The 72,089-nt window shown below is 48.4% G+C and overlaps 2 protein-coding genes across 2 annotated transcripts; both read right to left on the bottom strand.

The window, feature by feature from the left end:
- Positions 1 to 464: 464 nt before the first annotated feature.
- Positions 465 to 1,104, bottom strand: LOC100275335 (uncharacterized). The gene is made up of 2 exons (NM_001149432.1): positions 927 to 1,104; positions 465 to 851 (listed from the first exon to the last, which is right to left on the bottom strand). Exons 1-2 carry the CDS (start codon positions 1,061 to 1,063, stop codon positions 617 to 619), a joined length of 372 nt encoding a protein of 123 aa, NP_001142904.1. The 5' UTR covers positions 1,064 to 1,104; the 3' UTR covers positions 465 to 616.
- Positions 1,105 to 36,600: 35,496 nt separating this feature from the next.
- LOC103633033 (disease resistance protein PIK6-NP) lies at positions 36,601 to 51,687 on the bottom strand. Its single transcript, XM_008654721.3, has 2 exons — positions 50,542 to 51,687; positions 36,601 to 38,697 (listed from the first exon to the last, which is right to left on the bottom strand). The coding sequence occupies exons 1-2, from the start codon at positions 51,568 to 51,570 to the stop codon at positions 36,883 to 36,885; spliced, it is 2,844 nt and encodes a 947-aa protein (XP_008652943.2). The 5' UTR covers positions 51,571 to 51,687; the 3' UTR covers positions 36,601 to 36,882.
- Positions 51,688 to 72,089: the final 20,402 nt, after the last annotated feature.

Below are 72,089 nucleotides of genomic sequence, written 5' to 3'. Positions count from 1 at the left end.
TATCCGGTCCTGAATCCCATCGAAATAAATCAGGGTACGAACTACGAAGTACGAACCTACTGTCATTAGCATCCCCTAGGTGGACGCAGTGCAGGGCACATGAACGGACGTCTTGTTGGGCCGCTGGGCCAAATTTTCATGAAAATCGTTGACTACTAAAGAAAACCTGAACCAAATTTATTATTGACTCTATTAGTATATCAAAATTTAAGCTCGTATTCATCTAATATTAAGAGACGTGCAAATATAAAATTCTAAAAATTTAAAAATGCTAAAGATTTCTGTTTTTTATCCCTTAATATATAATGAATTAGAACTATAAATCTGATAGATTGACATAGTTTTTTTGTGCTTTTTGTTAGTTTCATTGCACGGCGATTAAAAAAATGATTAGTTTTTTCGCCAAATCAGAGCATGTGGCAAAAACTGGATTACACGCAACAGATAGGCTGGGACAAAATACATACAAGCAAAATAGTTGTATTTTTATTCTCATCTGTACACATAAAGTGAGTAGACTATTCAAATTAATGGCTTATTACTTTAGAAGAATAGAGGGAGTATATTATTTAACAATAAGTTACATTTCTTGATCAAGGGTCACTGGTTCTGGCCTTCACTTATCAACCGGCTTACCTTTCTCCCTCAGCTTGGCCACAGCTTCCTTCATGGCCTCCTTCCTCTTCCTGCTAGCAAGCACTTTAGCCTGCACTCCGCTGACGTTCGGGTCTTTCTTCGCCTCTGCCGGCGCTGGCGGTGGAGGCCGCCTCTTCGAAGCAGCACCAGCGATGTCAGCGCCCAGCATGGTGCCAGCAGCAGCAGCAGCAGCGACCAAGCCGCATAGAAGTGCCCTAGATAGAACAGCAACACATTTATCAAACTCACAGCGAGCACACCTGGAGAGAGGAGGAACTGAATATATATACCTCCTACTGTCGAATTTGGCCCCAAAAGCACAATTATTGCTTCTGCTCTCCGGAGCAGCAGGAGGTTTTGGAAGGATCTTCAGAACGGTGGTGATTGTGCTCTGTGATGCTGAGAGGGGAGGCATGGGATGCGCCATTGCTGCACTCGTGCTTGGTATCTCCAGAAACAGGAAGGAGCTGTAGCCATTAGCATGGACGCTCCCTGCATACGGAAACAAGAGAAGTGATAGGTACGGCCCCACAAAAGGTGTTATGTCACCTTACCATTGGTTGCAAAAGCTTCAGGCAAGATAAGGCACTAGGAACATATAAATATCCGTTCAGTATATGCCCAACCCTGCCAAGGAGCGATGCCTTTACCACAATTACTTTGCTTGAGGTTGAAAAGGCTCCATTTTAGCTTCAGATCCCCGGTTGTTTCAGAGTTGCATAGTCCCTTTATAAGCAGGTTTGGATAACTCCTCTGTATGACAAGCGAATGCGGCCTACAGGCTGCCGTTAAAGATATTATGTTGTGTATGTTAGAGATAATTTAATTGTACTGAGCTTAGGTTGTGCCTTCTAATTTTGGTACAAGCCATAATCACCACCCCACCAGTGCGCGCGTTAAATAATTGTGTCCGTAAATCTTGAGATTAGTTTCCACTGCATGCGCCAAATCAGATCTGCTGTATGCGCGAAATCAGTTCCACCGCATACACGTAAATTTAGGAATGGGCATAAAGCGAATAATATACCGTTTTCAAAGAAACTGTCGTAAAAACTAATGGTGGATGTCGTAATTTATGCATTTTAAATCTTAATGTATATAAACTCTGTAACTAAGTCATAAAATGGTGATCCCAATATCGTTACACGAACGGAGATGATTTTACGAAAACAACATTGAAGAAAACGACTTAGCATAAATACTAATATAGATCTGCATAAATACTTATACTTGTTAGCATAAATGTTAAAAAAATCGTAATATGAAGTGGATTCCTTTACGATTTGTACCGTATCAGCTATGCGTGTGTGTGGGTCCTTCACATAGTATACTTATCGATCAACTAGAACCCCTAACGTCCCGCAACCCCAATCAGGGCATGTTCGGTTACACCAATCAGTGTGCACGCCATGACTCGTTTCAGGTAACCCCCCAACACCCCAACCAGTGCGCACGCCATGGCCCGTTTCACGTGACCCCCCCCACCCCCAACGCCAATGCCCCTGCCCCCCACCCAAAATAGCCAACGCCGTCGTCTTTGGTCCAGGATAATGGTGGCATCAGGTGCAGCGTCGATAATGGAAAATGAAGGTTGCAAGGGTGTAACATCCTGATTTTCAGGGTATAAAAAATTCTTTGTTTTCTACTCAAAAATTAGGTGTTTCTTTTTCCTTTTTCGCCTTTTTCCCTTTATTGAAACAACATAGAGTTATTTTGTTCTATGTTGATGTGAGCCCTATAAGTACCTTGATTGTTGCATTCATGTTGCTGCATAGTGTTTTAAGTGCAAAAAATGTTTGAAACATGTTAATATGCCTTGTAGAAGTTTCCAGTAAATTTTCATATTTTCCTGAATAATTTTCTATTTTCTAAAAATCAAAATCTATTTATTTGAGGTATTTAAAACATTTTCAAAAGTTATAAATATGTTTTTTGAGTTCATTGGGTGCCAAATCATGTCTAGAAGTTTTCCTATAATTTTTAGAGCCATCAAGATATTTTTCGTATATTAAAAATGATTTTAGCCTTTTTCTAGAATTATTTTAATTTTAAAAACAGGATTATTACGAAAATAAAATATCTTCAAACCCTAGCAGTATATATATACATGGCTGGAACCCTTTTCAAATCTTGAAACTGTTTCCCCAGATTCGATCCACAATTCCCGGAATTGCTCGCTGAAGTTTGGGCTGGTTCTAAATCCAGTGAGCAATTACTTTCAATCTGTGCGTCATTGGCGAAATCCGAGAGTACCACTGCGTTCGTCTCATCGATAACTTCGTCCCGGTGCTTTCGATTCGTCGCCAGTTGATGATTTTCTTCTCGGCTCCGGTGAACTCCATCTTCTCCACTGAGCTTCCCTCAATTGTTGTCCATTGAATTTCTCCGTTCTTCCCATGTGCGTAGCCCCTCCCTCTCTCTCCCTTCTCCTCCGGCATGCCCCTTCCCCCTCTTTCCCTCCCCAGCGCGCCTGTGCCCCCCCCCCCGACGGTGGCTCGACCCCTTTCCCCCCTGCGACGGCCGGTCCCCTTCCCCCTCCTCCTTCGCTTGCCACAGTGAGAGGAAAATGGAGGGAGGAAGGAGATTGTATTTTTGTGAAAAAGTCCTTGAAGTATTTTAAAACCGTGCACAAACAAGTGTTCTAGTTTAAAAATGCGATACCTTTTGTATTTTAAATCCGATTCGCTCCGTTCAAGTTTAGATTCGTATTAAAATTGTTTACATTTTAGAAGTATTATTCTCTGATGTTACATATTTTATTTAATTATTTAAATGTGTGTTTGATCAATGGTTATTAAATCAGCGTTCCAATTAAATCTAATTTAGGGTTTTAACTTGCGCGTTCATAACAAACACCAATGTGGTTAATATTAATTGAAATATTCTTTATTAATAATTGTTTAATATAAACATGTTATCTATTTAACAGTCCCCGCGTGTCGCGTTGGTCCGAGCGTCGTGTGCGTGCTGCCGTGCTGTTTCGCACGATGCACACTTCGTCTTTCGTCGTTAATTCGCTTCACATAGAGTCACTAATATTATTTAAATTGCTTATTTAACTGAGAGCTGTTAGTATAACAAATTAATTAAAACTCGATAATAACTCTAGTTACATTTAATAAATGTCAATTAATTTAAGCATGTCAAATTAAATGTTTTATTTCAGATTTATATAACAGAGCGGTTCTATTTCAAATTAAATCGTATAGACTGGAAATGTGGCTAACAAAAACAATAAAGGATGTTCAACATGCTAGTATTTCCTTAATTTGTCATGCATGTTAGTTAGTAAAGAGTAATCAATTATCCTACCATAATTTATATCATAAATCTACTACACCTCTCGAACTTATTTATTATGATATTTGGGTTCTCGTCAGCATTTCTGTTGGGGCTCCAAATATTATATCATTTCCATTAATGATTTTAGTAAATTTACATGAGTCTATTCATAAATGATAGGACCGACTATCACCATATTTTTTAAATTTTTCAAGCTCATGTCGAACGCCGATGACACCAAGATTAAATGTGTGCAGTTCGATTGGGATGGTGTCGGGGCCATAATTAGGGGTATCCTCAAGTCTCCTAATTCTCAGCTGATAACCCCCATCAGCATAAAGCTGCAAAGGCCTATTGGGTGCGATTAAGTCAGGGATCGGTCCATTCGAGGGACTCGATCACGCCTCGCCCGAGCCTAGCCTCGGACAAGGGCAGCCGACCCCGGAGGATCTCCGTCTCGCCCGAGGCCCCCCTCCAACGGCGAACATACTTCCGGCTCGCCCGAGGCCCTGTCTTCGCCAAGAAGCAACCCTTACCAAATCGCCGCGCCGACCGACCAGATCGCAGGAGCATTTAATGCAAAGGTGGCCTGACACCTTTATCCTGACGCGCGCCCTTCAGTCGACAGAGCCGAAGTGACCGCCGTCACTTCGCCGCTCCACTGACCGGCCTGACAGAAAGACAGCGTCGCCTGCGCCGCTCCGACTGCGGTGCCACTTGACAGAGTGAGGCTGACAGGCAGTCAGGCCCGGCCGCAGGCACCATAGGAAGCTCCGCTTCGCCCGACCCAGGGCTCGGACTCGGGCTAAGCCCCGGAAGACGGCGAACTCCGCTCCGCCCGACCCAGGGCTCGGACTCAGGCTAAGCCCCGGAAGACGGCGAACTCCGCTCCGCCCGACCTAGGGCTCGGACTCGGGCTAAGCCCCGGAAGACGGCGAACTCCGCTCCGCCCGACCCAGGGCTCGGACTCGAGCTAAGCCCCGGAAGACGGCGAACTCCGCTCCGCCCGACCCAGGGCTCGGACTCGGGCTAAGCCCCAGAAGACGACGACCCCAGGGCTCGGACTCAGCCCTAGCCTCAGCCGACGGTCTCCGCCTCGCCCGACCCAGGGGCTCGGACTCGACCACGGCCACGGAAGACAGACTCGACCTCGACCTCGGAGGAGCCTCCACATCACCCAACCTAGGGCGCGGGCCGACCACGTCAACAGGAGGCACCATCATTACCCTACCCCGAGCTGGCTCGGGCTACTAGGGACAAGACCAGCGTCCCATCTGGCTCGCTCCGCCAGATAGGCGATGATGGCGCCCCGCACGCTCCCTGACGACGGCAGCTCTCCGCCCCCTTACGGAAGCACGAGGACGTCAGCAAGGACTCGACAGCTTCGACAGCTGTACTTCCGCCAGGCTCCAGCGCTCCTCCGATGGCCACGACATCACACGAACCGGGTGCCAAAACCTCTCCGGCTGCCACGACGGCATGTACTTAGGGCGCTAGCTCTCCTCCGCTAGACATGTAGCACTCCGCTACACCCCCCCATTGTACACCTGGATCCTCTCCTTACGCCTATAAAAGGAAGGACCAGGGCCCTCTTACAGAGGGTTGGCCGCGCGGGGACGAGGACGAGACAGGCGCTCGCGTGAGGCCGCTCGCTCCCTCTCCCGCGTGGACGCTTGTAACCCCCTACTGCAAGCGCACCCGACCTGGGCGCGGGACGAACACGAAGGCCGCGGGATTTCCGCCTCTCTCACGCCCGACTCTGGCCACCTCACTTCCCCCCTTCGCGCTTGGCCTCGTGCCGACCCATCTGGGCTGGGGCACGCGGCGACATTCACTCGTCGGCCCAGGGACCCCCCGGTCTCGGAACGCCGACAGTTGGCGCGCCAGGTGGGGGCCTGCTGCGTGTTGACGAACAGCTTCCCGTCAAGCTCCAGATGGGCAGTCTCCAGCAACCTCTCCAACCGGGGACGGTGCTCCGTTTCGGGAGTCTTGAGTTCATGTCCCTCGACGGCAGCTACGACATGATACTCCTTCCACCGCCGTGCGACTGCGACAATGGCGGCCGACAGCCCGCCCGCCGGCGGCGGAATCGACGACGTCCTCCCCGCGTGGTGGAAGAACAACATTCGAGCTCACCCCGTCCTCTCCCCCCGCCGACGGAGGGGGAGGCGGGGTAACCAAGGCCAAGCAGGAGGCAGCGCCTCGTTGGCTGTCGAGCGAGTCGACGGCGCCAGCGCCCCAACGGGGGGCGCGTCGGGCATCGACCTCGCGTTTGAGACGAGGACGAGCGTCGTCTCCCCGCAACGCGCCGATTCCGAGCAAACGGACGACGCCAGCACGCTCGTGAAAGGCTTGCTGGACGTCACCCTTGTACCTAAGACGACGGTGCAGTCAGTCCCCGACGTGACTTCATCACCGCCCGTCGACCAAGAGGTACCGACCGATTCCCATCTCACGCCCCCTGGATTCAGCCTCGACCCGCCAAGCGACTTCGCTTTGGCGGGCGCTTTCATAGAGGCGAGTCCAAACCCTCTAGGGTTTCTTATGCGGTCACCTTGGGACCGGCTGACGGATGTCTCGACCTACGGGCCCTCTGGGTCCGAGGAAGACGACGTGCCCGACTTCTGTTGGGATTTCTCTGGACTTGGCAACCCCAGTGCCATGCGGGACTTCATGACCGCATGCGACTACTGCCTTTCCGACTGTTCCGACGGTAGCCGCAGCCTCGGCGATGAGGACTGTGGCCCAAGCCGCGAATGTTTCCACGTCGATCTAGGGGGTCCTTCCGAAGGCAACCATCTCGGCATGCCGGAGGACGGTGATCTCCCTATGCTGGTGCCTCGCGTTGACATCCCACGGGAGCTAGCTGTGGTCCCCGTTCAGGCGGGGGGCCATGACCCACAGCTCGAGCAAATCCGCGGGGTGCAGGCCAGGCTCGACGAGGGAGCAGGAGCGCTTGAGCCGATCCGCCGGGACGTCGGGCAGGAATGGGCGGGCCAACCTCCAGCCGGAGAAATGCGTCATCTACCCTAGGGCTTCCAGCACCGCATCGCTGACGATGTCAGGATGAGGCCGCCACCCGCTTCCAGTGGGGTCGGCCAGAACCTGACTGCAGCAGCAATGCTCCTCCGTGCGATGCCAGAGCCATCAACCATCGAGGGGCGGCGAATCCAGGGAGAGCTCAAGAATCTCCTGGAAGGCGCCGCGGTCCGACGGGCCGAGAGCTCCGCCTCCCGAAGGCAGGGGTACCCCTCGGAACATCATGCCACGACTTCCTGATTCATGCGGGAAGCCTCGGTCCACACCGGGCGCACGCGCAACACAGCGCCTGCAGCCCCAGGTCACCTCAGCAACGAGCACCATCACCGCGACCGTTGGGCCCACCTCGACGAGAGGGTGCGCCGAGGCTACCACCCCAGGCGTGGGGGGCGCTACGACAGCGGGGAGGATCGGAGTCCCTCGCCCGAACCACCCGGTCCGCAGGCTTTCAGCCGGGCCATACGACGGGCGCCATTCCCGACCCGGTTCCGACCCCGACTACCATCACAAAGTACTCGGGGGAGACGAGACCGGAGCTGTGGCTCGCGGGCTACCGGCTGGCCTGCCAACTGGGTGGAACGGACGATGACAACCTCATCATCCGCAACCTCCCCCTGTTCCTCTCCGACACCGCTCGCGCCTGGTTGGAGCACCTGCCTCCGGGGCAGATCTCCAACTGGGACGACCTGGTCCAAGCCTGCGCCGGCAATTTCCAGGGCACGTACGTGCGCCCTGGGAATTCCTGGGACCTCCGAAGCTACCGACAGCAGCCAGGAGAGTCTCTCCAGGACTACATACGGCGATTCTCGAAGCAGCACACCGATCTGCCCAACATCACCGACTCGGATGTCATCGGCGCGTTCCTCGCGGGCACCACCTGTCGCGACCTGGTGAGCAAGCTGGGTCATAAGACCCCCACCAGGGCGAGCGAGCTGATGGACATCGCCACCAAGTTCGCCTCTGGCCAGGAGGCGGTCGAGGCTATCTTTCGGAAGGACAAGCAGCCCCAGGGCCGCCCACCGGAAGATGCCCCCGAGGCGTCAACTCAGTGCGGCGCCAAGAAGAAGTCGCAAGCGAAACGCGACACCGCCGACGCGGACCTTGTCGCCGCCGCCGAGTACAAGAACCCTCGGAAACCCCCCGGAGGTGCCAACCTCTTCGACAAGATGCTCAAGGAGTCGTGCCCCTATCACCAGGGGCCCGTCAAGCACACCCTTTAGGAGTGCATCATGCTTCGGCGCCACTTCCACAGGGCCGGGCCACCCGCGGAGGGTGGCAGGGCTCGCGACGAAGACAAGAAGGAAGATCACCAGACAGGAGAGTTCCCCGAGGTCCGCGACTGCTTCATGATCTATGGTGGGCAAGCGGCGAACGCCTCGGCTCGGCACCGCAAGCAAGAGCGTCGGGAGGTCTGTTCGGTGAAGGTGGCGGCGCCAGTCTACCTAGACTGGTCCGACAAGCCTATCACCTTCGACCAAGCCGACCACCCCGACCACGTGCCGAGCCCGGGAAAATACCCGCTCGTTGTCGACCCCGTCATCGGCGACGTCAGGCTCACCAAGGTCCTCATGGACGGAGGCAGCAGCCTCAACATCATCTACGCCGAGACCCTCGGGCTCCTGCGTGTCGATCTGTCCTCGGTCCGGGCAGGCGCTGCGCCTTTCCATGGGATCATCCCCGGGAAGCGCGTCCAGCCCCTCGGACAACTCGACCTTCCCGTCTGCTTCGGAACACCCTCCAACTTCCGAAGGGAGATCCTGACGTTCGAGGTGGTCGGGTTCCGAGGAACCTACCACGCGGTACTGGGAAGGCCATGCTACGCGAAGTTCATGGCCGTCCCCAACTACACCTACCTCAAGCTCAAGATGCCGGGCCCCAACGGGGTCATCACCATCGGCCCCACGTACAAACTGAGAGCACCTAGAGGGGGGGGGTGAATAGGTGATCCTGTGAAACTTAAACTTATAGCCACAAAAACTTGTTAAGTGTTAGCACAATAATCGCCAAGTGGCTAGAGAGGAGTCTCAACAAAACACAATACCACAAGAGATCAAACACAGAGATGACACAGTGATTTATCCCGTGGTTCGGCCAAGACCAACGCTTGCCTACTCCACGTTGTGGCGTCCCAACGGACGAGGGTTGCAATCAACCCCTCTCAAGCGGTCCAAAGACCAACTTGAATACCACGGTGTTTTGCTTTGCCTTTCAATATCCCGTTTGCGAGGAATCTCCACAACTTGGAGCCTCTCGCTCTTACACTTGAGATTCACAAAGAAATACGGAGTAAGGGAGGAACTAGCAACGCACACAAGACTCAAAATCAGAGCAACAACACGCACACAAGTCGCAACAAGAGCTCGCAACACAACTAAATGAGTTCACAACTCAACAAGAGCTCTAGATGCTATCACAATAAACCAAATGCGCGGAATCGATGTCTTGGTGCTTGGGAATGTTGTAGGAATGCTTGGTGTTCTCCTCCATGCGCCTAGGGGTCCCTTTTATAGCCCCAAGGCAGCTAGGAGCCGTTGAGAGCAAATCTGGAAGGCTGATCTTGCCTTCTGTCGACTGGTGCACCGGACAGTCCGGTGCACACCGGACACTGTCCGGTGCCCGATTTCTTTCCTTAAATGGCGCAGCCGACCGTTGGCCGCCAGAGAGCCGTTGGCGCACCGGACATGTCCGGTGCACACCGGACAGTCCGGTGCCCCCTTCTAGCCGTTGGCTCGGCCACGTGTCCCGCGCAGATCGCGCGGCCGACCGTTGGCCCGGCCGACCGTTGGCTCACCGGACAGTCCGGTGCACACCGGACAGTCCGGTGAATTATAGTCGTACGTCGCCGGTAAATTCCCGAGAGCGGCCAGTTCGCCCGAGTCAGTCTGGCGCACCGGACACTGTCCGGTGCACCACCGGACAGTCCGGTGCTCCAGACCGAACAGCCTTTTGGCTGTACACAGCCAACTTTTCTCTGACTCGATTTCTCCTGTTTCAAGCACTTAGACACAATACATTAGTCTTCAAAACAATGTACTAAGGCTTAGAAACATACCTTTACTCTTGATTTGCACTTTGTCCATCCATGGGTATAGATTCACATTTAAGCACTTGTGTTGGCACTCAATCACCAAAATACTTAGAAATGGCCCAAGGGCACATTTCCCTTTCAATCTCCCCCTTTTTGGTGATTTATGCCAACACAACATAAAGCAACTAGAACAAGTGCAATATCACTTCAAATAAAACTCAAATTTATTTTGATTCAATTTTGGCATATATGGATCATCCTTTGCCACCACTTGGTTTGTTTTTGCAAATCAAAACTCAAATTTCTATCTCTAAGTCAAACACACATGTTAAGTCATAAAGAGAGTCATTTCAGGAGTATTTGATTCAGGATTCCAAAAACTCCCCCTTTTTCCCATAATCAACATTTCTCCCCACAAGAAGCCAACTTTTGACAAGAGAGACAATAAAAGAGTTTTGACAAAACAAAAAAAACTCTATTCTACTATTTTCAAATCTCTCAAGTGGTAGCTGATCCATTTATCACTTTGGCCTTTATTTTCTCCCCCTTTGGCATCAAGCACCAAAACGGGATCAATCTTGGCCCTTTAACCCCATTGCCTCACCAAAATCTTCAATTAAGAGCAAATAGGCAATAAGAGTTAAAAGATGAACTTGGAAAAGTTACTCTTTTCATCGGAGTGCAGTGGAAGTCTTGCATGGTCCAAGTCCACCTTTTCCCTTTTAATTCTCCTTCGAGACTAAAACAAGCAAACTCAAGCATATGGTTAGTCTCAAAGGGTCAAGTTGTAACACATCTCCCCCTAAAACTGTGCATCACTTTGCAACGGACTTGTGAGGTCCAGGGAGTGTTTGTACAACTTGAGCACCATACTAAACAACAAAATGCAAAAAGGAACATGATCAAAAGCATAAATACATGTATGCTACAATTCAATCCAAGTTCCGCGAATCTAAGACATTTAGCTCACTACGCAGCCTGCAAAAGGTCTTCTCATCTAGAGGCTTGGTAAAGATATCAGCTAGCTGGTTCTCGGTGCTAACATGAAACACTTCGATATCGCCCTTTTGCTGGTGGTCTCTCAAAAAGTGATGTCGGATGTCAATGTGCTTTGTGCGGCTGTGTTCAACAGGATTTTCCGCCATGCGGATAGCGCTCTCATTGTCACATAGGAGTGGGACTTTGCTCATATTGTAGCCAAAGTCCCGAAGGGTTTGCCTCATCCAAAGTAGTTGCGCGCAACACTGCCCTGCGGCAACATACTCGGCCTCAGCGGTGGATAGGGCAACGGAGGTTTGTTTCTTAGAGTTCCACGACACCAGGGACCTTCCTAAGAATTGGCACGTCCCTGATGTACTCTTCCTATCGACCTTACATCCAGCATAGTCGGAATCTGAGTATCCAACCAAGTCAAAGGTAGACCCCTTTGGATACCAGAGCCCGAAGCAAGGGGTAGCAACCAAATATCTAAGAATTCGCTTCACCGCCACTAAGTGACACTCCTTAGGATCGGATTGAAATCTAGCACACATGCATACGCTAAGCATAATATCCGGTCTACTAGCACATAAATAAAGTAAAGACCCTATCATTGACCGGTATGCTTTTTGATCAACGGACTTACCTCCTTTGTTGAGGTCGGTGTGTCCGTCGGTCCCCATCGGAGTCTTTGCGGGCTTGGCGTCCTTCATCCCAAACTGCTTCAGCAAGTCTTGCGTGTACTTTGTTTGGGAGATGAAGGTGCCGTCCTTGAGTTGCTTCACTTGAAACCCAAGGAAGTAGTTCAACTCGCCCATCATCGACATCTCGAATTTCTGCATCATAACCCTGCTAAACTCTTCACAAGACTTTTGGTTAGTAGAACCAAATATTATGTCATCGACATAAATTTGGCACACAAAAAGATCACCGTCGCAAGTCTTAGTAAAAAGAGTTGGATCGGCTTTCCCAACCTTGAAAGCATTAGCAATTAAGAAGTCTCTAAGGCATTCATACCATGCTCTTGGGGCTTGCTTAAGTCCATAGAGCGCCTTAGAGAGCTTACACACGTGGTCGGGGTACCGTTCATCCTCGAAGCCAGGGGGTTGCTCCACGTACACCTCCTCCTTGATTGGCCCATTGAGGAAAGCGCTCTTCACATCCATTTGGTACAACCTGAAAGAATGGTGAGCGGCATATGCTAGCAAGATACGAATTGATTCTAGCCTAGCCACAGGAGCAAACGTCTCCTCAAAGTCCAAACCTGCGACTTGGGCATAACCTTTTGCCACAAGTCGAGCCTTGTTCCTCGTCACCACCCCGTGCTCGTCCTGTTTGTTGCGGAACACCCACTTGGTTCCCACAACATTTTGCTTGGGACGAGGCACCAGTGTCCAAACTTCATTGCGCTTGAAGTTGTTGAGTTCCTCCTGCATGGCTAATACCCAATCCGGATCTAGCAAGGCCTCCTCTACCCTGAAAGGCTCAATAGAAGAGACAAAGGAGTAATGCTCACAAAAATTAACTAATCGAGATCGAGTAATTACTCCCTTGCTAATGTCACCCAAAATTTGGTCGACAGGATGATCCCTTTGAATCACCGCTCGAACTTGGGTTGGAGGTGCCGGTTGCGCTTCTTCCTCCATCACGTGATCATCTTGTGCTCCCCCTTGATCACACGCCTCCTTTTGATGAACCTGTTAATCGTCTTGAGTTGGGGGATGCACCGTTGTTGAGGAAGAAGGTTGATCTCGTTCATCTTGTTCATGTGGCCGCACTTCTCCAATCGCCATGGTTCGTATAGCGGCGTCGGAACATCTTCTTCATCTACATCATCACAATCAACAACTTGCTCTCTTGGAGAGCCATTAGTCTCATCAAATACAACGTCGCTAGAGACTTCAACCAAACCCGATGATTTGTTGAAGACTCTATACGCCTTTGTATTTGAGTCATAACCTAACAAAAACCCTTCTACAGCTTTAGGAGCAAATTTAGAATTTCTACCCTTCTTCACTAGAATGTAGCACCTGCTCCCAAATACACGAAAGTAAGATACATTGGGTTTGTTACCGGTTAGTAGCTCATACGAAGTCTTCTTGAGGAGGCGATGAAGGTAGACCCTGTTGATGGCGTGGCAAGCCGTGTTCACGGCTTCCGACCAAAAACGCTCGGGGGTCTTGAATTCTCCAAGCATCGTCCTCGCCATATCGATTACCGTCCTGTTCTTTCTCTCTACCACACCATTTTGCTGTGGTGTGTAGGGAGTGGAGAACTCGTGCTTGATCCCTTCCTCCTCAAGGAACTCCTCCACTTGAAGGTTCTTGAACTCGGACCCGTTGTCGTTCCTTATCTTCTTCACCTTGAGCTCAAACTCATTTTGAGCTCTCCTGAGGAAGCGCTTGAGGGTCCCTTGGGTTTCAGACTTATCCTGCAAAAAGAACACCCAAGTGAAGCGGGAAAAGTCATCAACAATAACTAAACCATACTTACATCCTCCTATGCTTAGATAGGCGACGGGTCCGAAGAGGTCCATATGTAGCAGCTCCAGGGGTCTTGATGTGGTCATCACATTCTTGCTGTGATGCGCTCCTCCCACCTGTTTACCTGCCTGACAAGCTGCACAAGGTCTATCTTTTTCGAATTGTACGTTAGTCAAACCTATCACGTGTTCTCCCTTTAGAAGCTTGTGAAGGTTCTTCATCCCCACATGTGCTAAGCGGCGATGCCACAGCCAGCCCATGCTAGTCTTAGCAATTAAGCATGCATCTAGACCGGCCTCTTCTTTTGCAAAATTAACTAAGTAAAGCTTGTCGTCTAATACACCCTTAAAGGCTAGTGAACCATCACTTCTTCTAAAGACAGACACATCTACATTTGTAAAAAGACAATTATATCCCATATTGCATAGTTGACTAACAGATAGCAAATTGTAACCAAGAGACTCAACTAAAAACACATTGGAGATAGAGTGCTCATTAGAAATTGCAATTTTACCTAACCCTTTTACCTTGCCTTGATTCCCATCACCGAATATAATTGAATCTTGGGAATCCTTATTCTTGACGTAGGAGGTGAACATCTTCTTCTCCCCCGTCATATGGTTTGTGCATCCGCTGTCGATAATCCAGCTTGAACCCCCGGATGCATAAACCTGCAAGGCAAATTTAGGCTTGGGTCTTAGGTACCCAACTCATGTTGGGTCCTACAAGGTTAGTGCAAATATCCTTAGGGACCCAAATGCAAGTTTTGTCTCCCTTGCATTTTGCCCCTAACTTCCTAGCAACTATTTTCCTATCCTTTCTACAAATAGCAAAGGAAGCATTTAAAGCATGATAAATTGTAGAGGGTTCATTCATTATTTTCCTAGGAACATTAACAACATTTCTCCTAGGCATATTATGAACAACATTTCTCCTACCAACATTTCTATCATGCACATAAGAAGAACTAGAAGCAAACATGTCATGAGAATCAAAAGCATCATATGCGTTACATCTCCTATAAGCATTTCTAGATTGTCTCCTATCATGGTACATAAAGGCATGGTTCTTTTGCACACTACTAGCCATAGGGGCCTTCCCTTTCTCCTTGGCGGAGATGGGAGCCTTATGGCTTGTCAAGTTCTTGGCTTCCTTCTTGTAGCCAAGTCCATCCTTAATTGAGGGGTGTCTACCAATTGTGTAGGCATCCCTTGCAAATTTTAGCTTATCAAAATTACTCTTGCTAGTCTTAAGTTGAGCATTAAGACTAGCCAATTCACCATTAAGTTTGGAAATTGAAACTAGGTGTTCACTACAAGCATCAATGTCAAAATCTTTACACCTATTGCAGGTTTCAACAATTTCTACACAAGATGTTGATTTACTAGCTATTTCTAACTTAGCATTCAAATCATCATTAACACTTTTTAATTTAGAGATGGATTCATGACAAGTAGATAATTCACTAGAGAGCATTTCATTCCTTTTAATTTCTAGAGCAAGAGAATTTTGTGCACTAACAAATTTATCATGCTCCTCATATAAAAGATCCTCTTGTTTTTCTAGTAATCTATTCTTGTCATTCAAAGCATCAATCAACTCATTAATCTTATTAATTTTAGATCTATCTAATCCCTTGAATAAGCATGAGTAATCTATCTCATCATCATCACTAGACTCATCCTCACTTGAAGAAGCATAAGTACTAGTATCATGAGTGCTTACTTTCTTCTCCCTTGCCATGAGGCAAGTGTGACGCTCGTTGGGGAAGAGGGATGACTTGCTGAAGGCGGTGGCGGCGAGTCCTTCATTGTCGGAGTCGGAGGAAAAGCAATTCGAATCCCACTCCTTTCCGATATGTGCCTCGCCCTTGGCCTTCTTGTAATGCTTCTTCTTCTCCCTTTTGTTCCCCTTTTCCTGGTCACTTTCATTATCGGGACATTTAGCAATGAAATGACCAATCTTACCACATTTGAAGCACGAGCGCTTCTCCTTTGTCTTGGTCTTGCTTGGCTGTCCCTTGCGACCTTTAAGCGCCGTCTTGAAGCGCTTAATGATGAGGGCCATCTCCTCATTATTTAGCCCGGCCGCCTCAACTTGCGCCACCTTGCTCGGTAGCGCCTCCTTGCTCCTCGTTGCCTTGAGAGCAATGGGTTGAGGCTCATGAATAGGACTGTTCAACGCGTCGTCCACATATCTTGCCTCCTTGATCATCATTCGCCCGCTTACGAACTTCCCCAGAACTTCTTCGGGCGACATCTTGGTGTACCTAGGATTTTCACGAATATTGTTCACCAAATGAGGATCAAGAACGGTAAAGGACCTTAGCATTAGGCGGACGACGTCGTGATCCGTCCATCGCGTGCTTCCGTAGCTCCTTATTTTGTTGATAAGGGTCTTGAGCCGGTTGTATGTTTGAGTTGGCTCCTCGCCCCTTATCATTGCGAACCGTCCAAGCTCGCCCTCCACCAACTCCATCTTGGTGAGCAAGGTGACATCATTCCCCTCATGAGAGATCTTGAGGGTGTCCCAGATCTGCTTGGCATTGTCCAAGCCGCTCACCTTATGGTACTCGTCCCTGCACAAAGAGGCTAGCAACACAGTAGTAGCTTGTGCATTTTTATGAATCTGTTCATTAATAAACATGGGACTATCCATACTATCAAAGTGCATTCCACTTTCTACAATCTCCCATATGCTAGGATGGAGAGAGAACAAGTGACTACGCATTTTGTGACTCCAAAATCCGTAGTCGTTTCCATCAAAATGAGGAGGTTTACCAAGTGGAATAGATAATAAATGAGCATTAGTACTTTGAGGAATACGAGAGTAATCAAAAGAAAAGTTCGAATTGACCGGTTTCTTTCTCTCGTATTCGTTGTGGTCGTCGTCCTTTTGGGAGAAAGTAGACTCATCGCTGTCGTAGTAGACGATCTCCTTGATGCGTCTTGTCTTCTTCTTCTTCCCATCTTTGCGTCTGTGGCCCGAGCCTGAGTTGTTGGACTTGTCATCCCTTGGCTCGTTGACGAAGGACTCCTTCTCCTTGTCGTTGATCACGATTCCCTTCCCTTTAGGATCCATCTCTTCGGGCGGTTAGTCCATTTGTGAAGAGAACGGCTCCGATACCAATTGAGAGCACCTAGAGGGGGGGTGAATAGGTGATCCTGTGAAACTTAAACTTATAGCCACAAAAACTTGTTAAGTGTTAGCACAATAATCGCCAAGTGGCTAGAGAGGAGTCTCAACAAAACACAATACCACAAGAGATCAAACACAGAGATGACACAGTGATTTATCCCGTGGTTCGGCCAAGACCAACGCTTGCCTACTCCACGTTGTGGCGTCCCAACGGACGAGGGTTGCAATCAACCCCTCTCAAGCGGTCCAAAGACCAACTTGAATACCACAGTGTTTTGCTTTGCCTTTCAATATCCCATTTGCGAGGAATCTCCACAACTTGGAGCCTCTCGCCCTTACACTTGAGATTCACAAAGAAATACGGAGTAAGGGAGGAACTAGCAACGCACACAAGACTCAAAATCAGAGCAACAGCACGCACACAAGTCGCAACAAGAGCTCGCAACACAACTCAATGAGTTCACAACTCAACAAGAGCTCTAGATGCTATCACAATAAACCAAATGCGCGGAATCGATGTCTTGGTGCTTGGGAATGTTGTAGAAATGCTTGGTGTTCTCCTCCATGCGCCTAGGGGTCCCTTTTATAGCCCCAAGGCAGCTAGGAGCCGTTGAGAGCAAATCTGGAAGGCTGATCTTGCCTTCTGTCGACTGGTGCACCGGATAGTCCGGTGCACACCGGACACTGTCCGGTGCCCGATTTCTTTCCTTAAACGGCGCAGCCGACCGTTGGCCGCCAGAGAGCCGTTGGCGCAACGGACATGTCCGGTGCACACCGGACAGTCCGGTGCCCCCTTCTAGCCGTTGGCTCGGCCACGTGTCCCGCGCAGATCGCGCGGCCGACCGTTGGCCCGGCCGACCGTTGGCTCACCGGACAGTCCGGTGCACACCGGACAGTCCGGTGAATTATAGCCGTACGTCGCCGGTAAATTCCCGAGAGCGGCCAGTTCGCCCGAGTCAGTCTGGCGCACCGGACACTGTCTGGTGCTCCAGACCGAACAGCCTTTTGGCTGTACACAGCCAACTTTTCTCTGACTCGATTTCTCCTGTTTCAAGCACTTAGACACAATACATTAGTCTTCAAAACAATGTACTAAGGCTTAGAAACATACCTTTACTCTTGATTTGCACTTTGTCCATCCATGGGTATAGATTCACATTTAAGCACTTGTGTTGGCACTCAATCACCAAAATACTTAGAAATGGCCCAAGGGCACATTTCCCTTTCACAAACACGCGTTCGAATGCGACGTGGAGTGCGTGGAGTACGCCGAGGCCCTCGCCGAGTCCGAGGCCCTCATCGCCGACCTGGAGAGCCTCTCTAAGGAGGTGCCAGACGTGAAGCGTCATGCTGGCAACTTCGAGCCAGCAGAGACGGTTAAGTCCGTCCCCCTCGACCCCAGCAGCGACGCCTCCAAGCAAGTCCGGATCGGCTCCGAGCTCGATCCCAAATAGGAAACAGTGCTCGTCGACTTTCTCCGCGCGAACGCCGACGTCTTCGCGTGGAGTCCCTCGGACATGCCCGGCATACCGAGGGATGTCGCCGAGCACTCGCTGGACTTCCGAGCCGGAGCCCGACCCGTCAATCAGCCTCTGCGCCGATTCGATGAAGAAAAGCGCAGAGCCATAGGCGAGGAGATCCACAAGCTAATGGAGGCAGGGTTCATCAAAGAGGTATTCCATCCCGAGTGGCTTGCCAACCCTGTGCTTGTGAGAAAGAAAGGAGGGAAATGGCGGATGTGTGTAGACTACACTGGTCTAAACAAAGCATGTCCGAAGGTTCCTTACCCTCTGCCTCGCATCGATCAAATCGTGGATTCCACTGCTGGGTGTGAAACCCTGTCTTTCCTCGATGCCTACTCCGGGTATCACCAAATTAGGATGAAAGAGTCCGACCAGCTCGCGACTTCTTTCATCACACCCTTCGGCATGTACTGCTATGTCACCATGCCGTTCGGCTTGAAGAATGCGGGCGCGACGTACCAGCGGTGCATGAACCATGTGTTCGGCGAACACATTGGCCGGACGGTCAAGGCCTACGTTGATGACATCGTAGTCAAGACGAGGAAAGCCTCTGACCTCCTTTCCGACCTTGAAGTGACATTCCGATGTCTCAAGGCGAAAGGCGTGAAGCTCAATCCCGAAAAGTGTGTCTTCGGGGTACCCCGAGGCATGCTCTTGGGGTTCATCGTCTCCGAGCGGAGCATCGAAGCCAACCCGGAGAAGATCGCAGCCATCACCAGCATGGGGCCCATCAAGGACTTAAAAGGCGTATAGAGAGTCATGGGATGTCTCGCGGCTCTAAGCCGTTTCATCTCACGCCTCGGCGAAAGAGGTCTGCCTCTGTACCACCTCTTAAGGAAGGCCGAGTGCTTCACTTGGACCCCTGAGGCCGAGGAAGCCCTCGGGGACCTGAAGGCGCTCCTCACGAATGTGCCTATCTTGGTGCCCCCAGCTGCCGGAGAAGCCCTCTTGATCTACGTCGCCGCGACCACACAGGTGGTTAGCGCCGCGATTGTGGTCGAGAGGCAAGAAGAGGGGCATGCATTGCCCGTTCAGAGGCCAGTCTACTTCGTCAGCGAGGTACTGTCCGAAACCAAGACCCGCTACCCGCAAGTTCAGAAGCTGCTGTACGCGGTGATCCTGACGCGACGGAAGCTGCGACACTACTTCGAGTCTCATCCGGTAACTGTGGTGTCATCCTTCCCCCTGGGGGAGATCATCCAGTGTCGAGAGGCCTCGGGTAGAATCGCAAAGTGGGCGGTGGAAATCATGGGTGAAGCAATCTCGTTCGCCCCTCGGAAGGCCATCAAGTCCCAGGTCCTGGCGGACTTCGTGGCTGAATGGGTCGACACCCAGCTCCCAACAACTCCGATCCAACCAGAGCTCTGGACCATGTTCTTCGATGGATCGCTGATGAAGACAGGAGCCGGCGCAGGCCTACTCTTCATCTTGCCCCTCGGGAAGCACCTACGCTACGTGCTACGCCTCCATTTCCCGGCATCCAACAATGTGGCTGAGTACGAAGCTCTGGTCAACGGGTCCTGGATCGCCATCGAGCTAGGAGTCCGACGCCTCGACGCTCGCGGTGACTCACAGCTCGTCATCGACCAAGTCATGAAGAACTCCCACTGCCGCGACCCGAAGATGGAGGCCTACTGCGATGAGGTTCAGCGCCTAGAAGACAAGTTCTACGGGCTCGAGCTCAACCACATCGCTCGGCGCTACAACGAGACTGCGGACGAGCTGGCTAAAATAGCCTCGGGGCGAACAACGGTTCCCCCGGACGTCTTCTCCCGAGACCTGCATCAACCCTCCGTCAAGATCGACGACACGCCCGAGCCCAAGGCCCCCTCGGCCCAGCCCGAGGTACCCTCAGCTCAGTCCGAGGCACCCTCGGCTCGGCCCGAGGCACCCTCGGTTCAGCCCGAGGTACCCTCGGTCCCCGAGGGCGAGACGCTGCACGTCGAGGGGGAGCGAAACGGGGTCACGCCTGATCAAAACTTGCAGACCCCGTACCTACAATAACTCCACCGAGGAGAGCTACCCCTCGACCGAGCCGAAGCTCGGCGGTTGGCGCGGCGCGCCAAGTCGTTCGTCTTGCTGGGAGATGGGAAGGAGCTCTACCACCGCAGCCCCTCAGGCATCCTCCAGCGGTGCATCTCCATCGCCGAAGGTCAGGAACTCTTACGAGAGATACACTCGGGGGCGTGCGGCCACCACGCAGCACCTCGAGCCCTTGTCGGAAATGCCTTCCGACAAGGTTTCTACTGGCCGACGGCGGTGGCCGACGCCACTAGAATTGTCCGCACCTGCGAAGGGTGTCAGTTCTACGCAAGGCAGACCCACCTGCCCGCTCAAGCTCTGCAGACGATACCCATCACCTGGCCTTTCGCTGTGTGGGGTCTGGACCTCGTCGGCCCCTTGCAGAAGGCACCTGGGGGCTACACGCACCTGTTGGTCGCAATCGACAAATTCTCCAAGTGGATCGAGGTCCGACCCCTAAACAGCATCAGGTCCGAGCAGGCGGTGGCGTTCTTCACCAACATCATCCATCGTTTTGGGGTCCCGAACTCCATCATCATCGACAACGGCACCCAGTTCACCGGCAGAAAGTTCCTGGACTTCTGCGAGGATCACCACATCCGGGTGGACTGGGCCACCGTGGCTCACCCCATGACGAATGGGCAAGTAGAGCGTGCCAACGACATGATTCTACAAGGACTCAAGCCTCGAATCTACAACGACCTCAACAAGTTCGGCAAGCGATGGATGAAGGAACTCCCCTCGGTAGTCTGGAGCCTGAGGACAACGCCGAGCCGAGCCACGGGCTTCACGCCGTTCTTTCTAGTCTATGGGGCCGAGGCCATCTTGCCCACAGACTTAGAATACGGTTCCCCGAGGACGAGGGCCTATGCTGACCAAAGCAACCAAGTTAATCGAGAAGACTCGCTGGACCAGCTAGAAGAGGCTCGGGACAAGGCCTTACTACACTCGGCGCGGTACCAGCAGTCCATGCGACGCTACCACGCCCGAGGGGTCCGGTCCCGAGACCTCCAGGTGGGCGACCTGGTGCTTCGGCTGTGACAAGACGCCCGAGGGCGGCACAAGCTCACGCCCCCCTGGGAGGGGCCGTTCATCATCGCCAAAGTTCTGAAGCCCGGAACGTACAAGCTGGCCAACAGTCAAGGCGAGGTCTACAGCAACGCTTGGAACATCCAACATCTACGTCGCTTATACCCTTAAGATGTTTTCAAGTTGTTCATATACCTCGCTCCCACGCAAAGTTTAGTCATCAAGGAAGGGTCGGCCTCGCCTCAGCAAAGCCCGACCCTCCCTCGGGGGCTAAAAGGGGGGAACCCCCTCTGTGTCGAATTTTTTCCTCGAAAAAAGATCCTTTCTGCCAGAATGTCTTTCATGCTTTTCGACTACTTCGAAAGTGGATCCTGAAAACGACGGAGTACACGTAAGCAGCCAAGGCTGACCGAGCCGAGGGACTCCTACGCCTCCGGGATACGGATACCTCACTCATCACCTTCTGCGATAAGTAACTCACGTTCGGATAAGTGATTCCGCGGACCGAACAAGTCTTCACGTTCGAAAGCTCCTCTACCGAAGCGATTCTTCGAGCCTTCTCGACTGCATCGGTGACAGAACCCTATGGACGGGTAAGAGTGCGCGTAAGCGGCAAGGCCGATCGAGCCGAGGGACTCCTACGCCTCCGGGATACGGATACCTCACTCATCACCTTCCGCGAGAAGCAACTCTCGCTCACACAGACAATTCTGTTATCAACGAAAAAGTCCAGATACTCGAAACAAGAGGAGAAGAGACGCAGCTTTACAACACGGCGAGGGTGTGTTTGGGCCTCGGCGGCCGCAGAAAACACACACTACAAGATAATCCGATCCTGCAGGCTCGGATCTGGGCAGTTGAAGGGAGCCGCAGCACCCTCGGCGTCAACAACGCCTTCGGCGAGGTCCGACCTAGCCTCGGACGGCGACGCGGTCCGAGGATCTCCACTCTGAAGGACGACGTCATCACCACGCCCGGGCCATCGCCGCCAGGGTTTTTCTCTGAGAATCCGGCTCGAGCAGGCGGCTCGGCTGGTCACCCCGAGGCCTCGGCCAGCTGTCCCCCGAAGACATCAGCCCGGCCTGAGGCCTCGGAAGATCAACTCCAGCATCGGTCCCGCTAACGGACGACCCGGCCAGGCTCCGGCCAACCAAGTCTTCTTTTCGAGCCAACTCTGCCTCTATCCATGCTGACACCGCTACCCCCGGCTTCGGCTCATCGAAGAGCGACCGAGGGGTTCCTTTAACTAAGCAAGAGAAGCCTCGGACAACAAGGCTGACCGAGCCGAGGGACTCCTACGCCTCCGGGACACGGATACTGAAAGGGAATTAGGCTTACACCTAGTTCCTAAATAATTTTGGTGGTTGAATTGCCCAACACAAATATTGGACTGACTAGTTTGCTCTAGTGTATAAGTTATACAGGTGCAAAAGGTTCACATCTAGCCAATAAAAAGACCAAGTGTTGGATTCAACAAAGGAGCAATAAGGCAACCGAGGGCACCTCTGGCTGGAGGCACCGGACTGTCCGGTGTGCACCGGACAGTGTCCGGTGCGCCCGTAGACTTCGTTTTCTACCCTTCGCCAGAGGACTTCGACTTCAACCCTTCGCCCTCGGGAATTCGCGGAGGCCGGCGCGCTATAATTCACCGGACTGTCCGGTGTGCACCGGACATGTCCGGTGCGCCAACGAACCGCGGCCTCCGGAACTCGTCATCCTCGGGTTTTCACGACAGCCGCTCCGCTATAATTCACCGGACTGTCCGGTGTGCACCGGACTGTCCGGTGTGCCAGCGGAGCAACGGCTCTCTGCGGCGCCAACGGCTCCCTGCGCAGCATTAAATGCGCGCGCAGCGCGCGCAGACGCTAGGGCTGCCCATACCGGTGCACCGGACATCAAACAGTGCATGTCCGGTGTGCACCGGACACCTCGGCAGGCCCACAAGTCAGAAGCTTCAACGGTCAGAATCCAACGGCAATGGTGACGTGGCAGAGGCACCGGACTGTCCGGTGTGCACCGGACTGTCCGGTGCGCCATCGAACAGAGGCTGCCAGCAACGGTCACTTTTGGTGGTTGGGGCTATAAATACCCCAACCACCCCACCATTCATTGCATCCAAGTTTTCCACTTCTCAACTACTACAAGAGCTCTAGGCATTCAATTCTAGACACATTCAAAGAGATCAAATCCTCTCCAATTCCACACAAAACCCTAGTGACTAGAGAGAGTGATTTGCCGTGTTCATTTGAGCTCTTGCGCTTGGATTGCTTCTTTTCTTTCTCACTTGTTCTTGAGATCACAACTCCATTGTAATCAAGGCAAGAGGCACCAATTGTGTGGTGGCCCTTGCGGGGAAGTTTTGTTCCCGGCTTTGATTAGAGAAGAGAAGCTCACTCGGTCCGTGGGACCGTTTGAGAGAGGGAAGGGTTGAAAGAGACCCGGCCTTTGTGGCCTCCTCAACGGGGAGTAGGTTTGCAAGAACCGAACCTCGGTAAAACAAATCTCCGTGTCTCACTTGCTTATTCGCTTGGGATTTGTTTTGCGCCCTCTCTCGCGGACTCGTTTATATTTCTAACGCTAACCCGGCTTGTAGTTGTGTTTATATTTATAAATTTCAGTTTCGCCCTATTCACCCCCCCTCTAGGCGACTATCAATTGGTATCAAAGCCCGGTGCTTCATTAGAGCCTAACCGCTCGAAGTGATGTCGGGAGATCACGCCAAGAAGGAGATGGAGACCGGCGAAAAGCCCACTACAAGCTACGGGAGCACTTCATCGGAAGAGTCCCGCACCAAAAGGAGGGAGAAGAAGAAGAGCTCCTCCAACAAAGGGAAGGAGAAGAAATCTTCTTCTCACCACAAAGAGAAGAAGGAAAAATCTTCTTCCCACAAGCCGCATCGGAAAGGCGACAAGCACAAGAGGATGAGGAAGGTGGTCTACTACGAGACCGACACTTCATCAACATCGACCTCCGACTCCGATGCGCCCTCCGTCACTTCTAAGCGCCAAGAGCGCAAGAAGTATAGTAAGATCCCTCTACGCTACCCTCGCATTTCCAAACATACACCTTTACTTTCCGTCCCACTAGGCAAACCACCAACTTTTGATGGTGAAGATTACGCTAGGTGGAGCGATTTAATGCGATTTCATCTAATCTCGCTCCACAAAAGCATATGGGATGTTGTTGAGTTTGGTGCGCAGGTACCATCCGTAGGGGATGAAAACTATGATGAGGATGAGGTGGCCCAAATCGAGCACTTCAACTCTCAAGCCACAACCATACTCCTTGCCTCTCTAAGCAAGGAAGAATACAACAAAGTGCAAGGGTTGAAAAATGCAAAGGAGATTTGGGATGTGCTCAAAACTGCGCACGAGGGAGATGAGCTCACCAAGATCACCAAGCGGGAAACGATCGAGGGGGAGCTCGGTCGGTTCCGGCTTCAAAAAGGGGAGGAGCCACAACACATGTACAACCGGCTCAAGACTTTGGTGAACCAAGTGCGCAACCTCGGGAGCAAGAAGTGGGATGACCACGAAGTGGTAAATGTTATTTTAAGATCTCTCATTTTTCTTAATCCCACTCAAGTTCAATTGATTCGTGGTAATCCTAGATATACTAAAATGACCCCCGAGGAAGTTATCGGGCATTTTGTAAGTTTTGAGTGCATGATAGAAGGCTCGAGGAAAATCAACGAGCTTGGCGACCCATCTGAAGCCCAACCCGTTGCATTCAAGGCAACGGAGGAGAAGAAGGAGGAGTCTACACCAAGTAGACAACCAATAGACGCCTCCAAGCTCGACAATGAGGAAATGGCGCTCGTCATCAAGAGCTTCCGCCAAATCCTCAAGCAAAGGAGGGGGAAGGACTACAAGTCCCGCTCCAAGAAGGTTTGCTACAAGTGTGGTAAGCCCGGTCATTTTATTGCTAAATGTCCTATATCTAGTGACAGTGACCGAGGCGACGACAAGAAGGGGAGAAGAAAGGAGAAGAAAAGGTACTACAAGAAGAAGGGCGGCGATGCCCATGTTTGTCGGGAATGGGATTCCGACGAAAGCTCAAGCGACTCCTCCGACGACGAGGACGCCGCCAACATCGCCGTCACCAAGGGACTCCTCTTCCCCAACGTCGGCCACAAGTGCCTCATGGCAAAGTACGGCAAAAAGAAGAAGGTTAAATCCAACTCCTCCACTAAATATGAATCTTCTAGTGATGATAATGCTAGTGATGAGGAGGATAATTTGCGTTCCCTTTTTGCCAACCTTAACATAGCTCAAAAAGAAAAGTTAAATGAATTAGTTAGTGCTATTCATGAAAAGGATGACCTTTTGGACTCCCAAGAGGATTGTCTAATTAAAGAAAACAAGAAACATGTTAAGGTTAAAAAGGCTTATGCTCTAGAAGTAGAAAAATGTGAAAAATTGTCTAGTGAGCTAAGCACTTGCCGTGAGATGATTAACAACCTTAGAAATGAAAATGCTATTTTAAATGCTAAGGTTGATTCACATGTTTGTAATGTTTCAATTCCCAATCTTAGAGATGATAACATTGACTTGCTTGCTAAGATTGATGAATTGAATGCATCTCTTGCTAGCCTTAGATTAGAGAATGAAAATTTAATTGCTAAGGCTAAAGATTTTAATGTTTGCAATGCTACTATTTCCGACCTTAGAACTAAGAATGAAATGTTGCATGCTAAGGTTGTAGAACTTAAATCTTGCAAACCCTCTACATCTAATCTTGAGCATGTTTCTATTTGCACTAGATGTAGAGATATTGATGTTAATGCTATTCTTGATCATATGGCTTTAATTAAACAACAAAATGATCATATAGCAAAATTAGATGCTAAAATTGCCGAGCACAATCTAGAAAATGAGAAATTTAAATTTGCTCGTAGCATGCTTTATAATGGGAGACGCCCTGGCATTAAGGATGGCATTGGCTTCCAAAGGGGAGACAATGTCAAACTTAATGCTCCTCCAAAGAACTTATCTAACTTTGTTAAGGGCAAGGCTCCCATGCCTCAGGATAACGAGGGTTACATTTTGTACCCTGCCGGCTATCCTGAGAGCAAAATTAGAAAGATTCATTCTAGGAAGTCTCACTCTGGCCCTAATCATGCTTATATGTATAAGGGTGAGACATCTAGCTCTAGGCAACCAACCCATGCTAAGTTGCCTAAGAAGAAAATTCCTAATGCATCAAATGATCATGCCATTTCATTTAAAACTTTTGATGCATCTTATGTGCTTACTAGCAAATCCGGCAAAGTAGTTGCCAAATTTGTTGGGGGCAAACACAAGGATTCCAAGACTTGTGTTTGGGTACCCAAAGTTCTTGTATCTAATGCCAAAGGACCCAAAACAGTTTGGGTACCTAAAGTCAAGAACTAAATTTGTTTTGTAGGTTTATGCATCCGGGGGCTCAAGTTGGATACTCGACAGCGGGTGCACAAACCACATGACCGGGGAGAAAAGGATGTTCTCCTCATATGAGAAAAACAAAGATCCCCAACGAGCTATCACATTCGGGGATGGAAATCAAGGGTTGGTCAAAGGTTTGGGTAAAATTGCTATTTCACCTGACCATTCCATTTCCAATGTTTTTCTTGTTGATTCATTAGATTACAACTTGCTTTCTGTTTCCCAATTATGTCAAATGGGCTACAACTGTCTTTTTACTGATATAGGTGTCACTGTCTTTAGAAGAAGTGATGATTCAATAGCATTTAAGGGTCTGTTAGAGGGTCAGCTATACTTAGTGGATTTTAATAGAGCTGAACTCAACACATGCTTAATTGCTAAGACTAACATGGGTTGGCTCTGGCATCGCCGACTAGCCCATGTTGGGATGAAGAATCTTCACAAGCTTCTAAAGGGAGAGCACATTTTAGGATTAACAAATGTTCATTTTGAGAAAGACAGGATTTGTAGCGCATGCCAGGCGGGGAAGCAAGTTGGAGTCCATCACCCACACAAGAACATCATGACGACCGACAGGCCGCTTGAGCTACTCCACATGGATCTATTCGGCCCGATTGCTTACATAAGCATCGGCGGGAGTAAGTATTGTCTTGTTATTGTGGATGATTATTCTCGCTTCACTTGGGTATTCTTTTTACAGGAAAAATCTCAAACCCAAGAGACCTTAAAGGGATTCTTGAGACGAGCTCAAAATGAGTTCGGCTTAAGGATCAAGAAAATAAGAAGCGACAACGGGACGGAGTTCAAGAACTCTCAAATTGAAGGCTTCCTTGAGGAGGAGGGCATCAAGCATGAGTTCTCCTCTCCCTACACGCCACAACAAAATGGTGTAGTGGAGAGGAAGAATCGAACTCTATTGGACATGGCAAGAACCATGCTTGATGAGTACAAGACACCGGACCGGTTTTGGGCCGAAGCGGTCAACACCGCCTGCTACGCCATCAACCGGTTATATCTTCACCGAATCCTCAAGAAGACATCATATGAACTCCTAACCGGTAAAAAGCCCAACATTTCATATTTTAGAGTTTTTGGTAGCAAATGCTTCATTCTTATTAAAAGAGGTAGAAAATCTAAATTTGCTCCTAAAACTGTAGAAGGCTTTTTACTTGGTTATGACTCAAACACAAGGGCATATAGGGTCTTTAACAAGTCCACTGGACTAGTTGAAGTCTCTTGTGACGTTGTGTTTGATGAAACTAACGGCTCTCAAGTAGAGCAAGTTGATCTTGATGAGATAGGTGAAGAACAGGCTCCATGCATCGCGCTAAGGAACATGTCCATCGGGGATGTGTGTCCTAAGGAATCCGAAGAGCCTCCAAGTACACAAGATCAACCATCCTCCTCCATGCAAGCATCTCCACCAACTCAAAATGAGGATGAGGCTCAAAATGATGAAGAGCAAAATCAAGAAGACGAGCCACCTCAAGATGATAGCAATGATCAAGGGGGAGATACAAATGATCAAGAAAAGGAGGATGAGGAAGAACCAAGACCGCCACACCCAAGAGTCCACCAAGCAATCCAACGAGATCACCCCGTCGACACCATCCTCGGCGACATTCATAAGGGGGTAACTACTCGATCTCGGGTTGCTCATTTTTGTGAACATTACTCTTTTGTTTCCTCTATTGAGCCACACAGGGTAGAGGAAGCTCTCCAAGATTCGGATTGGGTGGTGGCGATGCAAGAGGAGCTCAACAATTTCACGAGGAATGAGGTCTGGCATTTAGTTCCACGTCCTAACCAAAATGTTGTAGGAACCAAATGGGTCTTCCGCAACAAGCAAGATGAGCATGGTGTGGTGACAAGGAACAAAGCTCGACTCGTAGCCAAAGGGTATTCACAAGTCGAAGGTTTGGATTTCGGTGAAACCTATGCACCCGTAGCTAGGCTTGAGTCAATTCGCATATTATTGGCCTATGCTACTTACCATGGCTTTAAGCTCTATCAAATGGACGTGAAAAGTGCCTTCCTAAATGGACCGATCAAGGAAGAGGTCTATGTTGAGCAACCTCCCGGCTTTGAAGACAGTGAGTATCCTAATCATGTCTATAGGCTCTCTAAGGCGCTTTATGGGCTCAAGCAAGCCCCAAGAGCATGGTATGAATGCCTTAGAGATTTCCTTATTGCTAATGGCTTCAAAGTCGGCAAGGCCGATCCTACACTCTTTACTAAAACTCTTGAAAATGACTTGTTTGTATGCCAAATTTATGTTGATGATATTATATTTGGGTCTACTAACGAGTCTACATGTGAAGAGTTTAGTAGGATCATGACACAGAAATTCGAGATGTCGATGATGGGGGAGTTGAAATATTTTCTAGGATTCCAAGTCAAGCAACTCCAAGAGGGCACCTTCATTAGCCAAACGAAGTACACTCAAGACATTCTTGCTAAGTTTGGGATGAAGGATGCCAAGCCCATCAAGACACCCATGGGAACAAATGGGCATCTCGACCTCGACACGGGAGGTAAGTCCGTGGATCAAAAGGTATACCGGTCGATGATTGGTTCATTGCTTTATTTATGTGCATCTCGACCGGACATTATGCTTTCCGTTTGCATGTGTGCAAGATTTCAAGCCGACCCTAAGGAATCACACCTTACGGCCGTAAAACGAATCTTGAGATATTTGGCTTATACTCCTAAGTTTGGGCTTTGGTACCCTCGGGGATCCACTTTTGATTTGATTGGTTATTCTGATGCCGATTGGGCGGGGTGTAAGATCAATAGGAAGAGCACATCGGGGACTTGCCAGTTCTTGGGAAGATCCTTGGTGTCATGGGCTTCAAAGAAGCAAAATTCGGTCGCTCTTTCCACCGCCGAAGCTGAGTATATTGCCGCAGGTCACTGTTGCGCGCAATTGCTTTGGATGAGGCAAACCCTGCGGGACTACGGTTACAAATTAACCAAAGTCCCTTTGCTATGTGATAATGAGAGTGCAATCAAAATGGCCGACAATCCCGTCGAGCATAGCCGCACTAAGCACATAGCCATTCGGTATCATTTTCTTAGGGATCACCAACAAAAGGGGGATATCGAGATTTCTTACATTAATACTAAAGATCAATTAGCCGATATCTTTACCAAGCCACTTGATGAACAATCTTTTACCAGACTTAGGCATGAGCTCAATATTCTTGATTCTAGAAATTTCTTTTGCTAAGCTTGCACACATAGCTCATTTGAATACCTTTGATCATATCTCTTCTATATGCTATGACTAATGTGTTTTCAAGTCTATTTCAAACCAAGTCATAGGTATATTGAAAGGGAATTGGAGTCTTCGGCGAAGACAAAGGCTTCCACTCCGTAACTCATGCTTCGCCATCACTCCGAGCAACTCTCTATTCCTTGGGAGAAATGAGCATAAAAAAAAAGGACTCTATCCTTGGGGGAGAGAGTAAAAGCTCAAAAGCAAAAGGACCGGACCTCGTCTTTGGTATAATCTTAACTCATTTACTTATGACCAAAGGGGAGGAACTTACTTCGAGGGCTCTAATGATTCCGTTTTTGGCGATTCATGCCAAAAAGGGGGAGAAATGAGCCCAAAGCAAAAGGACCGCACCACCACCACCAAATTCAAAAACTTAGTGCTTTCCAAAAGTCTTTATCATTTGGTATCCTATTGTGTTCAAAAGGGGGAGAAAGTAGTATTTCAAAAATGGTATATCAAAACCCTCTTGAACACTAAGAGGTGGATCTCTTTTAGGGGGAGTTTTGTTTAGTCAAAGGAAAAGCATTTGAAATAGGGGGAGACAATTTCAAATCTTGAAAATGCTTTGCAAACTCTTATTCATGTACCTTTGACTATTTGCAAAAGATCTTTGAAATGGATTTACAAAAAGAATTTGCAAAAACAAAACATGTGGTGCAAACGTGGTCCAAAATGTTATATAAGAAAGAAACATTCCTTGCATATCTTGTAAGTAGTTATATTGGCTCAATTCCAAGTAACCTTTGCACTTACATTATGTAAACTAGTTCAATTATGCACTTCTATATTTGCTTTGGTTTGTGTTGGCATCAATCACCAAAAAGGGGGAGATTGAAAGGGAATTAGGCTTACACCTAGTTCCTAAATAATTTTGGTGGTTGAATTGCCCAACACAAATATTGGACTGACTAGTTTGCTCTAGTGTATAAGTTATACAGGTGCAAAAGGTTCACATCTAGCCAATAAAAAGACCAAGTGTTGGATTCAACAAAGGAGCAATAAGGCAACCGAGGGCACCTCTGGCTGGAGGCACCGGACTGTCCGGTGTGCACCGGACAGTGTCCGGTGCGCCCGTAGACTTCGTTTTCTACCCTTCGCCAGAGGACTTCGACTTCAACCCTTCGCCCTCGGGAATTCGCGGAGGCCGGCGCGCTATAATTCACCGGACTGTCCGGTGTGCACCGGACATGTCCGGTGCGCCAACGAACCGCGGCCTCCGGAACTCGTCATCCTCGGGTTTTCACGACAGCCGCTCCGCTATAATTCACCGGACTGTCCGGTGTGCACCGGACTGTCCGGTGTGCCAGCGGAGCAACGGCTCTCTGCGGCGCCAACGGCTCCCTGCGCAGCATTAAATGCGCGCGCAGCGCGCGCAGACGCCAGGGCTGCCCATACCGGTGCACCGGACATCAAACAGTGCATGTCCGGTGTGCACCGGACACCTCGGCAGGCCCACAAGTCAGAAGCTTCAACGGTCAGAATCCAACGGCAATGGTGACGTGGCAGAGGCACCGGACTGTCCGGTGTGCACCGGACTGTCCGGTGCGCCATCGAACAGAGGCTGCCAGCAACGGTCACTTTTGGTGGTTGGGGCTATAAATACCCCAACCACCCCACCATTCATTGCATCCAAGTTTTCCACTTCTCAACTACTACAAGAGCTCTAGGCATTCAATTCTAGACACATTCAAAGAGATCAAATCCTCTCCAATTCCACACAAAACCCTAGTGACTAGAGAGAGTGATTTGTCGTGTTCATTTGAGCTCTTGCGCTTGGATTGCTTCTTTTCTTTCTCACTTGTTCTTGAGATCACAACTCCATTGTAATCAAGGCAAGAGGCACCAATTGTGTGGTGGCCCTTGCGGGGAAGTTTTGTTCCCGGCTTTGATTAGAGAAGAGAAGCTCACTCGGTCCGTGGGACCGTTTGAGAGAGGGAAGGGTTGAAAGAGACCCGGCCTTTGTGGCCTCCTCAACGGGGAGTAGGTTTGCAAGAACCGAACCTCGGTAAAACAAATCTCCGTGTCTCACTTGCTTATTCGCTTGGGATTTGTTTTGCGCCCTCTCTCGCGGACTCGTTTATATTTCTAACGCTAACCCGGCTTGTAGTTGTGTTTATATTTATAAATTTCAGTTTCGCCCTATTCACCCCCCCTCTAGGCGACTATCAGATACCTCACTCGTCACCTTTACACGGGGCGACTCACGCTTGGTGAAGCGGTTCAGACAACCAACGGGCGAGTCTTAGTGCTCGAAAATGAGGAAAAACCATGGCTCCGTGCCAAAAATACATACGTGTTCAGGCCTCGACAGCCACGATGAACAAAAACACTGGCATTCAAAGTGCCATTACAAACGGAACTCCGGTTCCGTCCCCGCGGGTATGAACAACCTCCACACCGGGGAACCTGCGGGGCGACGAGTTCCGGGTGACTCGCCAGCGACCTCTGCAGCAGCAGTCATGGTCCTAGGACGGACGCGGCCGCCGGAAGGCTCTCGTTCGCGTTCCCGCTCAAGGGACGCGAACCAGCCATCAAAGCCAAAGAGCGGGCCGCTCCAAAGCGCACCGGCAGGTCCTTGTTCCCGTCCTCGCCACGAAAGCGAGGAAGAGGGCGGAATGTTGCATCCTAGCTGGGCAGCAACAGTTCGCCTTCCCCAGCATGGCTGGAGGACGCCTCCTCTGCAGAGCTGGAGGATGGTTGCCACCACCAGAAGCTGGAAGAAGAGGCGGCCAGCCGGCCCGCGCGGGAGGTAGAGCCCCGGCCCGCCTCGCTCTCCGCCCCAGCAAGGATGATGAACATCCTTGAAGCTGAGGGCGGGACCGAGATCACAGCCCGGCTTGCCTCTCCCCATCCAGGGGCTGGTGGTCACCGTCTTGGGTGACCGCCGGCGGAGGGGTGCGGCCGGGCTGCATGATGAAAATCCTTGAAGCCGAACAATGGCTGAAAGGTACCGACTCCCACGGAGTTGCGTTCCCCCAACGACAAGGCGAAAGGACTGCAGGCATCCCCCATCCGGGGGCACGAAAGGTGCAAAGACACGATGCATAAGGGAGCGCGAAGACATGGTCGCCTTTCAAGGGGGTCACCCTCCTTTTAAAGGCGACTCTCCCTACTTGCGTCCCCAGCCGTCGGGGGCTGAGTCCTCTCCAACACGCTCCAAGGTCCTCGCCCTACGGCGCGGGGGCTGGGTCCTACACGTCATGCAAGCCGGCCCAGAGCAGAAGAAGCCAAACCGTCGCGCGCGGTGCATGCAACCGCCCAGCGGTTACAAGCGGCTCTCCACTTTTGCCCAGACCGGTGGGCGAAAGGGCAGGCAGCCATGCAGGCGGCATGCAACCACGCCAAGTGGGCGCACTTCTCCGACTTCCAACACGCCCAACATGGAGGCCCAGGCCCACGCGTCATGCAACCGGCGTGCCGGATGCTTCGTGCGAGCAACTGCACCGCCACTCGCGCCACTACCGCGCCTCCTCGATTGTGGAACCAATACCACGACTCGAGGTGACCCAGCGCACGACCCAGCAGCGCCAGCCTGGCGCGACGGTCAATGCGGCCAAAAATGGGCCGGCAGTAATGGCGGTGGCAGGCGGGCAGGAGCAGCGGTCACGTCGTCAGCCAGGCTTACGTCCCATCCGGGGGCAGCGAGAGAACCCTCTCTCACGGCGTGAAGACGACGCGCCCGTGTTCCGTTCCTCGAAAGGCTCGCACACGCGCAACGACCGCCCCGCGAAACCCACGCCCCGTCGCATTAACTCCGCGGCGGGAAAGGCGGCGCCTCTGGCGAGGGAAGCGAGCGACGTTTCGCCTTTGCCATAATGACCGCGCCAAAAAAGGTACGCCGCGTCGTTCGATTTTGAATCCTTTTCCTTCTTTTTTCCTCTTTCTCTCTCTTACAACAGGGACCGGGAAAGGGGATACCCCAAAAAGGATCCTTCTCCGTGAAGGAACCAGGCTCCGAGCCTCCCTACTGATCAGAGGTTCGAAGGCTGGCCCCTCGGAAGGGTTCAACAGCCGCCTCAGAGCGCGTGGGCTCCACACCCACTACTGGTCAGAGGTTCAAAGGCCGGCCCCTCGGAAGGGTTCAGCGACCGCCTCAGGCTACTCGGGCTCCGCGCCCACTACTGATCAGGGGTTCGAAGGCTGGCCCCCGAAGGGTTCACAGCCGCCTCAGACACAGAGCGAGGGATGACCATGGGTACGTTCGATACATAACCAAGGCTCGCGCTGCGCTCCCGAGGTACCCTAGGACATTTCCGAGACCAGCGGGAACGATCTTGTAACGGAATCCCATCAGAGGGAGGCATCGAGCCCTCGGACCCCGTCGACAGGGGACCGGGTCCGGCAGATCACCCGCAGGTACTTTTGGGCGCGCCTCTGGGCCTCTAGCCAACCCCTAGCAAATGGGGCACGGACGTCCGCTCGGATTACCCGCCGGCAGCTCACCGGAGACACCATGTTCGGCGCCCACCGAGGGCAACATGGCGCTTTCCCCCCTCCTCCTTGCGGAAAGGCGACGCAGGGGCGTATGTAAAAAAGTCGAGTATGTCCCTGATCGTCCTCTCGCCCTGTGTAGAGGCTCGGGGCTGCTCTCGCAAACCCGGCTCCGGCCAAACCGTTGACAGCGTCAACATACCAGCCCGAGAACTTGGAACCCGACCGTGCACCCGGGCTACGACCAGCTCGCATGAGGGAACGACCAGACCAGCCGAAGCATTACGCGAGGCATTAAGACCTCGGAGGAGTTAAACCACTCCTCCGAGGCCTCGGGGGCTACACCAGGCGGGTGCGCTCGCGCGCACCCACCGGAACAAAACACAACCGAGAAAGGCTGGTCCCCTTGCAAAAAAGTGCGACGAAAGCCTCCAAGCGAGTGCTAACACTCCCTTCGAGGCTCGGGGGCTACTGTCGGGGACCATAATTAGGGGTACCCTCAAGTCTCCTAATTCTCAGCTGGTAACCCCCATCAGCATAAAGCTGCAAAGGCCTGATGGGTGCGATTAAGTCAGGGATCGGTCCATTCGAGGGACTCGATCACGCCTCGCCCGAGCCTAGCCTCGGACAAGGGCAGCCGACCCCGGAAGATCTCCGTCTCGCCCGAGGCCCCCCTCCAACGACGAACATACTTCCGGCTCGCCCGAGGCCCTGTCTTCGCCAAGAAGCAACCTTGACCAAATCGCCGCGCCGACCGACCAGATCGCAGGAGCATTTAATGCAAAGGTGGCCTGACACCTTTATCCTGACGCGCGCCCTTCAGTCGACAGAGCCGAAGTGACCGCCGTCACTTCGCCGCTCCACTGACCGGCCTGACAGAAAGACAGCGCCGCCTGCGCCGCTCCGACTGCGGTGCCACTTGACAGAGTGAGGCTGACAGGCAGTCAGGCCCGGCCGCAGGCACCATAGGAAGCTCCGCTTCGCCCGACCCAGGGCTCGGACTCGGGCTAAGCCCCAGAAGACGGCGAACTCCGCTCCGCCCGACCCAGGGCTCGGACTCGGGCTAAGCCCCGGAAGACGGCGAACTCCGCTCCGCCCGACCCAGGGCTCGGACTCAGGCTAAGCCCCGGAAGACGGCGAACTCCGCTCCGCCCGACCCAGGGCTCGGACTCGGGCTAAGCCCCGGAAGACGGCGAACTCCGCTCCGCCCGACCCAGGGCTCGGACTCGGGCTAAGCCCCGGAAGACGGCGAACTTCGCTCCGCCCGACCCAGGGCTCGGACTCGGGCTAAGCCCCAGAAGACGATGAACTCCGCTTCGCCCGACCCCAGGGCTCGGACTCAGCCCTGGCCTCAGCCGACGGTCTCCGCCTCGCCCGACCCAGGGGCTCGGACTCGACCACGGCCACGGAAGACAGACTCGACCTCGACCTCGGAGGAGCCTCCACATCGCCCAACCTAGGGCGCGGGCCGGCCACGTCAACAGGAGGCGCCATCATTACCCTACCCCGAGCTGGCTCGGGCTACTGGGGACAAGACCGGCGTCCCATCTCGCTCGCTCCGCCAGATAGGCGATGATGGCGCCCCGCACGCTCCCTGACGACGGCAGCTCTCCGCCCCCTTACGGAAGCACGAGGACGTCAGCAAGGACTCGACAGCTTCGACAGCTGTACTTCCGCCAGGCTCCAGCGCTCCTCCGATGGTCACGACATCACACAAACCGGGTGCCAAAACCTCTCCGGCTGTCACGACGGCGTGTACTTAGGGCGCTAGCTCTCCTCCGCTACACCCCTCATTGTACACCTGGATCCTCTCCTTACGCCTATAAAAGGAAGAACCAGGGCCCTCTTACAGAGGGTTGGCCGCGCGGGGACGAGGACGAGACAGGCGCTCGCGTGAGGCCGCTCGCTCCCTCTCCCGCGTGGACGCTTGTAACCCCCTACTGCAAGCGCACCCGACCTGGGCGCGGGACGAACACGAAGGCCGCGAGATTTCCACCTCTCTCACGCCCGACTCCGGCCACCTCACTTCCCCCCTTCGCGCTCGGCCTCGCGCCGACCCATCTGGGCTGGGGCACGCGGCGACATTCACTCGTCGGCCCAGGGACCCCCCGGTCTCGGAACGCCGACAGGTGGGAATATCAAAAACTACATAACCAATTCTTCACTAAAATGGACATCGCTCATAAGTGTTGTGTCCCCATACCCATCAACAAAATGGTTCGGTTGAACGCAACCACCATCATATTGTTGAAACCAGTCTCGCTCTCCTAGCTCATGTCGGCATGAAACCTTCGTCACAACCACATATCTCATAAATCGCCCTGTCCATGTCATAGATAATTTGTGCCTCTAGAATGTTTGTTTAACACACTACCTAACTATTCTATGTTACACGTGTTTAATTACTATATAGCATCTTAAATTCTTAATCCACAACACCTGATTCAGAAATTCGATGTAATGAAAGCCAATATTGTAATAATGCAGCTACATTTGTTTACATTTGAATATAAACAAGAACGTACACAACTTTTACAGATACATACGTATATGAAATATTCGGCATGGCGCCAACTACATCAGTCCGCTGTCATTGTGCGTATGGGCTAGTAGGCATAATTGACTTGTCAATGAGGAACCTAGGGCGTTTATGGTGATCACTAATCTGCCTTTGCAGTATCTTTGTCAGGTTCTCTTTATCGCCACATTTCTTAAGAAGAAGCTCATTCAGGATCGGTAGGTGTGGCACCGCAAACAAGCCAGAACTGTTGTCCTGCAGTTTTGGGCACTTGTTGACCCAAAGTTTCTTAAGCTCAGGCATGGCACCTTTCTCAACAGACACTTTCTCTATTTTCTCTAGCCCATCAATGTCAAGGAACTTGAGCTTTAGAAATGTACCAGTGCAGAAATGCAAGGAGTCCCCTATGTAGGAGTTCTCCCATAGGCCTAGCAAAGTCAGGTTGCGTAGGTTCTGAAGGTGCACGATGTCTTTGTGCTTCAGTTGTGTCCCCAGCAGCTTCACCTTACCTAGATCATTGAGTGAACCGATCCAATCAGGTAGACTGCTCAGATTCCCGCACAGCCTCAGGGAAACAAGATGTGCTGGTACTTGCGATTCACCCATTTTAGCAAGAAATGTAAGTGAATCAGAGCGCACTTCAAGCCGTTGCAATCGCCTGAGCTCACCTATCGATTGGCACAGATCCTTCCCTTCTTTCTCAGTAAGCCCTTCGACCCCTAACCTTCTTAAATTCGTCAAGTTCGTCAGCTTCTTGAGCCTCCCTGCCACACCATTGCCATTGCCAACATTGACGACCCCCAACATGTGCAGGTTCTGTAACTTCTCGATTCCTTCGGGAGCTCTTACACTTGAGTTGAAAACCTTGCAGCACTCACCTTTGTTGCAGCATAGACAGGTTAAAAGGCTGGCTTTATGGTTCTTCACTAATTCCATCTTTCCCAGCAAATCTTTCGAAAAGTTGACACCAACTAGAAGATAACAGAGCTTCTCAAGTTTGGAAATGCCCCTGGGGAGTTGTGTCACCTGTGTGTCTTGGATGTCTAATGTCTCCAGATATCGAAGGTTCTGCAAGGAAGACGGAAGCTTAGAAATGTTCGTTCCTCGCAGGCATATATATCTTAGGTGTCTTAGCTCGCCTATATGCTTGAGATCACTGTTCTTCAGATTGATCGTGTCCTCCAGGTCAAGCACACGCAACAGCCGCAGTTTTGGAGACACGAGAGATGCAGGGTAATCCCCAAAGATTGTCAACGACCGGACATATGACAAGTTAATTCTTCGAAGCTCTTCATCCCTCCCTTTCCATCTAGATACCACCAGGTGGCGTATCTTACTTTGTGGAATCTCATTGGAGTGCTTCTCGATGAGCAATAGTTGGTTCTCCTCGATGAACTTGGACAAGATGATCTTGCGCACCATGCTGTGAACCGAGCAACGATCAGCTCTTACTGCATAGCTGGCCATGGAACCTTGAATCATGCTTCTGTTAATGAGATCATTGTAGAAATGCTCTCCTACAACCTCTACAGGCATGTCACGTTTCTTTGCTATGTAGCCTTCAGCCATCCACCGCCTGAGCAAGCGGGTGCGTCTGATCTCATGGTTCTCAGGGAAGATACTGAGGTACAAGAAGATGGGTTTCAAGTGATACGGCAAGCCATCATAACTTGACATGATCACCTTGGTGATATTGTTGAGGTCAGTCTCCAACTCTGCCCCCAGATGTTCATGCAGGTTCCTCCATTCTATGCTTGTTCTCGGCCTGTTGGCTAGGAGACCTCCGATGGTAGATATGGCAAGCGGAAGCCCACAACATCTCCTCAAGATATGTCTGGCTTGATCCTCCATATCCGATGGTAAATTGTAATCAGTCGTCTTGAAGACCTACAAAGGATGAAATTAAACAACTAAATTAATATTCTAGAGAATATAATGGACCAATGAGAATATATAAGAGAACCTTAAAATAGAAATGTAGCAGGTTGTGTCACAACACCTCTTAGGGCCCGTTCGTTTGTTTAGGATTGGACCAGTATTCATTCCAACTTATCAAAATCTATATAAATTAGAGAAACAATCCGGCCAGGAACCGTTTCAGGCCTCTAATCCATGAAAAACGAACATGGCCTTAGGGATCGTGCATCTGGTCGTGCAACACACTGTTTTGCATTGTATATAGAACTATCTGTAAAGTGTGGTTTAAAATAGCAGGTGTGATAGGAAGTGGAATATGAGAGTTGTTGGAGATAGCCTTATGAGTATGAGTTTCCATACTATACTATACCCTCAAACAAAATGAATATCCAATAGAAATGTAGCTAACTGAACTATGCAACTTAAAGGCCCAAGCTACGTTGCACACTATCATAAAAAATCATGTGTTTTGACGTTTTCTACCAGCTGCACTTAGCGCTTACTCAGCGACACAAGCACGACATATCCTTAAATGTTGCGCACAAAAGAAAACTTCAAAATGTCATACAACCTTGGTGCTTGATGGAAAGATAATGTTGCTGACTGTTGACGCCTTTTCGGAGCGCCAAACACTCAACAAGAACCGTGGCGGTGCCCTCTGCACAGGGGCGGACGGTCCGCGCGCAGGGGCCGGACGGTCCGCGGCCTGGTGCGAGGCGCGGTGGTGCTCTCTGCGCAGGGGCGGACTGTCCGCGGCCTGGGGCCGGACGGTCCGCGGCCTGGTGCGCGGCTAGGGCTTCTCTGCCTGACGGCCGGACGGTCCGCGCCCTGAGGCCGGACGGTCCGCGCGTACGCAGAGGCGGCGGAAGTCGCCGGCGGCGCCTGGATCTCGCTCCCGGGAGGGACCCCGTCGGGGAGGAGAGATCCTAGGTGGTGTCTAGGCTCGGGCCGGCCGACCTAGACTCCTCTAATCGACGTAGAGTCGAGGAGAGGCGGAGAATTTGGGGATCGAGAGGCTAAACTAGAACTAGACTAGAACTACTCCTAATTGTACTGGAAATAAATGCGAATAGAAGTTGTATTGATTCGATTGTTGATGATTACAAATCGGCCGTAGACCTCTTTTTATAGAGGAGGGGGGCTGGACCCTTTACACGACCGGATTCCGAGCCAAATCCGCGAATATAGCTAACAAACATAGCACAAAACTCGGAACCCTAACCAATTCTGCGCAGGCGCGGACCGTCCGGCCTACAGGCGCGGACTGTCCGGACCGCGGACCGTCCGGCCTCAGGGCCGGACCGTCCGCGCTCAATTTGGTGCTCAACATATGCCCCCCTGCCTTTTGGTGGAGCTGAGCAAACCAAAAGCAACTAACTCGATGTGATCACATCGGTTCTCTTATGCATCTTGCCACATACTAGGATGGTACTGCTTAAGGAAACGCCCATTCAAGGCTTTGGGTAAATCTTTGCCTTGTAATGTTTGTAACAAATAGGTGTTGCCAGACATCACCTGTTTTACTTTATAAGGACCTTCCCAGCTTGGTGACCATTTCCCGAACTTCCGGTCTTTATTCCTTAGAGGTAGAACAGTCTTCCACACCAGGTCCCCTACCTGAAATGATTTTGCTTTGACCTTCTTGTTGTATGCCCTGGCTACCATGATCTTGTCCTTTTCTATTGCTCCCAAGGCTATCATCCTCTTGTCGGTCACCTCATCAATATTATCCATCATTGAATTATAATAATCAGTAGCAGTTAGATCATTTTGTCTGGCAAACCTGACAGCATTCAAACTTATTTCCACAGGCAACACTGCTTCCTGCCCATAGACAAGCTCAAAAGGAGATACTTTAGTAGCCCTATGTTTAGATATCCTATGAGCCCATAAAGCTTCAGACAAAATCTTATGCCAATGTTTAGGATTATCAGATATCTTCTTTTTTATCAAATTAATCAATGTCCTATTGCTAGACTCGGCCTGACCATTGGCCTGAGCATAATATGGAGATGAATTAAGCAGCTTAATTCTGTATAATTCAGCAAATTCACGTACCTCCTTTGACATAAAAGAAGTCCCTTGATCTGTAGTCAAGGTCTGGGGAATGCCGAATCTATGAATAATATGCTCAGTTATGAACTCAATTACCTCCTTGTGTGTCATGTTCTTCAGAGCAACGGCTTCAGTCCATTTGGTAAAGTAGTCAGTGGCAACTAACACGAACCGATGCCCCTTTGATGATGAAGGATGAATTTCTCCAATAAAGTCTAATCCCCATCCTCTGAACGGCCAAGGTTTGATGATAGGATGTAATTCGGCTGCAGGGACCAACTGTAGGTCGCCGAATTTTTGACATACTTGGCAACCCTTGTAGTACTTGAAACAATCAGCTATCATACTAGGCCAATAAAAACCAGACCTTCGCAATAACCACTTCATCTTTGGGGCTGATTGATGAGTACCACAAATTCCTTCATGTACTTCGGCCATGGCTAATATAGCATCATCTGGGCCCAAGCATTTAAGTAGGATGTCATTGACTGTCCGGCGGTAAAGTTCATCACTCATCAAGACATACTTGAAAGCTGTTCGCCGAATGTTCTTATCTGTCCTGATATTGGGATTTCGTAAATAATTAAGTATAGGTGTTCTCCAATCACTTACATCGGCTTCATTGTCAGCCGAATTGATTAGAAGAACATTTCTGGTCACCCCGGACGGTCCGGCGTCATAACGCGGACGGTCCGCGACCTGGGAATTTGGCTTTGCACTGGTTATCAGATTTTCAGTTTTGTGAAACTTCCCTCTCTTTATCCGATAACCTGATGCATCTTGTGCCAAATCGTTAGCCCTATGATTCTCAATTCTAGAGATATGTCGAATACTGAATTCGTCAAAAGAATGGATTATGCTCCAACATTTCTCAAGATAACTATTTAGAGTACCATCAAGACATTGATATTCTTCTAACACTTGTTGGACAACCAGCTGAGAATCACCAAATACCATCACATGTTTTACTCCCATACCATCTAAAAGTTCTAAACCGAATAGGAGGGCCTCATATTCAGCTTGATTATTAGTGCAATAAGTTTCCAATCGGCTAGAGAAGTCAAAGGAGACATTACTTGGTGACACAAGCACAATGCCAATCCCTTGCCCTTCATTGCAAACCGATCCATCAAAATATAAAGTCCAAGGAGTAATAGTGAGGTATGACATGTCTAGCTCATAAACATCATTAACCCGATGCTCTACAATAAAATCCGCTACGACTTGGCCTTTCATAGATTTCAGTGGTTCGTAGGCCAAGTCATACTCTATTAGTGCATAAGCCCACTTACCAATTCTACCACTCATAATTGGGTTGTGCAACATGTATTTGATCACATCGGCTTGACCAGAAACAGTGCAATGACTAGACAGTAAATAACATCTACATTTGGTGCAGGCATAAAACAAGCATAAGCATAACTTTTCAATAAAAGTGTACCTTGTTTCAGCATCCACCAACCTTCGGCTTAGATATGTCACCACATGCTCCTTCCCCTCAGTTTCTTGTATCAGAACAGCCCCAATGACCTTATCCTCAGCTGCAATGTATAATCGAAATGGCACTCCTGCTCGTGGTGCTTTTAATACGGGAGCCGAAGATAAGTATTTTTTGATGAGATCAAATGCTTCTTGCTGTTCTGTCCCCCAAGCGAATTCGGCATCATTCTTAAGCCGAAGAATAGGGGTAAACGCATCAATCTTCCCGGCTAGGTTAGAAATAAACCTTCGTAAATAATTCACCTTACCGAGGAACCTTTGTACCTCGACCTTACAGGTCGGAGGCCCTACATTCCGAATAGACTTGATTCGGTCAGGGTCTATCTCTATACCATGTTCATGTATGACAAATCCTAAAAACTTACCAGCCGACACCCCAAAAGCACATTTACGTGGGTTCATTTTCAAACCATACTGACGCATTTTATCAAAGGCCTTGCGCAAATCAGCTATATGAGAACTAAACTCAGCCGATTTGACTACAATATCATCAATGTAAACTTCCAAAGTGTTTCCTAACAATTCATGGAAGATCAAATTCATAGCCCTCTGATAAGTAGCACCAGCATTTTTCAGACCAAATGTCATGACAACCCACTCAAATAAACCAATGAAGCCTGGACATATAAAGGCCGTTTTAGACGCATCTTCTTCGGCCATGAAAATCTGATTATATCCGGCATTACCATCAAGGAAGCTAATAATTCTATTTCCTGATGCATTATTGATTAATGTGTCGGCTATGGGCATGGGATATTCGTCTTTAGGAGTTGCTCTATTTAAATTGCGAAAATCAATGCATACTCTAAGTTTACCTGTCTCCTTCTTCTCCACCGGCACAATATTGGAGACCCACTCTGCGTATCTGCAAGGTCTGATAAAATCAGCTTCTAGCAGCCGGTGGATTTCGTCCTTGATGCGTGGGAGAAGATCCGGACGAAATGTTCTAGCTCTTTGCTTGAAAGGTCTGAAACCAGATTTAATAGGCAGCCGATGCTCTACGATCTCTCGGCTTAATCCAGGCATCTCAGTATAATTCCAAGCAAAGCAATCTGAATATTCCTTCAATAGACCGATCATCTCATTTCTAGAATCGGTCTCCAGGGTCTTGTTTACAAAAGTCGGCCTTGGAGTTTTACCATCTCCTATGTCAATCTCCTCCAAAGGATCGGCCGATGTAAACCCCTGTCCTAGTTTATCAAGATCTCTGAATTCCTCTATCATGTCTCCCACAGAGGAATCAGATGATCTTTGTGTGATGGCGGACTTTCCGGTCTCGGGGACCGGATCATCCATAATACTGTCTTTTCGCTGTGGTATATGTTCGGTTTTAAAGTCCGAACTCTTTTGTGAAAAACCAGACCATCCGGCCTTGGCGGCCGAACTGTTCGTGACCAAAGACTCATGAACTTTGTGTGTATTCATCATTTAACTTTATTTAGGATTTAGCCGATTCTCCATCGGCTCTAGCATTACAGGAATGAAACCTTTCTTATCTATACTTATGAATTGATAATCAGAAAAGTCTACTCCTGTGAGACATGTAGCAGTCTCATAAGTCCAGAGTACAGGGGCATCGGCCACAGCGATGCAGGCCGATACATCAGCATGTACTTGTTCTATGTCATCGCCTACCCATTGTATTAGCATCTGATGTAATGTAGAAGGTATACATTGATTGGCGTGAATCCAATCCCTGCCTAGAATTAAACTGTAATTTCCTTCTACATCGGCGACGAAGAATGCAGCAGCAAGGGTCTTAGTCCCGATGGTTAATTCAACGGACGTGACTCCCCTGGCTTTGATCGAACTATCAGTTCCAACACCGCTGAGGGTCATGTTGGTCTTGACAAGTTCGTCATCTTGTTTACCTAATTTTCTGTATAATGAATAAGGTATTAGATTCACAGCCGCCCCTCCATCTACCAACATCTTAGCAATCGGTATCCCATCAATGTGACCGCGCACGAAGAGCGGCTTTAAATGATTTACCGATTCCTTTGGTTTAGTAAAGGCGGCTTCTTTAGGACCAAAATCAAACTGGGCAACAACAGGTTCATTGTCGCCGATAATAGTACAATCAGCGGAAAATGTAATAATATTTACATCCATACCTGGGCGTTCTGGAGAAGCCTCGTAGTCGACCAGGTCTTCTCCCAGCAGATCGTCCTCCTCCATTGATGTTGTCGTGTCGTTGGAGGTCTCCTGGTGAACGGCGGACGGTCCGCGTGCGGGGGCCGGACGGTCCGCGCCTGGTGCAGGTTGTCCAGAAGCTTCCTGGTGAACGGCGGACGGTCCGTGCGCGGAGGCCGGACGGTCCGCGCCTGATGCAGGTTGACTTTCTATTTCTGTGGCCGTTTCTTTGTTCTCAACGGCCTTCGGTCTCCATTTCTTTTGCGGTGGTGGGTATAGTGGATGTGTGTCATTAAATGTCTTCTCCGCCTCCTTCTCCTGGCTCTCCTTTGCTCTTAAGCGCTGCAATTTTCTCTTTTGGGATCGTGTCAATCCCGCTGGGCACCATCGAGGCATGGAGTATTTTGGATCGGCTGTTTTGATGGTAGCCGTATCCTTTTCGGTTGTGTTGGCCGATTCGCCGAAAATCATCGGCCCTTTATTGTCTCCCTGTATGACAACATCTGCAGTGCCTATTTTGATGATGTCTTTTTTCGTTGTTCTTTGAGTTGCTACAGGCATATGCCCCCCTGCCGGATTGGTCGGCTTAGGAGGCCGAGTAGTCCGGCAATCTTGTTGGGCCTGTGCCTGGTGACCAGATTCAGCAGCGCTCAATCGGTCTCGCACTGGCGGCGCCAACCTATCAAAAACGGATGTTTGGGGTGCCCCCCAGGCGGGGTACTGTGGCATCCCAAATGGATATGGTGGCATACCCCACATTTGATTTGGAACATATGGTGGAGGTAAGTATGTGTATGGATATGGCATGGATGGATAAGGTGGTGGATATGGAGGTGGAGGTGTCCATGCAGGTACGTTAGGTCTCACTTGTATAATAGGACCTTTCATTTCTTCCGATTGGTGAGGTGGTCCAATCGGTCTAACCTGACGTCGCTCATGAATAGGTGAGTGGGGTCGCTTCAGTGGCCGGTCACTGGGGCCGGCCTTCTTTTTCACATATTTAGATAACAACTGATCGAAAGTCGGGCCAGGCTTGATCAGCCGACCAGCTGCTTTAAATGTATTTGTTTTCCACGTACCTATTTCTGGTCGTCGTGGCTTGAAGGTACGTGGCCGCTGCGAGTCTTGAGCATGGTCGGACCGTCCGCTGGAGTCCGCCGGACCGTCCGGGGAGGCGTCGGACCGTCCGCGTCTGGATGGCGGACAGTCCGCGATGCGCAGAATGGGTTCTTGCGCCTGTGTCTCTGTCTGTGTTTGCCCCCCAGTGTCAGAGGCTGTGATGGTCACCTTCAAGGTCTCCCCTCCATCAGGAGTCTTCTCGGCCACCACTTTCCTGCAAGAAGTTTTATGATTCCCACCGGCCTCTCTTGCATTGCCGATGACTATCTTTTTGCCTTTGCCTTCATCGGCTGTGTTCGGCCGAGTCAGGACTTTCTTGCCCTCAAAGTCGATCATGTTCATTGGAAAGGGCTCCGTGTCCACCTGCATTTCCTGAAATTTCAATCGTCCTTCGTTAATGGCCGATTGAATCTGTCGACGGAATACATTACAATCATTAGTGGCATGAGAAAATGAGTTATGCCACTTGCAATATGCACGACGTTTTAGCTCGTCGGCGGACGGAACAGTGTGATTTATTTTAATGTTGCCATTTTTGAGTAATTCATCAAATATTCTATCACACTTACCAACATTAAATGTAAACTTAACCTCCTCTTGCCGTTTCTTTTGAACCGGCTGTAAGGAGGCACAAGCCGAAGATTTGGCCTGTTTTGGCCAAACCATTTCAGCAGCATAGACTTCTGCTGATTCGTCTTCTGAGCTACTTTGGTCGCATTCTACTACATGCACGTTGTGACGAATTGTTTTAGCAGTTTCTTTGCTTCGGCTTTCGCAAGCCAAAGCTCTCTGGTGTAATTGTGCTAGTGTAAAAAATTGGATGCCTTCTAATCTTTCTTTTAAATAATATCGCAGACCATTAAAGGCTAATCCTACTAGCTGTTTTTCTGCTAAATGAATTTGAAAGCATCGGTTTCTTGTATCGCGGAATCTCCGGATGTAATCATTAACCGATTCGTCCTTTGTCTGTCGTAATGACACTAAATCTACCAAATCTAACTCATAGTCACCAGAGAAAAAATGATCATGAAACTTTTGTTCTAGATCCCCCCACGATGAAATGGAATTAGGAGGTAAAGTGGCATACCATGCAAACGCAGTTCCTGTTAGAGATAATGAAAATAAGCGCACGCGAAATGCCTCTGTGTCGGCCAATTCTCCCAATTGTGCTAAGAACTGGCCTATATGTTCGCGCGTGTTTTTTCCTTGATCACCCGAAAATTTTGCGAATTCGGGTATCCTGGTTCCCTGTGGGTATGGGTGGTGATCAAATCGGCTGTCATAAGGTTTCCGATATGATTGCCCCCCAGGGACCATGCTTACTCCGAGCTTATCTCGGAACGCCCCGGCTATTTCTTCCCTAACTATATCAATGGCAGCCGGTGCGAGACCACCGGCTCTCTGGTCAAACATAGGTGGGGTTGGCTGGATATTAGCATGTTGTCTTTCCCCCCATTGGTTTGAACTACGTGGTGCATTGCCATTTGCCCTATATGATTCATATGTTTGATCGTTCCTTTCCGGCCTTCTAGGTGGGGCCGGAAAGTTTTCCTGGGCTCTAGATCTCGAATTAATGGGTTGATGCATTGTATAGTGCGATGGGAAGCGCTGCTGGGACGGGTGAGGATTCAGGTAACAATCCTCCTCAAAAAGGTCATGTGCGGACTGTCCGGACATTGGCCCGGACCGTCCGTGATTATGTGCGGACCGTCCGTCGTTGTACGCGGACGGTCCGACTGGGTAGTTTAAATTCTGTGTCGTGTGTGGTGGTTCGGGCGCATATCTAGGTAACTCATTAAGAACAGGCCCTACTGTTGTTGGTCCGGACGGTCCGCGCTCACGTGCGGACGGTCCGGGCATGTGCAGATCGGCTGATTTGCTGCCGGTTTGCGGTTGCTCAGGGTATGTGTCCATCGGCATCCCATAAAGGGGTTGTGACTGGTCGTGACAACCTGTAGCCGATGTGTTACGCGTGTTACCTCCTAACTCAACCTCGTGCGAAGGAAAATTTGAGACACTAGATTTATCAAACGCACGTACTAGTCTCTTAAGATCGCTTTGCATACCCCCTATGATGTTCTGCATTTGTTCACGCTGATCTTCTACATAATTTCTAAGAGATTGCAGATCGTCGGTATTACTTACATTGGGGATATCTGGCGTAGGTTGGAGCGAAGCCGGATCCGTCGCCCGATGTCGGACGACCTTGTTGTTCCTGTCCACTTTGAAGTTGGCCAAGAATCGTGCTTTCGCCTCCTGGATCATCCGCTCCTTGTGCTCCTCGAACTGGAGCTGCTCGTCAGCCGGCAAGGTTTCCCAAGTCGGCTCTATGATGTTGCTTGGAGAAACATCAGAGCTATCCCTTGAACCGGCCATTGAGGGCCGATTTGATGAGCTTAGATGTGTTTTCCCCAGCGGAGTCGCCAAAAAGTATGTTGACGCCTTTTCGGAGCGCCAAACACTCAACAAGAACCGTGGCGGTGCCCTCTGCACAGGGGCGGACGGTCCGCGCGCAGGGGCCGGACGGTCCGCGGCCTGGTGCGAGGCGCGGTGGTGCTCTCTGCGCAGGGGCGGACTGTCCGCGGCCTGGGGCCGGACGGTCCGCGGCCTGGTGCGCGGCTAGGGCTTCTCTGCCTGACGGCCGGACGGTCCGCGCCCTGAGGCCGGACGGTCCGCGCGTACGCAGAGGCGGCGGAAGTCGCCGGCGGCGCCTGGATCTCGCTCCCGGGAGGGACCCCGTCGGGGAGGAGAGATCCTAGGTGGTGTCTAGGCTCGGGCCGGCCGACCTAGACTCCTCTAATCGACGTAGAGTCGAGGAGAGGCGGAGAATTTGGGGATCGAGAGGCTAAACTAGAACTAGACTAGAACTACTCCTAATTGTACTGGAAATAAATGCGAATAGAAGTTGTATTGATTCGATTGTTGATGATTACAAATCGGCCGTAGACCTCTTTTTATAGAGGAGGGGGGCTGGACCCTTTACACGACCGGATTCCGAGCCAAATCCGCGAATATAGCTAACAAACATAGCACAAAACTCGGAACCCTAACCAATTCTGCGCAGGCGCGGACCGTCCGGCCTACAGGCGCGGACTGTCCGGACCGCGGACCGTCCGGCCTCAGGGCCGGACCGTCCGCGCTCAATTTGGTGCTCAACACTGACATTTCACAAATTCTAGGATAAGCATTTCGTCGAACATGGAGAGGGCGTTGAGCCGTTGAAGTTTGTAGACACGCGCAAAACCCAAACTGGTCACTCAAAGATATATACACACAGGGGCATGGTGCCCCGGGTTGACTTGATGGCCTCCAATAGAGACATCGCCTCACCGACCACCGGCCACCATGGCCATTTCCTTTGACATTTGACCACGAGTGTCCTAGTCGTCATACCTTTCATCTCGGCCAACCATGTTCTACTTCTACGTGACCCTCCCTTCCTCCTTTCTGACGCGCTCGCTCAGTGCGCGCGCAGAGGTGGTGCCGCCCTCCCTTCCTCCTCTCTAACGCTCTCGCTAGGGGTTTTCCTAAATTTCTCCTCTATATCACTTTTTTCATCACATCATCGATATTTCATTTTCACTTTTTATCTTCAGCAGCAATTCCCCTATATTCTACACTACAATCATAAAATATTATTTTCTATACATATTTATCATCTACTACCATTTTTTCCACTACTAAAAAACAACACCGGAACTGCTGCGGGAGATAAAAAAGTAGAGGATAGAATGTTGATGATGTGATGTAAAAAATAATATAGGAAAAAAAATTTAGAGGCAACCATTGCAGATAGAATGTTGATGATGTGATTATGTAAACTTGGTTAACTTTAAAATAGTTTGACTTAGACAAGATTTTGGAACCGTATTGATTTTTAGATGGAGGCAGTAGACTGTATAGGAGCGTGGGTAAGGCTGACTCCAACCAGGGGTACGTATATTTAGACACCTAAAATTTAAAATGGGTATCCTGGCGTGCCAAAGGATAGTGGCGAGCATTTTAAAATCAAAGATCGAACTTAAATCTGAATAGATCGAATTATTGGTTTATTCAGGTTTTTGAGTTCAATTTAGTTCCTACATGTACTATATTACGAGGTACGAGTTAGAGTTTAGTTCTTAACCTTTAAAACTTGAATGGACAGAATAACACAAAAGTATAGAAAAGCTTTTAGTGTATGATGGTATTATTATGTGATTTATTAGCTAAAAATTATGGTGCCATCTTAATGATAGTGTGTGTGCATATGCTATTTTTAGTAGTCACTTGTTGTAATAATATTACTTCTACTTAGTTATGTATTGCATATATTTTATCAAAAGATACATATATTTATCGAAGATACCAGTCTATCTATTACCTGATCTATTCACTGGTCTATTCGGTGGTCCATACCGAATATTGAGTTTGGTTCCTAAAATTATTTTTTTTAAAAAAATTGGTCCTCGTTTTTCAGAACCCAAAATCCAAAAACTTAAAAGTGGAATAGACCAAATACCCACCCCTACCAAGGGATAAGGGCCATCTTTTACTATCTCCAATGGAGAATTAAAAAGGTGCACATTATTAGGTTTGATACGGGAGGTGAGCCAAAAGTAGGTGACTTGGTACGACTCTAAAATGGGTGCTAGGATATGTTGTTGGAGAGAGAGAGGTTCACATATTTTATTATCTAAAATGGAGATAGCTCACGTCTAAGAGCTTGTTTGGTTGCACGAAAATGAATTAAATCTTTCTCTATTTAAATTTGAATAGGAAGATATTTAGATTTGGTGGCCAGAGATCCCCTCCAATTCCCTTGTTACTAGACCAATCCTAATCCTCATCGATTCATCCTAACCGAACGAACAAACAAGCGCTAGAGATTTATTCGGCTACACAAGAATTAGAGAGTACTGAGGAGGTTAAAATATATTTCTATTAAATTTTGAATAGAAATAGATTTAATCTCTTTCAAACCTACTCAATCCACCCCTAACCGATGGAGCCGTAGAGAGAACGCACCTTCTGGCAGAGGAGTCGCTTAGACTCCTTACTATCCAGTGGCTTGAGCTCGTAGTCGTAGATAAGCTCCTCGGCCACATTCCTCGGTCCCGCGCAGTGCCGGGCGACGTCTTTCAGTTTCAGCCGCGTCGTGACGATGATACGGCTGTCCATTTTGTTGCTGAACTGAAAAGCCTGCCATACATTTTCCCACTCGTCCTGGCTAAGTAGATCGTCCACGACGACCAGGTATCGCTTATCCCCTAGGTGATCCTCGATCTTCAGGCCGTTTGGCACGGCGAGCTCCTCCTTTAGCCGGCGCTTGAACACGTCGGGGTTGTCCAGCGGGTGCGGCACCGTGATCCACGCGCGGCAGTCGAACTCGGCGAGGACGTCCGAGTCGTTGTGTACCATGCGCGCCAGCGACGACTTCCCCATGCCGCCCATCCCCCACACGGACAGGACGCGCAGCGCGCCGTTGTTGCGTGAGAGGAGCATCTTGGCGACCGCGTTAATGTCGTCGTCCCGGCCGATGATGTCCGACACCTGGAACGCCAGCTCGGCCGAGTGCTCGTAGTGCTCGTGCAGCGCGGGCGACTGATGATGATGGGCGCCAGCGCCGGGGCCGGCGGCGATCTGGTACCTCTGGTTGCGCTGGTTCAGCGCCTCGACGCTGGCCTTGAGGTCCCGGATCCGCCCGGCGATGCGGCGGCGCTCGGCGATGGCGCTGGGGAGCCAGGCGCCGAGCCGCGAGGACGACCTCCTGTCGGCGTAGAGCGCGAAGTCGAGCAGGCAGTCCTCGACGTCGCACGCGAGGTACCGCACTTGCTTCACCCACGTCTTCACGATGTCGTTGCGCACGGTGGCCTCGGGATACACCGTGGACGCCACCTTCAGGAAGGCCTGCATCATCTCTAGCTCGTTGCGGATGAAGTCTACCTCCTTCGGGACCCCAATGAGGCGCGCGACCTCATCGGCGAGGGAAGAACCGGCGCTGCTTAAGACGCCGTCTAGAACGGACCTCGCCAAGCTCACGGCCGTCGCCTCCATCTCTGCTGTCGCTCTCTCTCGCGCGCGCGCTCTCTCTCTGTGTTATTGTGTTTGTTGCTCCAACGAGCGAGCAAGCGGGAACATATGTACCGAATTTTTTGTATTTTAGCCCTTAAACAGAAGTAAAATCACGTTTAGACCTAAAAAAATTTTAAATGCAGTTTTGGACCCTTTGCTCGGCGCCATAGCCTATGGCGCCGAGCTAACACAGCTCGGCGCCATAGGCTATGGCGCCGAGGTCGTGTTGCGTTGGCACAACCCAGACGCGTGGCGTCGACGTGGAACCGAGCTCGGCGCCACAGATCTTGGCGCCGAGCTCGGTTGTGTTATTAAAATATTTGTTGCAGACATGAGCACAAAGCCCATCTAGCCCACTTGGTAGAGCACAAGGCTTCTAACCATGTGGTTGTGGGTTCAAGCCCCATAGTTTGCATTTTTTTTGTTTTTTTTGTTTATGTCGTTGGTGTGTCCGCTTAAATTTATTTCTCGCCTAGATTTTTTTTCACAATTGAAAAAATCGACCCAAAATATATGCTCATGTACTGATCGGCCAATATCTCTGTATGTGAAAGGTTGTGGAGAATAATAATAAGTAGGGCATGCTGTTTATCAAAGCAAATGTATATAAGGAAGAAAAAAATGTATAAAAATAGTTATAGTGATTTAGAAATAGTTAATGATTCGTAATGCAAAATTGTTTTCTATATTTTTACTAAGTTAGATTTTGTTCAAGAAATTTGTTCTTAACCTTTTTTAGCTACATGAAAAGCTCACTAAATTACTAAATGTTTTTTTTTAAATTATTGGAGATGCACTAAGCTCTGCGGATTTTAATTTGCAAGATGAAAACATGCATGCCATGCATTCGGTCTTTTTAAAAAAAGTAGTAAAATTTTGAATAATGCACGGATGACATTTTATAAAATTACTACATTGCTTTTGTATTGCACATGCATGATTTGAGCTAGTCGATTATTTACGCGCATTTTAAATTCGGAAACTGTAGATTGAAATGCGCGCGCATGCAGTGCAAGATGGAAGGCAACACTAGGCACAACGACATAAAAAAAATCTAGGCGAGAAATAAATTTAAGCGGACACACCAACGACATAAACAAAAAAAAACAAAAAAATGCAAACTATGGGGTTTGAACCCACGACCACATGGTTAGAAGCCTTATGCTCTACCAAGTGGGCTAGATGGGCTTTGTGCTCATGTCTGCAACAAATATTTTAATAACACAACCGAGCTCGGCGCCAAGATCTGTGGCGCCGAGCTCGGTTCCACGTCGACGCCACGCGTCTGGGTTGTGCCAACGCAACACGACCTCGGCGCCATAGCCTATGGCGCCGAGCTGTGTTAGCTCGGCGCCATAGGCTATGGCGCCGAGCAAAGGGTCCAAAACTGCATTTAAAATTTTTTTAGGTCTAAACATGATTTTACTTCTGTTTAAGGGCTAAAATACAAAAAATTCGGACATATGTAGTAGGAAGCCAGTCTCAGTGGCCTACGCGCGCTGTTATCAGACCAAGACGCGTTACCTAACTAGATTTTCCGGTAAAGTGATGCCGATTCGACTCACTCGATTTCGATTTTGCTTTTTGTTGACGCCGATTCGAACGCCAATCACTGCGATGATAACCGCGACGGTGTCCTCTGAAGAGCGCGGATAGTCTGCGGCCAGGGGCCGGACGGACCGCGATCTGGTAAAGGGCTCGGGTTTAGGGCTGGAAAAAAAGCTCGAGGCTCGCGAGCCGGCTCGGGCTCGATCAGGCTCGGCTCGGCTCGGTGAGGCTCGCGAGCCTAAACGAGCCCGAGCCGAGCCTAATTCTGCGGCTCGCTACACTAACGAGCCGAGCCGAGCCGGCTCGGTGAGGCTCGCGAGCCGGCTCGAGGCTCGGTCCAAACTACTGCTTACTCGAATCTCCGTTGACCAGTGTGTAATTGTGCTGTTTTGATCACAACTCACAAGGAACTAGAGTGCAGGGACATAATTTTTTATTACATGGAACATATTGTGCTTCAAATTTGAGCTAATGACTATACTTAATGTTGTTGAGTACTTGAGTGTACAGGCTCGCGAGCTGAGCCGAGCCGGCTCGCGAGCCTATATCGAGCCGAGCCGAGCCTCATTACCGAGCTCGGTAAGTGACCGAGCCGAGCCTGGCTCGGCTCGCTATTCCACTGAGCCTCACCGAGCCGAGCCGAGCCTGGCTCGGCTCGGCTCGTTTCCAGCCCTACTCGGGTTCATGCATGATGTGTCGGACGGTCCACGCGTGCGCAGGAGCGCCGAAGGTCACCGGCAGTGTCTGGATCTCGCTCCCGGGAAGGTCCCTGTCGGGGAGGAAAGATCCTAGGTATTGTCTATGGTCGGCAGGCCGATATAGACACATCTAATCGACGTAGAGGCGAAGGGAAGCGGAGAATTTATGGGTTGAGAGTTTAGTAAAACCAGGGATAAACTGAATATTGATTCGATTGTTGATGACCAATCGGCCGTAGTCCTCTATGTATATATAGAGGAGAGGTCTGGATCCGTTACAATCTGTATTCCGAGCTAAATCCGCGGTTTTAGGTAACAAATCCCGCAAAAATTCGGAACCCTAACTGACTTTGTGCGCGCGTGACCGGACCGTCCGCGCGGCCACTTTGCCGTCCAACACTTATCTTAGGGACTGTTTAGCTACACGGAACTAAAATAAAGTGACTAAAAATTAGTCACTTCTGTTTGAAACAAATGACTAAACAATCATTAAAACATTAAAAGACGTGTTTGGCATGGCTCTAGAGCAGAACTCTAAAAAGGGACTTGACAAAAGCCTGCCAAACACCCAACTCTAGAGTTGCAAACTCCATGGAGTTTTCAGAGCCGTAGTACAGATTTTTGGAGTATCTCTTTTGCTGCTCTAAAAACTCTAAAAAACAAGCTAGACGTGGAGTTTAGAGTTATTTGCCCGCCACTGACACTGGTTATAAGAAAACCATTTAAATTTAGAGCAGAGCTGCTCCAACTAGAGTTTTGAAGTTGAGCTACTCTAAAGTGGAGCAGAGGCATGCCAAACAAGCCTTAAATGATGTGGAGAAAGGGAAACAGTTGTTGTGAGAGAGGTAAGGTGAGGGGAAAAGTGGGGACAAGAGACTTTAGTTAGTTTTAGCTCCTCCTTGAAAGGTAAAGGAGCTAAAGCATTTTGATTACTTTTAGCCATTTGTGTTTAGAAGTTTAGCTTCTAAATTGACTAAATTTTAGTTTTGTGGATCCAAATATAGCCTTAGAAAGAAGCTGACTTGTCATCGTGACCTGGGGATTTTGGTGTGCAGCATCCAAGAAAGTTCTTTAACATTTCATGGTGACCGATGCATGGATGATTCAGACAGTGCCATCTATCAAGTTCTACAACGTGCGCTAGGTACACTGCCGTGTGCTAGTGTAGTGCGTAGGCATGTACCAGTATATGACTACTGAACTTCCGAGAAAAAAAAAACGAGGTGGAATTTCAGAACCCCAGTCAAATTCATATATACTATTCTTTGCAGTTTGTCGTCTGTTTTCTTACACGGACGCGGAGACAAGACGCACCCCCCTTTGAAGGACGAGTCAGTGGAAGTTTGACCCTTTTTTTGCAATTTAACCATATTTCTTAAATTTTTTTACTTTTGGTCCCTGAAAGACTTAAAAAATTAATATTTAAACATTTTTGAGCCACTCTATCCTAGATCAAAACGCATTATAAGAATATTATATTTGGGGCATCAACAGACCCTGTTGCCATATACTAATATATGGTTTATAGGAGTGGTTGGGTTGATTCCCGTCTCTATTATGCGCTGTTCGGATCCTCATAATTGAATTTCATTCTTATAATCGTAATCTAGACATTGAACAATTCTATTATGCACCATTTGGATCCTTAGAATTGAATTCCATTTTTATAATCGTAATCTAGCCATTGATCAATTAGGATAATATGGTTTCATATAAAATATATTTGTATACTATTGTTGGTCATATGATAGAGATATTTATGTGTTGTATTTTTACTATAGATGAGCAAACCAAAGAGCGTGTCATAGGTTGCAGAGTAGAAACATGGACTACTGATATATAAAATCAATTTCTACTATTTCACCCTATGAATTTTGGATAGCATTATATCTAAACTTTGAAAAGTGATGGAATGTCAAATTCCAAACCAAATAACTTAGTATATTAAATAAATTTCAATTCCTTCAAAATGAAAGGACTCAAACGGTCTCTTAGGTAGTGTTTGGTTCGAAGCCAATTGGGATAGAGTGACTCCGTCCGAAAAATTTTAAGAAGTTGGATGGTTCAATATTTAAGTATATATATATATATATAGGGTGATGGTAATGGGAGCCCTGGGCTTCCATTAGTATGGGAAGCCCCAGTCAGGTATATCTACGCGCGCTCGATCTGGTTCTGGTTCTGGTTCTGGCTCGAGCGGATTGCAGCATAAAACGTAACCTAAAACAGCGTAAATGAGTACAAAATTTAGCGTAAGTCTTATATCTGTTTTGTAACAACAAACGGGGCCTAAAATTACGGCGTAAAAATCGCATGCAGCCGATCGTGCGCGGGTTCTGGCTCGGGCGGATTCCAGCGTAAAACGTGAGCTAAAACAGCGTAAATGAGTACGAAATTTAGCGTAATTCTTATATCTGTTTTGTAACAGCAAACGGAGCCTAAAATTACGGCGTAAAAATCGTGTGCACCCGATCGTGCGCGGGTTCTGGATCGGGTGGATTTTAGCGTAAAACGTGAACCAAAACAGCGTAAATGAGTACAAATTTTATCGTAAATCATCGATCTGTTTCGTAACGACAAATGGGTCTCGAATTACGGCATGAAAATCGCCACAGGCGCTGTCTCGGGCGGATTTCGACATAAAACGTGAACCAAAACAGCGTAAATGAGTATGAATTTTAGAGTAAATCATCGATTGATTTCGTAACGGCAAATGGGGACAAATTACGGCGTAAAAATCGTGCGCGGGTTCTGGCTCGAGCAGATTTAAGTGTAAATCGTGAACCAAAACAGCGTAAATGACGGGTTCTGGCTCGAGCGGATTTAAGTGTAAATCGTGAACCAAAACAGCGTAAATGAGTATAAATTTTAGCGTAAATGAATAGAAATATCAGAAACAGACAAATAGATGGAAGCGGATCCATGAACTGAAATATAGGTCATAAAATCCTATTGACATTGGCATAAATATGTATACAAAATAGCATAAAAATAGGATCGCCGTCCTGCGGAACCAGCGCCTCGCATCTGGGATGCGCCACCACTTCGTGCCTAGGGGAGGATGTCGTCGTCGCTAGCGCCTAGGGAAATCCGCCGTCGCGACCGCTGGCACATCGCCGTCGTGCGCACCTCATGGGGCCACCGCCGCGTGCGTGCCCTCGGGATCCGATGCCGCAGCGTGTCCCTAGATTCGCCGTCGCGCCACAGGAATCCGCCATCGCGAGCGTGTCCCCCGATCCGTCGTCGCGCCTCAGGGATCCGTCGTCGCGAGCGTGTCCCCAGATCCGTCGTCGCGCCACAGATGCTGGAGCGGCGGTGGCGGTGGCCATCGCAGAGACGGACGGGACAACCGCCGTTGTCACCGGGCCTAGGGTGCGCTGCCGTCATCCGTCCGCTTCAAGAGCGCCGTCACCGCTTGCTCGCCTGCCTCGGAGCGTCGTTGTCGCTCGTTCCTGGTGGAGCGCCGCCGTCGGTCGCCTGCCTCGAGGTGACACCGCTGCTGGCCCCCAGGATCACCGCCGCTCGCACGCCCTAGAGAACCGCCGCCGCCGCTAAAACCTAATTCCTGGCGGCGTGGGGGTGTTTTTATAGTGGTGGCGTGGGCCGGATCGTGGGCCCGATGCACGTAATATGCGCAGACTATATTTGCATAAACTGATACACACATCAGCATAACTCGTATTATATTTTGGCGTAAGCAGTTAGGTACAATAAACCAAAAAGGGTCCGGTGCGGTCGCGCACCTGGTCGGGGCTTCCTATAGTTAAATAGAGCCTAGGGCTATATATATATATATATATATATATATATATATATATATATATATATATATATATATATATATATATATATATATATATATATATATATATATATATATATATATATATATATATATATATATATATATATATATATATATATATATATATATATATAGAGCCACTCTGTCTTATATGGAACCAGTCTAAATAATAATAAATTAGGAGCGAAGCGGCTCTATCCCACCATTCTCCGTTATCAAACACTACACTAATGATTTTGGTACGAGCATCCAAGAAAGTTCCTTAACAGTTGATGGTGATGGATGGTTGTTGATGCAGTGCCGCAACGTGCGCTATGTACGCTGCCGTGTGCTAGTAGCGTAGTAGTAGTAAACACGAGTATAAGATTACTGATGAGCTTCGAGGAAAAAGATGAGGTGGAATTCCAGGCCCCTGTCGCACTAGTGTTGAAAGTTTGTAGTCTGTTTTCGCGTTGCGGGGACAAGTCAAGCGCTCGGCTCTTTGAAGGACTAGCAGTACAAGTTTGACTACGTTAACTTTCCGACGAGCGTGACGCCTTCGTATCAGGTTTGTACGGATATTGTCAATTGGTATCGATTTATACGTGTTAAAATGGACTCTCCGTCCTAAAATATAATTTTTTAGACTAAACATACATTTATTAATTAACTTATGAATATAATTTGTATGTATATCTACATTCAATATTATTTATTGAAATATGTAAAAAAAGAGGGCTGAAAAGAAATATATTTTGTGATGGATGGAGAATTAAAGTAAAATTAAAACTAAATTTCTCCTAAACACACATAGACTAAGATGAATTCGATAATACCCAAATAAGACCCTAAATGGCAAATAAGGGCTCCATTTGCCACTTTAGTTTGCTAATAAACCATTAGTGACCACTACATTGATATGCATTTTGGGGCTGTTTATTAGTTGAGACTGAGATCTTGCATGAACTCTATGTAAAATATCAGTCAACAATGTTAAGAAATATTGTATACGATAATGAGGAGTTGTAATCAGATAAATATTTTGTTCCTAAGGTAGACTAGAATCTAGTTTAAATCTATATTGTATTTGTCTAGACCTTTCAGAATCGGCTTTTATATATGTATACCATTGTAAGGGTTGTTTCTCATCCAACATGCCAACATGTAACGTACGCAGACCCCTAGTCTAGGTTGTTGGTGATTTTCTTCTAAACACCTCTATACTTTTACATGGTAATCATAGCCATGGCGAGTTCATCGTCATCTACCTTCGTGAATCTTCTCATCGGCCTACCTATCTCCAAGAAGCTGCCGAAATCTAATCATGCACTATGACATGCACATGTTAGGGCTGCTATCCATGGCACAAAGCTACTCGGCTTTCTAACATGTGACACCAAGGTGGTGCTAGCCAAAATCTCCTAGAAACGATGGAAAAGAGACTGAGGTAGACAATATGAAGTATGAAGGTTGAAAAGCAGAGATCAAGAAGTACGCATCTCCTCTCGTCGCTATCAAAAGACTTGCTGATTCAAGTTTTTTAGTCAAAACCACGGTTGAAACCTAGATAGAGATCCAAGGCTCCCTTGCATCGCAAACAAGAGCAAGAATTGTCAATGTACGATCTGCACTAGAAAATACCGAAAAGAAAATCTATCTATTTATGAATACTTCAGAAAGACGAAATCCCTAGGTGATGAGATGGCAACAGTTGGTCTACCTCAAGAAGATGAAGAATTAGTGAAGTAGATTCTCACAGGTCTCGATGACGACTGCCTCTCACTAGTCTCAGTCGTCTTCGCTAGAAGGAGCCGATCACAGTTAGCGAACTGTTCAGTCAGCTTCTAAATTTCAATACACAAGTCGGTATCATCTCTGATAGCAGCTTTATCAACGCCATGAGTCGGAGACATGGTGCTACTCAAGGACGAGGTGGGATTCACGGACGCCTATGTGGACATGGCGATTTTCGGTGCGGTAAGGGTGCGGCCTTTGCAGCTCTAACCAAAACCATGGTAGATCAGAGGAGCAACTCATATGTCAAGTTTGCTTCAAGAAAAAAACATAGAGCTATTGAGCATTTGTACAAGTTTGATGAAAATTTTGTTCTAGATAAAATACTTACTACCTCTACCACATGTTCTTATTAGATTGATCCAAGCTGGTACATGGATTTTGGTGCCACCAGTCACATCACTAGAGAGTTAGAAAAGCTCAAAACCGAAAACAAGTATTAAGGATGAGATCAAATCCACGTCGCTAGTGGATCAAATATGAATATTAGTTATGCTGGTCATACTTTATTAACTACTTGTATTTGTAGTTTCATAGTAAAAGATACTCTATACATTTCCAAATCCAAGAAAATCTTATCTCTATTCATCGACTTATATCTAATAATTCAGTCTTTATCGAACTACATCCTACTTTATTTCTTATTAAGATAAGATAAAAAACTAAGACAATTCTGCTTAGAGGGAAATACATAGGAGGGTTATATACGCTTCCAATCCTAACAATAAAGGAAGTTTGGAGTGCTAGGAGGTCACCAGTAAACATGTGACATAGTTGTCTTGGCCACCCATAGTTTAGCATTGATGACTAACTTGTTAGTAATAACAATTTGCTATGTTCTCAAGAGTTTGTTAGTGAGTCAGTTCGCAATGGTTGGTAGCAATTTAGGAGTCATTACTTACCATGTCTCAATTTTTATTGCAGCTTGTGTATATTGATGTCTAGGGTCTACAACCAGAATCAGTAGATAAAAAAATATTATATGAGTTTTATCGATGATTATAGTAAATTTACTTAGGTGCATCTCGTAAAGTTTAAGCCAAAAACTTTTCAGAATTTTCAAGAGTTTCAAAATTTTGTAGAGCAACAATTTGTTCATAATATCCTTGGCGTATATCAGACTTGGGAGACAAATATTAAAAACTTAACTCATTCTTTACTAAGCTTGAACACAATTAATATGTATCTATGATTAGTTTGATTTAATTAAATAAAATATAATGCATGTTCCTATTGAATCAAACAATAAAAGTATGTAATAAAAAATGAGTTGAACTCTATTTAGAGATTGTCACTCCTTAACTCAAAAGAATTGCAAATCTTCTATATTTAACCGAAGAGCATTCTGGGCTTCTCCCGACGCCATGTCACGCTTTCTTCTCCTGTTGCGACGCATTCCCTCTGTCGGTCCCTAGCCCATGGCCATTTTTCGTTGTCGTCTCTTTTCTCCCATTACTCATGCAAAGAAAACGTAGCAACCCACTCCACTATCCTCATCTCGCGCTCTCCTCTCGTCGCCGCTTCTACATGTCCTTGCCCGTGTCGTACGCCACCGCCGCTTCAGCACCGTGTGCTTCGCCGGCGTAGAGATCGCCCCCGCTTTGTGCCGCACTTGATCCGCTTCTACATTGTCTCTTTGATCGGATCCAAATTCCAATCCAATCGTTGGTTTCCGTTCGCTCGATCTTGTTGGCCATTTTCGAGAGGCCCTTTGAACGTCTTCAGGCGAGGGGAGCGGCTGCGGTAAAACTTGCGTCTCCCTCGCAAAGATGCAAACTTTTTTCCAGATCTCAAGGCCTGAAATGGGCACCAGGCTGCAGGTCTCCAGGACACAACGGCCCGTGTAGTCAAAGCGTCTACGCACGCCATGCCCGTGTTTCCTGGCGGCACTTATTAAAGCCGAGCCTGATGCCTGCTGGATTTGTATTAATAAACATGCAAAAAAAACAAAGGGCCAAAGTCCGTTGGCTCCCGCCTCCCGCAGCAGAGAAGCTGTGGCCCTAGCCCCCTACCACAGCCCACCGAAACGACACGGTGCAGTAGCTGTGCACTGCAGGCCTGCTGCCGAACGTTGATCAAAGAAGCCTCTCCGGTTTAAAGCCTCCTATATTTTAAATTATGAAAAAGATTCACATTTTTTCATGTCTCCAGCAGACGCTGCTGAATCCTTTATTATGTATATAGTTTCTCTCTCATCTCATCTATCTATATTAATATTTTAAACACTAACTTTAGCAAAATTAAAATTTATACAATACATTTGAAACTATGACAAATACGTAGTATAAAAATTTAAAGTAAAATATATCTCTAATATATATTTACTTATAGAGAACGAGATATAGAGAACATTGTTGAAGAGAGAAGAGATATAGAGGAGATAATCTTTTAGAAAAGACTGTAAATAACAGATATAGAGGATAAAATTAGGGGACGTTGTTGAAGACAGTCTGAATTTAATACCTCGCACTCAAAAAGAGAGCATGCGCTATGTCAGCGACTCGGGCTAGTGTTCGAACACGTCGCCAGTGTTCCCGGGCCGACGGCGAGCACGATTTGCAACACATATCACAAAGAGAGTCTCGTTGAAAAAGTAATAAACAAGACGCATCAACGATAATAGGTAAGTATTTGTGCGTTGCAACGGAAAAAATAGTGCAACAAAAACATATGTATGGCCATATGTTATGATGTTAATCAAAACTAAGCTGCATAAAACTTTGTAGTAACAATTGGTTGTAACCTTGAAGGCTATAAATTGATGATGTTCTTGATCCTAACTGTGGTCCAAACTTGCTTGCTAGGTTCATCTGTAAATTCAAAATTATAGACCAAAATTAGGCGAAAAAATCAACTAAGTTTGTCTATTTAAAAAATTCTATAATAACATTACTTTTTTATCTATCAATCCTTCAATCCAGTGTTGTATCTTGATGTCTGAGGGTAGAAAGAACGATCTTCGCTGCACCCAGTAGCCTTATCTCTTTTGCCAACCTCAGAATAAAAAAAAGCTCAGGTGGACAACAAATATTCAGGTTATAGTGAATAGTGAACAACAATTGCCTCCAGTTGTAATGCATTTTAGATGTGCTAATAAAAAAGTGGCGACATGGCTCCAAAAAGAAACTAAATAGAAAATTCAAACATATGGGTTACAGAATCATAGATAATGAAGAGAAAAATTGGGAGTGTTTGGGGGCGGGGGTACATGCCATGTAATTCGAATTCCAACGTGTTGTTAGGGACAAACTCATAGACAAACAACCTCTTGCCCCTAGAAATGCAATGGCCAACCAAAGACACAAGATGTTTGTGATGTACTCGGCTGATAATCTCAACCTCAGCCTGGAACTCACCCTCTCCTTGGCCGCTTCCAAGTTTCAATTGTTTTACAACAATCTCTTTGCCATTTGGCACCAATCCTCTATGAACATACCCAAAACCACCTTTTCCAAGGAGAACAACATCATAGAATCCATCATCGCTCTCATAAACTCTTCATAGGTGAATGTGCTCTTTGAGAAGCCGAGAGCAGCACCAGGGGATGGTGGAGGCAGGATCTCAGCAACAGAGTAGTTGTAATACCCTAAATTTATCGGTATAAAATTTCTTTACTAATATTCATAAAATTCAAGTGTTACCCCTCTTTTTTTAGCTTTCATTCGTTTCCTCAAAATAGCGGAGGGTTATTTTGTTTTAAATATAGGTTTTTAGTTTAGCAGAACAAAACCCTAGGAGGAACTTTATGTGCTGCATTTCATACAGAAGCATAGTTTTGTTTGCTATCACATTTAAATTATTGTGACATGGCCTAAAATGAATAACTACATTCATATGTGTCGGAGAGCAAATCTCCGGCCGGGTGGCGGAGTGCACCCGCCCTAAATCCTAAGATGAGGAGGGGACTAAGTGTTTTGCTTGTTAGTTGAAAAAGTGGGAAGAACACAAGAACACACAAGGTTTTAGAGTGGTTCGGGCCGCCGGAGCGTAACACCCTACTCCACTGTGTGATGTATTGCTTGAGAGCTTGTATGAACTTGTGAGACTAAGGTTGGGTCTGGAAGATTGAGCTTGTGTGTAACGTCGTATGCCTCCCCTTTTATAGCTGAAGGGGGTATGCACAAAGGTACTGGGCCCCGACAGGTGGGCCCAGGGACATAAAGAATATAGCGCTTGGAGCCACAAATGTTTGCCGCTGGGGCGATCTTCTTGTGCCCTGACGCCCGAGATCTCCGTATCCTCGACGTGCAGGGGAAGCTTCTTATAGAAGGGATGATGAGTACTGTGCGCCGCTCGGCACAGGCGCACTGTTCACCAACAGACTGGTCACGCGCGCCGTCTGCTGGGTGACCCTGACGTCGTCTATCGGCGGATTGGACAGGACACATTAAATGCTGAGAGGGTGTGTCGCCCGTCAGCGTGGTGGCAGGCGGCGCGTCCTCTCCGCAATAAATGCAAAGACCGCACAGCTGTATGGGCCTTACGTCAGGCTCGGTCCGTTGGCTTATGTTACTGGCCATAAGCCACGCGGCTGTGGCAGGTCTCCGCCTGAGCGGGGAGCGTAGAGCAAAGTCTGGACACGTGTCGGCACCGGACCCTTGCCCGTGCCGGGGTCCTCCCCGTCCCGAGACCTTGCTGAGGCCCAGACCTCTCTCGGGGGGGACCTGGGACCCACCCGAGGGACTCGACATGTCTCCTCGGGAGCTCCGGACTCGTACTCACAGGGGTCCGGTGTTTCTCTGCGGAGGTCCGGACCCGATAGTGCTTCCTGGGATGCATTATCCTTCCTCGCCACGTGGTACCCTTAGGCCTGTCCACGTGGTGGGGTCAGGTGCCACTCTCCGTGCGGCTTGGAGGCGTCGTATGGGTGCAGCGCCTTCATACTGTAGAAGAGGGTACCCCTGATTCAGTGTACCGACAATATGTATTGAAAGTCGCCTAGAGGGGGTGAATAGGGCGAATCTGAAATTTATAAGCTTAAGCATAACTACAAGCCGGGTTAGCGTAAGAAATATAAACGAGTCCGAGAGAGAGGGTGAGAAACAAATCACGGGCAAATAAAGAGTGAGACACGATGATTTGTTTTACCGAGGTTCGGTTCTTGCAAACCTACTCCCCGTTGAGGTGGTCACAAAGACCGGGTCTCTTTCAACCCTTTCCCTCTCTCAAACGGTCACTTAGACCGAGTGAGCTTCTCTTCTCAATCAAACGAAACACAAAGTTCCCGCAAGGACCACCACACAATTGGTGTCTCTTGCCTTGGTTACAATTGAGTTTGATCACAAGAAAGAATGAGAAAGAAAAGAAGCAATCCAAGCGCAAGAGCTCAAATGAACACAAATGTCGCTCTCTCTAGTCACTATTTGATTTGGAGTGATTCCGGACTTGGGAGAGGATTTGATCTCTTTGGTTGTGTCTAGAATTGAATGCTATAGCTCTTGTAATGTGTTGAAGGTGGAAAACTTGGATGCCATTGAATGTGGGGTGGTTGGGGTATTTATAGCCCCAACCACCAAAATTGAATGTGGGGTGGTTGATATGGTCGTTAGAAGACTGCTGTCGCATGGCGCACCGGACAGTCCGGTGCGCCACCGGACACTGTCCAGTGCGCCAGCCATGTCAGCAGACCGTTGAGGTTCGACCGTTGGAGCTCTGACAGATGGGGCCTCTGGGATGTCCGGTGGTGCACCGGACAGGTCCTGTAGACTGTCCGGTGCGCCAACTGCGCGTGCTCTGTCCTCTGCGCGCGCAGGCGTGCATTAAATGCGTTGCAGTCGACCGTTGCGCGCGAAGTAGTCGTTGCTCCGCTGGTACACCGGACAGTCCGGTGAATTATAGCAGAGCGGCCTCCCATTTTCCCGAAGGTGACAAGTTCAGCTTCGAGTTCCCTGGTGCACCGGACACTGTCCGGTGGGGTGGTGCATCGGACAGTCCGGTGCGCCAGACCAGGGTGCCTTTGGGATGTCTTTTGCTCACTTCATTTGAACTCATATTTGGTCTTTTTATTGGCTTGTTGTGAACCTTTAGCACCTGTAAAACTTATAGACTAGAGCAAACTAGTTAGTCCAATTATTTGTGTTGGGCAATTCAACCACCAAAATCAATTAGGAAAGAGGTGTAAGCCTAATTCCCTTTCAATCTCCCCCTTTTTGGTGATTGATGCCAACACAAACCAAAGCAAATATAGAAGTGCATAATTGAACTAGTTTGCAAAATGTAAGTGCAAAGGTTGCTTAGAATTGAGCCAATATAAATTCTCATAAGATATGCATGGATTGTTTCTTTATTTTTAAGATTTTGGACCATGCTTGCACCACATGTTTTGTTTTTGCAAATTCTTTTGTAAATTCTTTTCAAAGTCCTTTTGCAAATAGTCAAAGGTGAATGGATAAGATTTAGATAAGCATTTTCAAGATTTGAAATTTTCTCCCCCTGTTTCAAATGCTTTTCCTTTGACTAAACAAAACCCCCCTTGATGAAATCCTCCTCTTAGTGTTCAAGAGGATTTTAAATATTTTGAAGATACTAGTACTTTCTCTCCCTTTTGAACATAATAGGATATCAATTTGAAAATCTTTATTTTAAAATTAGGTGGTGGTGGTGCGGTCCTTTTGCTTTGGGCTAATACTTTCTCCCCCTTTGGCATGAATCGCCAAAAACGGATACTTGAGTGAAATATAAGCCCTTGTTGCAACTACCTTCTCCCCCTTTGGCAAACAAAATATGAGTGAAGATTATACCAAGGTTGGAGAGTGGCTCGGAGCGACGGCGAAGGATGAAAAATTTGACGGAGTGGAGTGGAAGCCTTTGTCTTCGTCGAAGATTCCATTTTCCTTTCAATCTATGACTTGGTTTGAAATACACTTGAAAACACATTAGTCATAGTATATAAAAGAGATATGATCAAAGGTACATTAATGAGCTATGTGTGCAAAACATCAAAAGAAATTTCGAGAATCAAGAACATTTAGCTCATGCCTAAGTTTGTTAAACGTTTGTTCATCTAATGGCTTGGTAAAGATATCGGCTAATTGTTCTTTGGTGTTAATATAAGCAATCTCGATATCCCCCTTTTGTTGGTGATCCCTTAGAAAATGATACCGAATGGCTATGTGTTTAGTGCGGCTATGCTCAACGGGATTATCCGCCATGCGGATTGCACTCTCATTATCACATAGAAGAGGAACTTTGGTTAATTTGTAACCGTAGTCCCTAAGGGATTGCCTCATCCAAAGTAATTGCGCGCAACAATGGCCTGCGGCAATGTACTCGGCTTCGGCGGTAGAAAGAGCGACGGAATTTTGCTTCTTTGAAGCCCAAGACACCAAGGATCTTCCCAAGAACTGGCAAGTCCCCGATGTGCTCTTTCTATTAATTTTACACCCCGCCCAGTCGGCATCCGAATAACCAATTAAATCAAATGTGGATCCCCGAGGGTACCAAAGCCCAAACTTAGGAGTATAAACTAAATATCTCAAGATTCGTTTTACGGCCGTAAGGTGAGCTTCCTTAGGGTCGACTCGGAATCTTGCACACATGCATACGGAAAGCATTATGTCCGGTCGAGATGCACATAAATAGAGTAAAGAGCCTATCATCGACCGGTATACCTTTTGATCTATGGATTTGCCTCCCGTGTCGAGGTCGAGATGCCCATTTGTTCCCATGGGTGTCTTGATGTGTTTGGCATCCTTCATCCCAAACATGTTTAGAATGTCTTGAATATACTTCGTTTGGCTAATGAAGGTGCCCTCTTGGAGTTGCTTCACTTGAAATCCTAAGAAGTACTTCAACTCCCCCATCATCGACATCTCGAATTTTTGTGTCATGATCCTACTAAATTCCTCACATGTAGATTCGTTAGTAGACCCAAATATAATATCATCAACATAAATTTGGCATACAAACAAATCATTGTCAAGAGTTTTAGTAAATAAAGTAGGATTGGCCTTTCCGACTTTGAAGCCATTAGTGATAAGGAAATCTCTTAGGCATTCATACCATGCTCTTGGGGCTTGCTTGAGCCCATAAAGCGCCTTAGAGAGTTTATATACGTGATTAGGATACTCACTATCTTCAAAGCCGGGAGGTTGCTCAACATAGACCTCCTCCTTGATTGGTCCATTGAGGAAGGCACTTTTCACGTCCATTTGATAAAGCTTGAAGCCATGGTAAGTAGCATAGGCAAGTAAAATGCGAATTGACTCAAGCCTAGCTACGGGTGCATAGGTTTCACCAAAGTCCAAACCTTCGACTTGCGAATATCCCTTGGCCACAAGTCAGGCTTTGTTCCTTGTCACCACATCATGCTCATCTTGCTTGTTGCGGAAGACCCACTTGGTTCCTACAACATTTTGGTTAGGACGTGGAACTAAATGCCATACCTCATTACTAGTGAAGTTGTTGAGCTCCTCTTGCATCGCCACCACCCAATCCGAATCTTGTAGTGCTTCCTCTATCCTGTGTGGCTCAATAGAGGAAACAAAAGAGTAATGTTCACAAAAATGAGCAACCCGAGATCTAGTAGTTACCCCCTGAAAGTCGCCTAAAGGGGGGGTGAATATGGCGAAACTGAAATTTTCAAATATAAACACAACTACAAGCCGGGTTAGCGTTAGAAATATAAACGAGTCCGCGAGAGAGGGAGCAAAACAAATCGCAAGCAAATGAAGAGTGTGACACGCGGATTTGTTTTACCGAGGTTCGGTTTTTGCAAACCTACTCCTCGTTGAGGAGGCCACAAAGGCCGGGTCTCTTTCAACCCTTCCCTCTCTCAATCGGTCCCTCGGACCGAGTGAGCTTCTCTTCTCAAATCACTTGGGAATCAAATTTCCCGCAAGGGCCACCACACAATTGGTGCCTCTTGCCTCAATTACAAGTGAGTGTTTGATCACAAAAAGGAATCAAGAAAGAAGGAAGCAATCCAAGTGCAAGAGCTCGAAAGAACACAAGCAAATCTCTCTCTCTAGTCACTAGGGCGTTGTGTGGAATATGGAGAGGATTTGATCTCTTTGGTGTGTCTAGAATTGAATGCTAGAGCTCTTGTAGTAGTTGGGAAGTAGAGAACTTGGATACACTGAATGGTGGGGTGGTTGGGGTATTTATAGCCCCAACCACCAAATATGACCGTTGGCTGGGCTGTCTGTTCGATGGCGCACCGGACAGTCCGGTGCACACCGGACAGTCCGGTGCCCCCGCCACGTCACCAGTGCCGTTGGAAATCGACCGTTGGAGTTCTGACTTCTGGGCCCGCCTTGATGTCCGGTGGCGCACCGGACAGGTACTGTAGAGTGTCCGGTGCGCCAGCATGGGCGTGCCTGATCTCTGCGCGCGCTGGCGCGCAATAAATGCGCCGCAGGTAGCCGTTGGCGCCTGAAGTAGCCGTTGCCCCGCAGATGCACCGGACAGTCCGGTGCACACCGGACAGTCCGGTGAATTATAGCGGAGCGGCTGGAGTGAAAACCCGAGGCTGGCGAGTTCCTGAGGACGACCTCCCTTGGAGCACCGGACACTGTCCGGTGTACACCGGACAGTCCGGTGAATTATAGCGGAGTGGCCTCTGGAAATTCCAGAAGGTGGCGAGTTCGAGTTGGAGTCCTCTGGTGCACCGGACATGTCCGGTGGTGCACCGGACATGTCCGGTGGTGCACCGGACACTGTCCGGTGGCACACCGGACAATCCGGTGTGCCAGACCAGAGGTGCCTTCGGTTGCCCCTTTGCTCTTTTGTTGAACCCAACTCTTGGTCTTTTTATTGGCTAAGTGCGAACCTTTAGCACCTGTATAACTTAACCACTAGAGCAAACTAGTTAGTCCAAAGATTTGTGTTGGGCAATTCAACCACCAAAATTATTTGGGAACTAGGTGTAAGCCTAATTCCCTTTCAATCTCCCCCTTTTTGGTGATTGATGCCAACACAAACCAAAGCAAATGTAGAAGTGCATAATTGAACTAGTTTGCATAATGTAAGTGTAAAGATTGCTTGGAATTGAGCCAATATAACTACCTACAAGATATGCATGGATTGTTTCTTTCTTATTTAACATTTTGGACCACGCTTGCACCACATGTTTTGTTTTTGCAAACTCTTTTGTAAATCCTCTTCAAAGTTCTTTTGCAAATAGTCAAAGGTAAATGAATAAGATTTTGCAAAGCATTTTCAAGATTTGAAATTTTCTCCCCCTGTTTCAAATGCTTTTTCTTTGACTAAACAAAACTCCCCCTAAAGGAGATCCTCCTCTTAGTGTTCAAGAGGGTTTTGATATATCATTTTTGAAATACTACTTTCTCCCCTTCTTGAACTTAATAAGATACTAATTGAAAAATATTCTTAGAAAACACTAAGTTTTTGAAATTGGTGGTGGTGCGGTCCTTTTGCTTTGGGCTCATACTCTCTCCCCTTTGGCATGAATCGCCAAAAACGGAATTATTAGAGCCCTCGAAGTAATGTCTTCCTCTTTGGTCATAAACAAATGAGTTAAGATTATACCAAAGATGAAGTCCTTTTGTTCTCTCCCCCAAAGATGGAGAGTGGCTTGGAGCGACGGCGAAGGATGGGTTGCGGAGTGGAAGCCTTTGTCTTCGCCGAAAAACTCCAATTCCCTTTCAATATACCTATGACTTGATTTGAAATAGACTTGGAAACACATTAGTCATAGCATATAAAAGAGATATGATCAAAAGTATATAAATGAGCTATGTGTGCAATCTAACAAAAGAAGTTGCGGGAATCAAGAATATTGAGCTCATGCCTAAGTTTGGTAAAAGTTTGTTCATCAAGTGGCTTGGTAAAGATATCGGCTAATTGATCTTTAGTATTAATGTAAGCAATCTCGATATCTCCCTTTTGTTGGTGATCCCTAAGAAAATGATACCGAATGGCTATGTGCTTAGTGCGGCTATGCTCGACGGGATTGTCAGCCATTTTGATTGCACTCTCATTATCACATAGCAAAGGGACTTTGGTTAATTTGTAACCGTAGTCCCGCAGGGTTTGCCTCATCCAAAGTAATTGTGCGCAACAATGGCCTGCGGCAATGTACTCGGCTTCGGCGGTGGAAAGAGCGACCGAATTTTGCTTCTTTGAAGCCCAAGACACCAAGGATCTTCCCAAGAACTGGCAAGTCCCCGATGTGCTCTTTCTATTGATTTTGCACCCCGCCCAATCGGCATCCGAATAACCAATTAAATCAAATGTGGATCCCCGAGGGTACCAAAGCCCAAACTTAGGAGTATAAGCCAAATATCTCAAGATTCGTTTTACGGCCGTAAGGTGGGATTCCTTAGGGTCGGATTGGAATCTTGCACACATGCAAACGGAAAGCATAATGTCCGGTCGAGAAGCACATAAATAGAGTAAGGAACCTATCATCGACCAGTATACCTTTTGATCTACGGACTTACCTCCCGTGTCGAGGTCGAGATGCCCATTAGTTCCCATGGGTGTTTTGATGGGCTTGGCATCCTTCATTCCAAACTTGGTTAGAATGTCTTGAGTGTACTTTGTTTGACAAATGAAGGTGCCCTCTTGGAGTTGCTTCACTTGAAATCCTAAGAAATACTTCAACTCCCCCATCATAGACATCTCGAATTTCTGTGTCATGATCCTACTAAATTCCTCACATGTAGATTCGTTAGTAGACCCAAATATAATATCATCAACATAAATTTGGCATACAAACAAATCATTGTCAAGAGTTTTAGTGAATAGAGTAGGATCGGCCTTGCCGACTTTGAAGCCATTAGCGATAAGGAAATCTCTAAGGCATTCATACCATGCTCTTGGGGCTTGCTTGAGCCCATAAAGCGCCTTAGAGAGCTTATAGACATGGTTAGGATACTCACTGTCTTCAAAGCCGGGAGGTTGCTCAACATAGACCTCTTCCTTGATAGGTCCGTTGAGGAAGGCACTTTTCACGTCCATTTGATAAAGCTTAAAGCCATGGTAAGTAGCATAGGCTAATAATATGTGAATTGACTCAAGCCTAGCTACGGGTGCATAGGTTTCACCGAAATCCAAACCTTCGACTTGGGAGTATCCTTTGGCCACAAGTCGAGCTTTGTTCCTTGTCACCACACCATGCTCATCTTGCTTGTTGCGGAAGACCCATTTGGTTCCTACAACATTTTGGTTAGGACGTGGAACTAAGTGCCATACCTCGTTCCTTGTGAAATTGTTGAGCTCCTCTTGCATCGCCACCACCCAATCCGAATCTTGTAGTGCTTCCTCTACCCTGTGTGGTTCAATAGAGGAAACAAACGAGTAATGCTCACAAAAATGTGCAACACGAGATCTAGTAGTTACCCCCTTATGAATGTCGCCGAGGATAGTGTCGACGGGGTGATCTCGTTGTATTGCTTGGTGGACTCTTGGGTGTGGCGGCCTTGGTTGTTCGTCCTCCTTGTCTTCATCATCTGCATCTCCCCCTTGATCGTTGCCGTCATCTTGAGGTGGCTCATCCTTTTGATCCTCTCCTTCATCAACTTGAGCCTCGTCCTCATCATGGGTTGGTGGAGATGCTTGCGTGGAGGAGGATGGTTGATCTTGTGCATTTGGAGGCTCTTTGGATTCCTTAGGACACACATCCCCAATAGACATGTTCCTTAGCGCTATGCATGGAGCCTGTTCTTCACCTATCTCATCAAGATCAACTTGCCCTACTTGAGAGCCGTTAGTCT

The sequence above is a fragment of the Zea mays genome, chromosome 7 (assembly GCF_902167145.1).
Source record: "Zea mays cultivar B73 chromosome 7, Zm-B73-REFERENCE-NAM-5.0, whole genome shotgun sequence".
In the NCBI taxonomy this organism is placed as follows: domain Eukaryota; kingdom Viridiplantae; phylum Streptophyta; class Magnoliopsida; order Poales; family Poaceae; genus Zea; species Zea mays.
Note: the sequence above shows the minus strand (reverse complement) of the source record. Positions and strands in the feature narration are given on the sequence as shown.

Bases quoted from the DNA above. Each gene is read 5' to 3' on its own strand.
- LOC100275335 (NM_001149432.1), bottom strand. From the start codon at position 1,063: ATGGCGCATCCCATGCCTCCCCTCTCAGCATCACAGAGCACAATCACC. The intron at 852-926 runs GTATATATATTC...TGTTCTATCTAG, and splicing joins GCCAAATTCGACAGTAGGAG to GGCACTTCTATGCGGCTTGG.
- LOC103633033 (XM_008654721.3), bottom strand. From the start codon at position 51,570: ATGGAGGCGACGGCCGTGAGCTTGGCGAGGTCCGTTCTAGACGGCGTC. The intron at 38,698-50,541 runs GTGCGTTCTCTC...CATCCTTTGTAG, and splicing joins AGCGACTCCTCTGCCAGAAG to GTCTTCAAGACGACTGATTA.